This window comes from Haliaeetus leucocephalus, unplaced genomic scaffold (assembly GCF_000737465.1).
Source record: "Haliaeetus leucocephalus isolate CR32 unplaced genomic scaffold, Haliaeetus_leucocephalus-4.0 Scaffold450, whole genome shotgun sequence".
In the NCBI taxonomy this organism is placed as follows: Eukaryota; Metazoa; Chordata; class Aves; order Accipitriformes; family Accipitridae; genus Haliaeetus; species Haliaeetus leucocephalus.
Window position 1 is genome coordinate 7,928,679 of NW_010972886.1, and position 71,210 is coordinate 7,999,888.

The following is a 71,210-nucleotide window of genomic DNA, read 5'->3' on the forward strand; positions in this document are numbered from 1 at the left end:
AAATGGGGAGGTGAGGGACCTTGAAAATAATTTCTGGTAATAAGGACTAGTGACTCTTTTGGGGAAGTGGAGATGGAGGAAAACTTGAGGTTATTGCTTCTTGTCTTCCAGGGTCAGAGTCTCCTTGGATATTGGCATATGTGCCTGTAAGAAGCTGCCACAGAGTCCTGAAGGACAAGTATGGGGAGTTTTCTCCCCCAGCCTACCACGGTGATTCCCCCCTAGACTTTTGGTGCAACTGGACAATCTGGGCAGGCTCCAGAAAGCATATAATAATTTATATTCAGGGCTTTATCACTAAGGAGGGTTGCAACAAAAATGAGGACAAAATCCTATTTGAAGGAGTTTCTTCACTGGTGGAAAACAGTGTGGTTTATGCTTGCTGGAAAAAGGAGACGCATGTTTTTGCCACATTTGCTCAGGCTGTCCATGTTGTGTTGCTGAAGAGGTACTTGCCAAACTGCAGAGATGCACAATTTAAAGGGAAGTACTACATCTTCCAAGACCAGGAAGGTGAATCTTCCTCCAAATGTGATGTGATTTCTGAAACTCCTGCTCCAAAACTGCCAAAGCAAGATGGTATTTTTCAGTCTGGATGGGCTGAAAACCTTAGAGATGTGCCAGGCTTTGCAACCACACGTAGCACCATGAGCCTTGGCAAGACCGCAGTGTTAAGTGGCGAGTTGATACAGGGAAGAGGGATCGTGCTGGGTACTACTGCTGTGGGAAGTCCTGTTGAGCTTGTCCCAGATGAATGGGCAAGGACACCACTCCTGGAAACAAAAGCTCCTTGTGCAATGGGGTCTGAGCTGCAAGGAGGTCTGAGCTGCTGCAAAGAAGCTCAAGGCAGAGGAACACCTGAGGGTGTAATCCCCACTGCAGCCCAGGATACCTGGGGGCAGAGTCTCTCTGTGAGTGGGGACATCACTGTGGGTTTTGGTTATATGCACAGGGTTTCAAGTGTGCTTTTGGAAACTCCTTTGCTTGGTGCCTTGCAGGTAGCAGAGCCTTTTCTGCACCCAGCAGGTGTAGGTCTGGAGAACAGCCAGTCTGTCCCACACCCTACCCTGAAGCTGAAAGATCTGGGTGACCTACAGTTTACTATTAAACCAACATGCACAAGTTGCCTGGACTTGGCTGCACACTCGCAGTCTTTGTCCCCTGGCAGAAGAGAAAGTAAAGAGAGTACAGATACCACCATGTACCAAGGGCTCAGCACAGTTAGCTTAGAGAATGATGAAAGCCATCCCCAGTTGAGCATTCCCACTGATGGCACAGTGAGCAGTGATGCTGATGGCCTTGCAAAGGACCTGATGCCCAGCCTGAGTAGCCCGTATGAAGTGGTAAAGAGGGACCACTCACATCTGCTACCTGAGAGAAGCCAAAGATGCCAAAGCAGTTTTGGGGATTTGTCCATGATTCAACCTGAGCTGGGAACAACTGGCCTCCAACATACGAAGCTCATGGATATTTCCCCCTTGAAAAGATTTAGGGAAGTCATCAGGGGGAAAACAGTGCTGCATCCCACAGCACCGTGGGACATCCTGCAAGAGCATCCTCATTCACGTGGCCAGAGCAGTCATGTCCTGCAGTCAGCCCCTACAGACCCTGGAAGCCTTCCCCAGAATGCCCAAGCACACAACCGTCCAGCTGCTGAGAAAGCTTGTGTGTCTTCCTTGGGTGTACAAATCTGCTACCACCAAAGTGACAGAGCTGCACAGCCAGGGCTGGTTGTACCCCATTTGCCAACAGGGCTGGAGGATCCTCCCACAGCCATGTCCACCCTAGGGACAGAAACAATCCCTGCGCTGGTGGTCTCCTGCACAGAACCTGTCCCTGCAGACTTTGGCTCTACTGATTTCATCCCTGAAGCACCTCTTTCTCCAGAAGTAGAGCCTGCATCCAAGCTGGTCTTCTCTCCACCAGCTGCTTTGGATTTGGACCCTGCCAGACTTAGGCAAAGGACAAGCATCTTGCTGGCTAGCCCAGGAGGACAGAAGATGGTCTCCCCTTTGCCACCTCACCATCCATCAGTAACCTCTGAACTGGGCACAAATGGGTCCCCCAGATGCCTTGGCCCTGGGATGCAAAAGCTGGTGCTGGGAGAGGTGGGTGACCAGCAAGGAGAAACCTCAGCCTCTGTGGGCTTGATGGCCAGGGGTCCCTCCCCAGCTTCTGTCACTGTCCCAAGGCCTGGTGTGGTGTTTCCTCAGCCTGAGGACCATGTGAGCAGTGGCTCTGGTGGGGTGGCACCAGCTTCTGGGCCTGGCACCTGGGCAGCGAGGAGAGAGGAGCATGTGATGCCTGTGCAGCATCAGGGCACAGCAGCTAGTGACAAACTGGCATCTGCCTCCATCCTTGGGGGATTTAAAATGCAGAAAACCACAGAAGCTCTTCAAGTGGGTGCAGGAGAGCAGAGAAATGTCTCCTCAAGCACCGCTCCTGCACACCCTGGTCGTTCCACAGCCCTGTGGGGAGAAACACTGTTGAAAGGCCAAAAGCCTCAGGAACCTTCTGATGTATCCAGAAACACCCAGACGCCAGGAGGACAGCAACAGAAACATGTTGGTAGGTCTCCCAGTACTTTTTATCTTGGCACAAACCATCTTTAGAAGGCAGAAGTACTTGGTGGGGTCAAGGATGAGGCTGTGTCTTTCACCTGCAGTCCTTGCCTGGCAATCGTAACCTGCTGTCTGGGGAGGGGAAGTGTGGTGGGTTGACCTGGGCTAGATGGCAGGTACCTGCCAAAGGTGCTCTATCACTCTCCCTCCTCAGCTGGACAGGGGAGGGAAAATATAATGAAAGGTTTGTGGGCTGAGATAAAGACAGAGATCACTTGCCAGTTACCATCACAGGCACAACAGACGTGACTAGGGGAAATTAATTTATTACCATTCAAATCAGAGTAGGGTAATAAGAAATAAAACCAAATCTTAAAATACCTTTCCCCCACCCCTCCCTTCTTCCCAGGCTCAACTTTGCTCCCAAATTCTCTACCTCTTCCCCACCAGTGGTGCAGGGGGATGGGGAATGGGGGTTATGGTCAGTTCATCACATGTTGTCTCTGCTGCTCCTTCCTCTTTGGGGGGAACGGGAAACCGGATGGGACAACTCCTCGCTCTTCCCCTGCTCCAGCATGGGGTCCCTCCCACAGGGCACAGTCCTTCACAAACTTCTCCAGCATGGGTCCTTCCCATGGGCTGCAGTTCTTCACGAACTGCTCCAGTGTGGGTCCTTTCCACGGGCTGCAGTCCTTCAGGCACAGACTGCTGCAGAATGGGCTCCTATCTTCATGGGTCCACAGGACCTGCCAGGAGCCTGATCCAACACAGTCTTCCCATGGGGTCACAGCCTCCTTCAGGCATCCACCTGCTCCGGTGTGGGGTCCTCCATGGGCTGCAGGTGGAGATCTGCTCCACCGTGGACCTCCCTGCACTGCAGGGGGACAGCCTGCCTCACCATGGTCTTCCCCACAGGCTGCAGGGGAATCTCTGCTCTGGCACCTGGAGCATCTCCTCCCCCTCCTTCTTCACTGACCTGTGTGTCTGCAGGGCTGTTTCTCACATGTCCTTATTCCTCTCTCCATCTGCAGTTGCACAGGATTCCCCCCTCACATCTGTGTTATCCCAGAGGCACTGCCACTGTCGCTGATGGCCTTGGCCAGCAGTGGATCTGTCTTGGAGCCGGTTGGCATTGGCTCTATTGGACACAGGCAAAGCTTCTAGCAGCTTCTCACAGAAGCCACCTGTGTAGATGCCCCACTACCAAAACCTTGCCATGCAAACCCAGTACAGGAAGACTTCCAGCAAGTAGTATTTTTGGCCAAACCTCTGTTGGAAGCAAACCCACATAATTAAAGCTGCTGAAGGCTGGATGAGCTGTGAAGGGCCAGGTGCTTGTAGAGCAGCTGGGGCCCCAGCTCAGCTCTAAATGCAGAGCTGAGATGTGGCTCCAGGGGCTGAAACTAGAAATCTTGCAGCAGGAGAGGATCTGAAATGGGGCCTCTTCTGTGGCAATTTGCAGCACTCGTAGAAGCGTGGTATCCATGTCCTGGTGCATACAATAACTGTTGATGACATGTTTCTTTTCTATGTTCCTGATGTGTCAGAGCTAGGACCTCCCTGGGCAATAGAGTACTTCCCCATCAGGAGCTGCCACCTCATCTTTCAGGATCGGTCTGGGATGTTTTACCTGCCTTTTCTTGCTGACATTAAAACCAACATCTGGTGCAACTGGACCATCTGGGCAGGCCCCCAGAAGCATATTGTCATTTACATCCAGGGGTTCCGGGGGAGTGACGGCTGCGGCAAGAACCAGGACAAGATCATCTTCCAGGGGGTCTCATCAAGTCTGGAAACCAAAGTGGTATATGCCTGTCACAACCAAGGCACTCTGATCTTTGCTGCACAAGCTACTGCAGTCCATGTGTTGTTTCTGTCAGGGAGTGGTTCCCTAAGCCATGAATACAGATATTTTAAAGGACAGTATTATGTATTCAGAGAATCTGAAATTGTGGGCTCTTCAAATGATACCATAGCTCCCCGAGAGCCTGTCCAGGAGACCTCTAAGAAAGAGACCTGGAGGACAGCGGTAACAAAAGGTTTCCTGTCCATGTTGAGAGCCTCTCCGGGCCCATCAGCTGCACCTGCTGGTGGCAGGATCCAGCCTGAGCTTGTGAGCCCTGATGAAGAGGCCCAACAGCCTCCTGATCTCATGGATCATGCTCAATCTGGTGCTAACCTGAGTGAGCGCGGTCAGGTGCGGGATGAAACCAAGCTGGAAAGGAACCTTAAGGATGGTGGCAATGAGGGCAGAGAAACTAAAGATGTGTTGGTGGAGCCAGCTCCAGCTGGGCAAGATGCTGGGCATAAAGCCAAGCCATCTGCCTTGGAGATTGCAAAGGGGGATGTAGAGCTGGTGTCTGCTCTGGTCACTGTAGCCCCACGTTGCTCAGTGGGTGTCCCTTTGTCAGAGGTGCCCAGCAACAATGTAGGTGTCTCTGCCAAACCATCTGGCCTGGATCAGGCCAGCGACAGCCTGTCAGAAGAAGTGGTTGCTGCTGCACGTTGCACGCAGACACCAGTGCTGGAAGAGCCACTGCTAAACATGAATACAAAACCTTCTCTCTACCCCTCTCCTGGTGTGACTGCTGGAGATACAGTATCTCTGGGAGAAAGGACTGAAGAGCTCTTTGGTAAGGTGTTTTTTGGGTTATTTGTGGCTGAACTGATGCCTGACACTGTGCAATATCCATCTCCAGTGATGCAGCACTCTTAAGAGGTTTTATTTGTAGACATGGATATTACCTTCATTTGGTCCATGTGGTAGCACTTGTGACTCCTTCTGTATCCAAGGAAGGTGGTACTTGAGAACAGATAGGATTATCTGTTGTAACATGGGCATCTATGCTCTTAACGGGGACAGGCTGGTTTCTAATCCAAGTGCTTTGAATTATCCATGGAGGAGCCAGCCTCTCAGCCATGACTTTACACCAAAGCAGACTATGAATGTTCATCTTGGTTTTAAACAGTTCTGGCTGTAGCCTGGCACAGTGCTCCTAGTCACGATAACTGAGTTTGAGCTCTAGACCTTAGAGGGAAGAGGGGAAAAAAGAGGGGTTGTCTCCTAAGAAAGTTTAGGAGTTGATGGTAGACTTCTTTCACAGAAATATTTAGCCACTGATATGTATTAATTTCTGCCTGAAGGCAGAAGAGAAGATGTTTTCAATTGGTCTTTCTTCCTCTCCAAACTGTTCTTGCCCCTTCATTGTAGATGTGGGGAAAAGTTTATTTAGCTCTTTTGCAGTTGCTAATTAATACACAAGCTGCTTTGCTCCATTGGGGTCCAAGGCAGCTCTGTGGGTTGTAGGAGCTCTGGTGGTTTCACATAGATAACATTTCATCCACTTCCAGAAATGAAAATTAGGTTTATTGGGGTGATTTCCTTCTAAAAAGCACTTCCCACTGTAGAGAAGAGTAGATTGTATTTAGAGCTTGATACTTAATTTCAGTGTAAGGAATATGGGAAGGAGCTGGCACATGGTACTCTTCTTGCAAAGTGACACATACCTAATGTACTTTTCCCACCTCTTTCTGATACACTGAGGTTAGCAGCCTGATTCTTTCCCTTGCTTTGACAGATCTGGTTTCTGCCCTGGCATCCCTGGAGAACCACACAGCACTGCAATCCCAGCACCATCCTGGAGGTGAGTGATGCAAAGAGTTAAGCTTGTCTTAAAACACTGCCCTAAGTTCAGTGTGCATGGACATCACCTGCTTATCAAGTTTAGAAAGCAGTGGAAGGTGCTTCTGCATAGTAATCACTTGGAAGATTGTAATTTTTAAGATATCACTGCAGTCCCATAGTTGTGCATTGGCGACTTTGTACTTACCCTGGAGAAACCTGAGTTCACATGCAAAACCTGACATAAATGCTGGCTTGTTTGAGTTCAAGCATTACTTGTTGACTGTTTAAAGAAGATTTTTCTAAGGTGAATGAGCCTCAATTTCTCCAATATACTCCAATGGGTGTCTCATGACTAACTGGATCAGAAACCTGTAGGAGTCCTGCTCCTCAGACCAGGGAGAGAAGCAAAACCCCCTTATGGGAGCATTAGCAACTAAGCAGCATAATACTGGGCTTATATGGCAGAGCAAGCCACAGAAATAGCTTGCAAAAAGGAGTCAATACAGAAGGAGCCTGAGCTTTGAATAGGAGAAATATTGCTGAATAAATAAGTTTTAAACAGCAGACTCTGGCAAATCTGTGCCAGCCTGGATTCAGCCAGACCACAGCAGTTTATCTAAGCTGATCGCAAACAGAGATGGGTGAGAAAAGTGGGCTTTTAGACTCCATCACAAATTATGATGATACCTTTGGGAAAGATAATAGCTAAAGAAACATGACTGTGATCAGATACATATTAATGCTTTATATACTTTTGCTGAAAGATCAAGTCTAGTATTCAGCACCAAGCATTAGCTAAGGTTTGTTTTCACCTGTTACTCTACAACTTGTTCTACCTAATGCACAACCTCTGGAAATATGCATGTGGCACTGATTTATGCAAGCATGTCCTCGTGGAGCTGTTCTGCTAGTGTTGGTGTTTAAGGACTAACTCATTTAAGGACCCTGTTTGTGTCATGTAGACTTAAACATGCTAGGATCTTGTGTCTTCTGGTAGATGTGCTGTTTGAAGTAACTATTGAAATCAAACTCAAGGACTGGATTTCTCATGGTGGAAGTGAGCTCCAAAAGGGTCTTCTTGAATCTATGAAAAATCATGTAAGTCTGGGCATGGGGAAAAAAACAAATGGGATGTCCCAAATCTTCAACTACTAGAGACCATGTTAGTGCCCTTCATTCCAGGATTTTCTGTTAAAGCCACATGATGAACCAGCATCTGAGTTGCTTGTGTTGGTCGTCATTTGAGGCCAATGCCGATGCCCTTGCAGAGTGCCTGGTGACAGTGGCTGGTGTTTAGCTGCTGCAGCCCTTCGTAGTGCTGTGCCATCACAAGGCAGCAGAAAAGCATTGCAGAGACAGGGATACAACCAACAAAGGGCTGTAACTTGCCTCTAGAAATGGGGCAGGCTGTAAGCCACAGCCTAAAATATGGCAAGCCTATGAGCATCTACTTTCAGGGCTGTATCTAAACTTTCCTTTCTGGGGTGCAAAGTGGAGCAGGTACAGGGTTCAGCCTGCTGCCTAGCCTAGAACACCACCATCCATCCACTGCTGCTCTGCAATGGTTTAGTACCTAAACTCTTACCTGGGGCTACTATTGCCCTTCCTCTTCCCAAATTAGCTTGTGTGTTGGCAGAGGTTGAGATGAAGCTAAGCAGATGAAAGCAATTGATATTCTCCTAGAGAAAAGGTCCAGAGCACTGGGCTATGGGACATCTAATGTGTCATGAGTGGTTTCTGAAGGGGAAGTCCAAGGGGGAAGGGGAGAATGAGAAAAACTGTTTGCTGCCATACTCCTGCCCATCAAACCTCAAATCAGTGCTGGTCACTCTGTTGCTTTGCAGATCCAGGAGAACCTGAAGCTTTCTGCCAACAGAGTCAATGAAATAAAGTTAAAAGAAATCAAAAGGTAGGGTTACTGCTGTGCTGCTGGCTTGGCAGGTGACTCTGCTATAGCCTGTAGTACTTCTTGGATAGCAGTGGCTTGGGTTCTCATTCTCCTTCCCCAGGCTGAGACCCAGCCTTGCTCTTCTCCTGTGGTCTGTAACTTGACTTGAAAGTAGGAAAAAAAGTCTGTTTTCTAGAGGAAAGATGGTAAAAATGGATGTTTAGTGCTGCCTAGGGCCTTAACAGGTCTAGACAGGTTTAAACTCTGGAGAAAATGGGGATCCTCACACCTGCCATGGTGTCTGCTGGAGAAAGCTGGGAGCTGTCAGCAAGGTCCCTGCCACACTTGGTTGAGGCTGACTTGGGGCTGTGAATTGCCACTACAATTTGCCTTATGTGAATATCTAGTCATTTCAACCTAGCTCCAAGTGAGAAGCCATTACCGGGCTTTCCTTTTTCCCTTGGTCTGAGTGCAAAGCTTCCTCTTGTCACAAATAATCTTTGCAAGAGTCTGCAGCACCACAATCTAATACGAGTGAGTGGAAGGTCTAAATGGGCTTTCAGAGCTGGGCCTGGTGGTGATGCTTTCCTCCTGCCTCACCCTGGGCTCTCCCCTGTCCACAGGATGAGTGGTGCCAACCTGCTACTCACCTTCTGGCTGCACCTGAAGCCAGAGGAGAGAAATGTGTCTCTGCTCCTGCGCTCCCAGCTGGAGGAGCTGCTTGGCAGCTCGGTAGGAGTGGAGAAGCTGCAGCTTATTTCGCTCTTTGTTAAAGGTGGGTGTTTCACTTTTCTCTGGGGTAAACCCTTTTATGCCAAGCCTGACTTGACTTATGGCACCTATTTCCCCCCATTACAGATGTGAATGAGTGCAGCGCTGGGGTCAGCCTCTGCGGGGAGGAGGCGGAGTGCTTCAATGGTGTGGGCACGTACCTCTGCCGCTGCAAAAAGAACTACGAAGATCATTCTCCCACCAAGTCTGGCACCCTCTGCATCCGTGCTCCTCAGTCAGGTAGAAGACAAAGTAGTGGCTCTGCTTTCTCCTGTGGCTGGGTGTTTTTCTCGTGTGCGTGGACAAGTAATTTATGCAGCATCACTCTTGCCACGTGCAACCTGGAGTGAGCGCATCAGGGTAAGGGGCTCTCCACTTGACTGGGATCCTACCAGTTGTGCATTGCATGTGATGCTTAAAAATGGCACCGCTACTAGAGTGGTGGCTTTAGATGTCCTGGTCTGGAGTGGGAAGGATATATAATATCTTTGCAAGGCAATTCCCAGCTGGTTGTCCCCTTAGGCTTCCTCCTTTGGCATTAAGAGCTCTTCTTTGGGAGTTATGTTCAGATACGAGCAGACTTGGAAGCAAATATGTTTCTTCTGGAAACTAAGGGGAGGGAGGAAGAGTGAGGTTTAGGCAGTATCCTAAGTTAGGATGAGAGTCTTGTACTTAAAGGTGAAACAGCCTTTCCTGGACTCCAAAGGCATCAGCTTTCAGAGGTTAGCCTAGATAGGCATCCAAGGGGTGACCTGCATCACTTAACCGTGTCAGGTTAAAGTATTGCTGCTTGTTGGGTGTAATTCAGTGTGACATCTGTGCTCCCAAAGGCTCTCCTGAGTGGTGCCTGAAAGTTTTAGGGAGTGTTGCTACTTCTGGGCACCTCAGTACAAGAGAGACATGAACATACTGGAACGAGCCCAGTGAAGGGCCAAAAGGATGAAGGGACTGGAGCATCTCTCCTATGAGGAAAGGCTGAGAGAGCTGGGACTGGTTAGCCTGCAGAAGAGAAGTCTCAGGGGCATCTTATCAATTTATATAAATACCTGAAGGGAGAGTGGAAAGAATTCAGAACTATGCTCTTCTCAGTGGTGCCTAGTGACAGGACCCAGAGGCAGTGGGCACAAAGTGAAACATGGGAGGTTTGCTCTGAATATCAGGAAACACTTTTTTATTGTGAAGGTGACTGAACACTGGCACAGATTGCCCAGTGCAGTTGTGGCATCTCCATCCTTGGAGATATTAAAAAAAACTCTCTGGACATGGTCCTGGGCAACCAGCTCCAGGTGGCTCTGTGTGAGCCGGTGGGTTGGACCAGATGAACTCCAGAGGTCCCTTCCCACCTCAACCCCTCTGTGATTTTTCCCTCCCTGCTTGAGGGAGGCTGTGGATGGAAACTCTTGGTAAAGGTCATGCTCCCTGGGAGCAGCGAGTTGATGTGACAGCCAGCACTTGAACCTGGAGCTTAGCCTGGAGTATTTAACAGGTGTTTAAATACTGGTAACAGTCCATGGTGTTTGCTGCTGTGCTCTGCTCACTGGCTGTGTTGGCACTTGCAAGTGTAACCTCTCCATGAGACTTAGCCTCCCTTTCCCTGGTCTGCTATTTTCTCTGCATCAGAGTTACAGCTTGGCACATGTGGCCTTTATTTCCCCAGACCTTCTGCACCCCCTGATCTTGGCTGCTCAGGCTTGTTGCTATAAGCAGAGTGTGGCCCAGGGTGATTTATGAGTTACCTCTGCTGAAATTGATGTGATCCGCAAACTTGGTTGCTCCTCGGAGTGCCCTGTGGTCTCCTGTCACACTGTGTAGATCTTGGTGAGAGAGACATTGATGTTCCTGGTGTTTACCTCAGTGCTCCCCTGACATGTTTGACACAAGGCTAAGCAGATGGCATGTGGTACTTGACTATAATCAGAGCTGGCTAATCCAATCTTGCAGAGTAATGGGGCCTCCCAGCCTGAAAAAGACACCAATATTCTGCAATATGCACTCAAAACACTGCTGCTACTTTACAAAAACTACTCTTTGTCCCTGCAGCATTGGAAGTGGCTTAAACCTGAATGTGAGCTTGCAGCCAAATTGCATTTCTCATCCATCGTCTCACCTCCAAATTCATTAACTGATTATGCAGTCTAAGCCTATCCAGACTGGCTGGATATGGTGTTATATTCATATATAAATAATTTTATAAATGCATACTTATCTCTTGGGTCAAGGAGAGGATCCCTTCAGGTCTGGATGGGAATGGTAGCAGGTCTTCTAGCCTCCATGTAGCTGCATATGGGTTTGGCAATGGCTTTGCTCTGTTGGGGCTTTCCTGGGGTAGCATAAGCCCTGTGCTCTTTTCTGCAGGCTGGCTCTTCGTCTAAATATTTCTTTGGGATGGAGGTTTGGGAGAGATGCTCTGCCCTGGAGGTGGCTGTGAGGGTTTCTGGAGGGCAGCAAGGGAGATGCTGACCCTGCTGGAGGAGCACCCACAGCTCCAGGTCTCACCCCTGAGCTCTGCAGTCATGATGTGGGGGACTTTGTGAGCACAGTGGGGGTCACTGGGGCAAGCAGGATGAGGCCATGGCCCTTCTCTTGCAGGGATCAGCTTCTTCCTCCGCCACGCTGACATCCTGGTGGGGGCAGCCATCATGGCTGTTCTGGCAATGCTGGTGGCTGCTGGTGCCTGGTGCAGGGTGGCCAGATGGGGATGGCACCCCAGGAGGAACCTGAGCCCCGAGGAGCTACCGGTGAGAGCTGTGGAGGAGCCGGCGATGGAGTTGCATGACCTGGGGGAGTGCCTGCACCTCGACCCCTTCCAGCTGAAGTTGCGGGCCAGGCCCCCTGAGTGGCTGTGGAGCATCCGGGCCCACTCTGGCCAGGTGTACCAGGTCTTCCCAGAGCAGTCCACCCTGCTCTGAGGGGGTCCTGGGGCTTCTCCAAACCCCCTGTGGCCCTGGTGACCTGCGCAATCACTCCTGCCTTAACTGGCTGACACAAGCCACTGGCTGTGCAAACCCTTCTGGTGTGTTTTATGGACCATGAATATCCCACTACAGTCTTCTTTGTCTTGTAATTTAATTTTTTTAATACTTGCTCGGCTTGGGAAACAAAGTGCTTGCTCCACACTACTGTACATCTTCTCCTGACTTATCTTGCTTGAGAGCTGTGCAGAACTGTCAGCACATGGAAATTAAACACCTTTTTTTTAAGGAAAAAAAGAAAATAAGGTGTTTTGGTGCTTAATTTAAGAAATTAAAAAATTGTTCTGCATCTGTGGTCAGTGCTGCCTGCTTTCCACTGCCCCTAAGGTAGAGCTCTATGGGAAGCCCTGGCATGACCTGAGGATCTGGGGGTGTCTTCTTCCAGCCTGGCTGAGAAACATCCCCAGAGCTTGACTTAAAGTTTTGGGGAGACTCCTGGCCAGGTTATGACACATAGATCCCCTGTCACTGAACGATGGGGACAGTATTTTTGGTGCTTGCATGAATGCTGGTTGCTGAGATGCTGGCTGCAAAAAGCACCACCACCAAATAAATCCTCCTCGCTGGCAGTAAAGCACAGTTGTCTACCCAGCTCGTCCTGCAGCTGAAGTCTTGGAACGTCTCTATTTGTTCAGTTTAGGGCTTTTAAAATTTGAATTCCCTCCCCCCCCCCGCCCGCCTCTGGGAAGACGTGTGAATGGTGTGGCGGCAAATGTCCCACTGGAGGGCACTGTCTGCCACCAAAAACCCAGCAAGGGCTGCTGCTGCAGAGCTGTGGCCCCGCACTGGCCTGGGCAGCGACTGCCAGATGTGGGGCACAGCTGAAGCTGGGGGTCCCTGAGTGAACCGGGACCAGTTAATGCAGCTCATGGATAGTCTCTTTGTACTTGTTGACCAGCTTTGGCCAAGATGTGTCGTGGAGGTGCGGGCTGAACGAAGCAGCTTGTGCATATGTGTGCCCAGCTCAGCGTTTGCTCTCCAGGGTGAGCTTAAAAGGGGCTGGGAAAGGCCCTGCTGTGTTTCTCTGCAGGGAAATGGCAAGGATGCCTGTAAAGGAGGAAAAAGGGACCTTGGAGATTTCCCTAGAGTAACTCTTTTCCATACTGCCCCTAAAAAGCAATTCCTATACCTTGGCTGTTGAATCATGGGAGGGCCAACAGTTGCAGCATGGAGGGGGACGTGCCGGGGAGGGGGGGCTGTGGTACAAATTGGGATGTTATAAATGCCAACATTGTGCAAAACCACGTGAGACCATGTTACTTGCACTGAGATGATAAATAAATGAGCACCCCTGGCACTTGGCTGACAGCTGCGGTGCCCCTCTGGTGAGGGGGGTCTGTGCTGCTCTCCACTAACAGGCTCATCCAAATTAGTTGATGCTGATGGGGCCCTCCTGCCTGCAGAGATATGCAAAGCAGAATGAACACCTCCCTGCACACGCTCCCTCAACAGCAACTCATTGTGGTGCTGTTTTGTGCCACCCAGGTTTGGGTACCGGTAAGGTTAGACAAAAATAGGTCTCCCAAAGACATCCTGATCATTGCGTCCTTTGACATACATGAAGCAATCAGCTCTTACCCAGCATTTTCTATGCATGGTTTTCAAAGTATTTGCAAATAGCAGAGAAATAAATGTAAATGTCTCCCTAGGAGGCAGATAAGTGTGTGTAATTTTCCATTGTAAAGAGAAGGAAACCATTAATGGGTTTGCTCAGAGTGTGCTTGTTTCCCTGCTGAAGTTAAAGAAAAGCAGCAGGGGCTAAAATAGTACTGTCCCTGTCTTGGCCTTGGATTTGGCCGGCCATCATCTCCCCTTTTCCCTCCTTGGCTCCATGAAGGGTGCTCTTGAGGCTGCAAACTCTGCTCTCTCCTAGTAAGGTAAGGTTTGGATCCCAAAGCCAAGCAACTAATGAGCAGAACAATGTTTCTGCTGACTTTCCAGCTTTTCCAGGAGCAGGGTGAGCCCCAAACTGTGCTCCTGTGTGGGAAGCTAGCTCCTGTAATGCTCAGCAGGTTAGCAAAAGCTGTGGTTTCTCCCCAAGTCTACGGTGCTATCCAAGAGCAAGTTAAAGGCACCAACTTACCTTCCATAAACATTTTGAGATGCCACCCCCTGGCCCATTATGAAACCAGTGCATCCCACTGCTTTCCACAGCCACAGCATGTTTTGTCCCATTTTAAGAGGTTTCCTCAATTTTTATTATCTCGATTGTATAGCTGCTGGAACGCATCAGAAGCTGGATGTTTAGTTACTCTCCTCCACAGTGTATTGAAGAAAGGGGTGACACACATTGGAAATGCAGCTGGTGTTTTCAGGAGCTCATGGCAGCTCTGCTGCATTGCTGCTTCTGTAAGTCACAGTGCTTCAAACTGCATATTAAGAAAAAATAAATTTATCCATCTGTGCCACAAGCACATGCTATGAATGCTACCCACATAGCAAGAGAAATAATTCCTCTCCAGGTCATTCCCAGCAGCTTGATCTGAAAATTGCTCTCAGGCTGACCCAGAGTCGCTGCAGCACAAGGGGTCTCGGGGGGACCCTGCCTGTTTTGGCACGCTGGCAATGATGTGCTGTTCCCTGGCTTGGTTTGTTTCAGATACAGAGATCATTTAGGGCTGAGCCAGGCCAGGCAGCACCTGGGCCCCGTTACCCACTGAGGAGCTACATCAGCATGGGGGGCTGGGCTGCCCCAGCAAATGGTGGACTGGGAGAGGTGCTGGTCTTCAAGCTTGTAAAAGGTGATGTTTTGCTGTCTTTAGGGGTTTTCTTTTCTCTTTTTGAGTGTGCTGCTCTGGAGGGAGGCAGTGAGGTGGCCTATGGCAGAGAGGGGCTTCTGCAAGCCCCAGGCCCTCAGGGTTTTCTTGTTTGTACCGTGGTTTCCTCTGTGATTTTGGAGAAGACAATGTGGAGGTCAGGGACACGCTTTGGGAGAAAATGCAGACTTAGAGATGAGCTTAGTACCTGGCCTTGAGGGAGCAAGGTTTTTCCTGCCCCATGGGCCCCACCAAGGCAAGGGGTCTTCTCCCCAGCACCATGACCACTCCGGGATGAGCAATCCCTGTGATCCCCAAAGCAGAGGTGCTCTAAAGGGGAGGATGGAGACCCACGTTTGGGGGTGCCCCACAACTGCAAAGCAGGGAGACAGCCTGCAGCATCCCCTGCTGTGCAAGGGAAGGTGGGATGATTGCTTGGCAGCTTTCAGTCAAGGCATCCAAACTTTGAGATAGTGTCTTGTACGTGCATGGGCACATACACAAGAAAGTGATGGGCTGGAGACCTCCTGCTCTTCATGGAGTGATTGTCTTCATTTTCTGTAACCGATGCCTCAGAGAAGAGATGGAGTGAAAGATCCCCCCCCGCTGTTTGGTTTTTCTTTGGTCAGAAATTACCTATGATACAGTGAACATGAAGTGTTTTAAGTGCTTAAAGAATCTGATCCATGCTGTGCTGATTCCCAGCCCTGCCTGTTGTAGCTGTACTATTAATAAGCAGCTCATCTTCCACACACAGCATTATGCTACTGCAGAGCACAGCTGGGACTTCTGGCAGCGCTGTGGAATTATCTCCCCCTTAATGGCTCATCCCCGCTCTGGCATTATGGCTGGGAGGTACATCCTCAGTGATATTACGGCGTACCACAGAGATAATAAACCTGAGGATGGAGCTGGTGCTCCCCCCCGGAGCCCGCACTGCCTGCACCCAGGCCAATGCATGGTTAGCACAACCCCATCAGCGCTTGGTGAGAAAAGGAGATGCAAGGATGGAAATGGCTTGCTTGGTCTGTACGCTACAAGAGGGAAGGAGATGGTGTCATTCCTGAAACAGACCATCAGCTGAGCTGTCGCTTATCGTGGATGGGTTTCAGGCTGGATATGTGTGGCAAACGCTACAGCAGAGGGAGCAGACTGGAAGGGTTTCTGTTCCTGGGTAGGATGCCAGCCAGCTGCATCTTTGCTGGCTTTCCCCTATTTGTAGAAATGCAATGTAATCCTTGCCTAATGCAAAGGGATGACCTACTCATAAGTGCATTCCCATGCTTTCGTGTTTATCCCCTCCTGCATGAGAAAGTCAGACAACACCTTTCCTTATGTAAAACAAGCAGTCCCTTTTACAGGTCACGCTTTGAGAGAGGCCAGTGGGTTTCTCTGAGATTTTGGATGCTTGGGGTTGTTTCTGGGGCTGGCAGAGCCAGAAGAGGATGGCTGGGCAATCTTGTGTCCAGCTCCTGAAATGGGTGTCTCACAAATACTTGTTCAGCCAGGCTCGGGCTGGATCTCTGGCGTGAGATTGCCCTGAGCAAGCAGCCTGCAGGTTTGGAGGCTGTGGTTTCCCAGGTAGTGAGGACAATGGGCAAAGGTCTGCCTGCCTCTGCTTTGCCCAGCACATGGCTTAAACCCAGGAGGGGAGAAAAAGTAATACTGTAGGGAAAGTCCACAGCATTTAATTTACCTACTCCAGCCTATTCCCATGCACTAAGGTTGCCCAGCGAGGTTGTGGATGCCCCATCCCTGGAAGTGTTCAAGGCCAGGTTGGATGGGGCTTTGAGCAACCTGGTCTACTGGAAGGGTTGGAACTAGATGATCTTTAAGGTCCCTTCCAACCCAAACCATTCTATGATTCTACGACTTCTTAAATTCATGCTGTAAACCACTGAGGGAAATCCTGTGACTTCCACTGCGGCACAGCCAACTGCTGGGGGAGGACCCAGCCACGTGGACCTGGTGGTCCAAGGCAAGGATGGGAGCTGGTTTCAGCTCATCATTTTTTATTTCTATTGCTTGCAGTCTGCACTGTATCTCAGGCATGAGGCTCCCACTGGACCATCTTTCCCTGCAACCCTTCATCCAGACAAAATGTCCTGCTGATGCTCATGTGCTGGCCCAGGGGGAGGGAGGAAAGCCCAGTGCAGCAATGTGCCCAGGCAGGGCTTGCTGCAGCAAAACTCACTACAGCAGCAGGTCCATCCATGCTCAGTGTGAAAGCAGGAGGTGGAGATGGCACACTGCCTCTCTCCTTATTGGCTGTGAATGACAGCACCTGCCCCTCATGGCTGCGCTTTGCAGAAATGTCAGGCTTTTCCTGGAAGCATCTAAGGTGCACGTGTGATCTGTGTGTGAAACACAGCAGGACCTACATCCTGATATGAAGCCCATCATAAGCAATAGGTGTTACGGTTTCCCTGTTACAAATATCCACCGTTTCAGTCCTGAATAACGTTGCTTTTTATTTTCCACTAAGGCCAAAGGAGCTCCATGGAGCCCTGCTTTGCCTCATGAACGCCAGGCTGGCTTTAGGAACAGCCCATCCCTCCTTTCCTGCTCTCCCAAGTTGAATTGAGAGGGGCTGAATTTCTTCCCTCTGCTGCAGGTCAGGCTATTGGCATCTGCTCTTCTCTCTCATCTGTGGTAGAGTGAACTAATAGACAATATAACAAGACAAAAAGTAAATCTGTTGGATCTGTAAATCTGAATTTGGGCACTACAGTCCAAGACTGACTGGAAGCTCTGCTGCTTCTGGCATCCAAAATGAATTTGTCACCTTGATGTGCAGCACTCTGCTCGCTTACACTTGGCCACACTAAACAACACACTCTGTTGATTTAGGGGCCACTAGGTACGATTTTTTTTGCAGCAGGAACTGTTCTCTCATGCATTATCGCTGAGTGACTGCAGTGTGTGCAGAGGTTTCAGAGAGTCTGTGATTAACTTGGAGACCAGGAGATGTCCTAGGAGCTGCGGGAGAGGAACAGTATTTGAACGTCAGATGACTTTTATTTTTTTAAAAAGACATTTACTGAGCTTTGGTTGAACTCATTCTTCCAAAACGCTTCAAGTTCATCTGATTGTTTTTTCCCTGGGTTTTGAAGCAGGGAGGACAAACCTTGTCTAGCCACAGAGCACTGTCCTTGGACACTAATCATCAAGCTAGGGGAGAAGATGTGGAGGCAGTTCCTTGTGGGAGACCCCTCACCCTACCCGTTTGCATCTGCCTCATCAGAAAAGCCATGAAGAATGGGAGACACCTCATTCAACATGTGGTGGCCGTGGCTGGTGCCTCAGCAAAAAAGCAAAAAAGCAAAAGCAAAAAATAATGTGTGGGAAGAACTGTTGTGAAGGGAGATGCTGGAAAGGAGTTTGGTTTCCTTTCCCACAACGAGGAGAGAGATGGGAAAGGAATGTGGGTGCTCGCAGCCTGCTGGGACAGCACTCATGTCTTCTACTGCTCGTGAACATCTGCCCATTGGTAGAGGCTGGGGTATCACTGAGGTTATTGTCATGCCAAGGGAGATCTCCAGAGGCTCAGATGTCCTTCAGTGCCCTGGCAGGTTTAGGAGGACACCCCTCCTCTTGTTCCCTGCTGACCTCCTCCTCTCACCTTCCTTCTCTATTGCATCTGCATGCTGGGGAGGAACGCCAGACTCATCTAAGGAAGGTATTAGATGGTGGAGCAGCAAATGGGCCGTAAGTGGGCAAAGAGGGGATTTTCATCGACAGATGATAAAGAGATGTTTATAGGAGTGGGGATAAGATTGGAGACCAGAAGGATGCTTCAGCTTTTGCTGCAATTGCTCCATGTTGCAGTGGCAGTGGAAGGGGCTGGTGGCACCCAGGCACTCGGGGCGCCCATGGGCACCCTTCTGCCCTGGGAAAAACCCCATGCCCCATGGAGACCCGGGCTGCGTGGCTGGGTGGCAGCAGGGCTGGGGCATGATCTGCTGCTTCTCCCCTGCTGAAACAAGGATTCTTGCAGAGGACCAAGCAAGGAGGTAGCAAACTTTGAGACAAATTTCTGTGGAAATATTCATCATCTGAGATGTTGGCTTGTTTCTTCTTGTAGTTACTGAGTAATACAGGTAGTAAATTTCCGATGGCACATGGATGATCATTCAGCCTGTGTTCCACAAGGCAGGGGCTACCAAGGAGTCTCCAGGGAGACTTTCGCAGGGAAAGAGTTTTGGAAAAATACCTGAGAAGGTAATTGTATGCAGCTCATCTAAAAAGGAGTGGTGGGGGAAAAAAGTTTCCTTCTTCCTATAGATGTTTTTTAGTGCCATTGATGCACTGACTTTGGCAGGATGAAATTAGCCATGTCCGGACACGGATAAACCCTGCTCAACTCTCTTTTCTTCATCTCCTCAGAGCAATTTGAATGCATCGCTGTGCTTGTTCTAACCAGACAGCAGATAAAAAATACTACTGGTCTTGCATTAAGCTTTGTGCTTTACTGACTTGGCCAGCCATGTGGCTACGTGTTGTAGCACCACTGTTGTATGAGGCACTCTGTGCCAAACTGAACCTTTCCTCACCATGACCTTTACAAGCAAGGTACATATGGGATATCCCGAGCAATCCCTTGCAGTAAAGGAGGGTGTGGAGGCTTGAGCGAGCCCCACATCCCCACGGGAGGGCAGGAATAAGCCCTCCCTCAGGCAGGCAAGGCTCATCATGAGTTGCCTCTGCTTGCATTGCAGAAAACTGGAACGAAACCAAAGGCTGAAGCTCAAGAGAAATGGCAAAATGGCTTCAGCTTTTTGCTGCTGTTCAAAAATGCAGGTAGTCATGGGACTGGGTGGGTGATGAAAATGATTATGGTTTGGAAGGGCCCCTGGATGAAAAGCTTAGGGATTGGTGCAGCTTAGTTTAAAGGGGAAAGAAATAAAAGGCTTTGGTAGTGATATATATCCTAACTGGCTTGTCTCATGGTAGAGGAATGAGGGGACGCTCCCTGAAAGCAATCTGAAAAGGCAAACTTTAAACTCATAAAGGAAATATTATTTTTTAATCATGTGAAATGGGGCAGTGGAGTTCACTGACAGCAGATACAGCTGAGAGCAAGTTCTGTGGTGCCCAAACGGGAGTTAGGTATGGGGGCAAGGACCGAGGACAACCCATGGTTAAGTGAAAATATATGATAAAGGGGCTGAAAGTTTCCTGCTTCAGGCCGTAACTGGTGGGAGTGGAGCAGAGGTTTCTTTGCACAGCAGACTAAACCACATGGGGCTGATGCTCTGGCACCTACAGCTGGGACTCAGCTGCATAGGGTCATGCCAGCCAAGGATGAGGACCTTCCTCCGATCAGTGCCATGGCCAAAACACAGGTCTTTGAGAGGGCTGATGTGATGCTCTGTGGTAGAAATGGCTCCTTGTTCCCCACTGAGCACTGGCATGAAATTCTGGGGCTTTGCTGCACACAGGGAAAAGTGGAAATGTGGCTTTAATGCTGTGGTTTGAATGGCATTAGGCTGGTGAGGCTGTAATATAATCACAAACCGAGGACAATCCCTCCTGGAGAAAGTTTTTTTTACCATATCAGTTCAAGTGCAGAAACTTTTAGCAGTATTTTGTTGACTGACTGGGTGATACCCACCCAAGTGAGTGATTGCAATGTGGAAAAATGCAGCAAATATGGCTAAGAAATTTCTTGGGGATGCTGGGGAAAGCCCCATCTCCTGGAAAGCTCAGGCTGCTTCTGAGCAGTGATTTCCCACTAAACTTCCCTGGGCAGCCCTTCGAGAACCAGCAACAGTGGTTCAAAAGCTCTAATACTAGCACTTAGACCATGGCACAGCCATCCCAGATGGACAGAGGCTTCAAGTTACGCCAAATCCCTCAACATCAGTTGGAGCTGGGCTGCTGGAGAATGTGCAGGTCGGGCCACACAAGCTGCCGTGCAGCAAGGCAGCAAACGGGCATCACAGGGAAGAGGCGAGCACAGGGAGAGCAGACTTAGAAAGCCTGCGGCTTTGCATCTGAGCAGCTTTTGGGCTGAAGGCTTTAATTAAGCTGTCTTGTGATGCAGGTTCGAGGACAGACAGTGACAATGTGGGGAGGCTGAAGCGATTTCCAGTTAGGCACCACCATGCCACAACAGGCGGTGTGGTGGATGTATTAGGTGTAGGTAGATCTGTGTCAGCTTCAAATGAACCAGGTGGAGCAGAGAAATGAAGCCTGCTCTGTTGTGAAAAGATGATGTTTGTCTTCTAGCCTGACCTAAAAGCCTGTTCTCCTATTTCCTACGTCTTCATAGGCAGCAGCTGAGGCTCCCCACCCACCCTGTGGATATTACATGAGAGTTTGATTTCTTTGTTGGAGCTGCTGCCATGTACACAGTTATTACCTGCAGATGTGTGTGTGCAAGCACAGGCTCTGTGGGGATGGAGTGGAGAAGCTGGCTTTGTCGGGGTGAGGAGAACTAAATAGCGAGATTTCCTGGAAGGAGACAGCACATACTGCGAATTGGGTCTGTTCCCAGAGCATCTTAACTTGCAAGTGATTAGCTGTTAATTATTATGCTATAAATTACTTAATAAATGAGTATTCTTCACAGCACCTATTGTACCACATGACATCTGCTAAGCTGTGTGAAATACACATAATTACTGTTGCAGAAATGTAATTATAGCTCTTCCCCCTCCTCAAATTCTTGTGTGGCTGCCAGCCATGGCATGGGTGCTTGGTCCAGTGCGATGCACGGGCAGTGCCACCATGCATCACCAGCCACCTTGTTCCACCTCCAAGCTTGCTTTCAGCTTTCCAGCAAATGCCAGGATTTAACCTACAGAAGGCGAAAAAAGCTGTGCCCAGCTGTGCATCGCCTGTGTTTCAGCCTCAGCACCAGGCTTAAAAGCACCCTGAGGATAACATTAACCTCTCCGTAGTTAGCTTTAAAAAAAATAAATTAAAAAATCCTACTAAACATACTGAATTTATCCCAGTTTTGTTTATAAATGTTTTTGCCTTGTAAGGCTTTAATAGTTAAAACTCCCAGGAAGAGTGCATTCTCCTGCTGGCGTGCTTCAGATCAAAATGTTTTTCTGGTGATCCAACTTTGTTTATGGCCCTGAAGAGGGAGAGGTGGAGTCTCTGAACTGAGATCATCAAAATATTTGTGCTGGTATGTGCGTTTTAGACCTGCCCTTGAAATTATTCAGTTTAGCTGTGGCTTGACTTGTTTTGGGCTTTTGAGCTTCAATTTTTCCCCCCAGTTCTTGTTGGTCTGACTTGTGGTAATTGGCTGTGGGACTATGTAATTGTTGGTTTGGGTGTTTTCAGCTGGTTTTTGGGGACATGCAGCAGTCTGGGCTTGCTCAGAGTGGAAGGGGAAATAGGGATGGAGAGTGCAGCAGAAAAACATCTGCACATAGCTGAGTAAATGCAACAGCTTAAACTTATTTAAGAGGTTTTCTAACATATTGAGCCAAAGTGCCTCTCTTAAGGCGGGCTGCACATGTGAAAGACATATTGCAGTAAAGATGTTTTTGATAATGCTAACCGTAGTAGGGTTTTGGTCTTAGCTTCTACAGTTAAACTACATGGTCACAGTGACGACGAGCAGTTTTATTCTAGGATTTCCATGTTCCTCGCTGTGTCCCTCAGAGCTTGTCATGCTCTCCTTTCCACTCTGGAGACAGATCACAGAAAAGAGCTGACAGAGTTTCAAAGGTACAACCTGGGAGCATTTAAAGTGATCAGATTTTTTTTTTGAAGGTGATGATGGGCATTTTCTAGTAATTAGATCTCTTAAAGTGGACGGCTGAAGTCAGTATATCCTGGAGAAGGAGCTGCGTGCTGTGTCTCAGCCAAGAGGCTGTCCTCCCACTGCACACCTTTTTGCAAAACTTTTGCAAAGCACTTTTTGTTGCTAGTTCAATTTGCTACACGATGCACCGCTTTAAAATCTGGGTCTATTTGCTCTTTATTTCTACCAAACGTGGAGGAGGAGGGAAGTAATCCCTTTTCTATCATCTCAACCAGTGGGCAGTAAGTTATGCTATACCCACCCACACTGCTTCTCCCTGTGCCTGTGCCGGTTACACAGCATCTACTGCATCTCCCCATTGACAGGTTGTGGTGCAGGCTGCTTATATTTTTTTCTATTTTAAGGAGAATGAAGGCACCTGAGACAGAGGGTTTAGATGACTTGGGAAGGCTTCAGCAGTGAATAAAACCCAATCCACTGCAACTCTGTGCTTGCTCTCCTGCTACAGCTTCTTCGTAGGTTGCAAGGGAGCAGGAAGCTATCAACAAGGATAATAAGCACTAGATATTACAACAGGGATTTCTTACATTGCTAGCAAGAGAAAAAGCTGCCCTGCCCCTCTGCTGGCTGAAAACATCATAGAAGATATTTCCAATAATTTTTCTTCCCCTAAAAGGTTCCAGGCAACAGCATCCATGTAAGTGCGTGCTGCTGACAGTGAAGCCAATGCCTCCATTTTTATTAGTTTCCAAATCACAGTGACATAGCAGCAGAGCAAACAAGACCATAAGCATTGCTCTGAACACAGTCCTGAAAAGCACCGTTCACATGTCCAACACATCAAAACCATACAGAAGTGAAAGCAGGAACAAGTTACGTGTTAGAAAGCCTACAGGGTATTAATGATGTATAGTAAATGGGTGCTAAATAACAGGGCTGTCACAGCAAGGCTGCTGAAGCACTGAACCAGCTGTATGTGCCTGTTCTGCATACAAACAGCACCAGGATTTCTGCAGGGCTGAATTGCGTGTGCCTGGGAAAGCACCTAATTCCCATAAAAAGTATGGGAAGAGCTGTGTTCTGAATATCCTTCATAGAGGATGGTGATCTGATGGTATAAAATGGGCAATACTGTATTGTGTATGTGGCAAGCAGGACTGGCTGAATTCTTTCAGCTTTGTGAGGGAAGAGTCCATCAGCCTTCAGACCCAGAATATCACTTGTTCACTGGCCGATTTCAGAAGTACTAACAACAAAGCAGTAAAATGTCTCAAAGTAGTGTGCAATTTCTCTAAACATCCTGAGCCTCCAACCATGAAGAATAAGAAATTATTTATTTATTTTTACAAGCTTAATCCATTTGTTCAGTGGGACAATGGGCAGAGCTCTTACCTGAAAGAGATGTGGTTCCCCTCAAGGGTTTAGCTTTAATTCTTTATTTTTTTATGCTTGAAATAGGGCAATATCAATTTTTGAGTGCCTAGTCCTCTGAAAAGGACCAAAACAGTGCAGACACCTTTTGAGGATGGAAAGGTACCAGGTGACATTGTTGGAAGTGACTGGGTTTCTGCAGACGTCATGAGAAACAAGTTGTATTTACCCAAGGTGCTGGGGGTGGGGGGCATACAACTGATTTCCTACTCAAGCAGGATGATATACATCCTCTGGGGCACCTTGAGCAGCCCATGTGCTTACTCTGGTTTTGCATTCACACGGACATAGCAGAAGCATGAAGGTAGGCTGGACACAGAGGCCCTGCTCAAGCTCCTGTCACAGCTGGTGACCACGCCACGCTGGAATATTAGCAACTGGCTACCAGACAGCACTAAAAATTCAAGCCGCTGGCTGCCTGATTAACTACCAGCAATACAGCCTGAAACAATGGCAGCTGGCCATATGGTGAAATTAAAAACACAAACAAACTCTTCCTTGGATCCCCACCGAGGGTTCACCTTTTTCTCAGAGTTAAAATCCCCATCAGTAGGGGCCAGATTTCAGCACAGCAGCATTGCTGTTTGCATTTGTGTGGCGCTGGTGCATCCCCCACCCAGGACGGTCCCAAAACTGCCCTGCACCCAGGGACTGTTTTTGCTGAAGGAAGAAGGACCCCTCGGCACACCGGGTGGGAATGTGCTGGCCAGGGATCACAGGGACCTGTACTGCTGCTCCCTTGCCTTCCTGGGTGAGTAGCAGTCCTTCAGCAACATATAATTGAAAGCTGTACTGAGAAATGTGAACACGGGCCAACATGTCCCATCTTACTCAGAGCTGTTGGGCTGCTTTGTTGCAGGTGATGTTTAGGACTGAACCAAATTACTCTTTCAGTGCATCCTAAATAAACCCTTAAAGAATTTTCCTTGGCTGGGTTTTTTTCCTCTTTTCCAATCTCCGTTATCGCTGTAATATTTCATGCTTCATGCTTCTGGAAAAAAAATTCAATATTCAAGAACAAAGCAATCCACAGCTTTCCTTCATTTCCGTCTTTTGTGTCCTAGGGCTGTCCTAACTCAATAACTGAGGGGTTTTTGTGTCACATTTCACTGTCGCTGACTGCAAGCAGCCTGGCTAATCCTTTTGCTGCTGCCTTATCAGTATTTTTTGAAATTCATTGTTTGTCCATTCTACTTTCACAGCTTTTAGGGTTTTTTCTTGTTTCCCCCACCCCCCCAATTCTAGGACATTTGTGGCTGCCCTCTGTGATTGCTTGGTCTGGTAAGTGGTCACATACAAAGACAAGCAGGTAGTTAATATCGGAAGCCTGATTTTGGCAGCTGCCATCACATTTTCTCCAGTTAGGAAAGAGGAAAAATTCAATATTCTCCAAAGTTGACACACAGAAAGATTTCCATTACTGATGGGAATGGTGAAAGAGCAGAGAACCACTATATGATCCAACCTCCCTGTGCACAGGGTACAGATCAGCACGTGCATTTGCACATATGGAGAATGCCAACCGCTGTGATTTAAGTGGTGTTTACCTGCCAATGCCTGCTCAACATGGCATGCAAGCCCCAGTGACAAGACCCTACATTTCCTAGGGCACAGGTTGCAGCTGCTTCTTTTTCCTAAGTAAAATTGCATAGAAGAATAGTTTTAAATTCTCAAGCCCTGCCACACACTCAGGAGTGGGATCAAGGTGATCGTAAAATGACATTGTGTTTTCATTTAGAGAAATACAGATTTCACCGTGCCAATGCTCTGCTATGAGCATGCTATCACATGGGAGCAAGTGCCTTCATGGCAGGGGAAGCATGTTGTTTCTGCTATCTCTCAATCAAAGCAGCTCTATGAAATAACTGGACAAGCTGTGATTTTTTTTTGGCAGATGAGAACACTTTCAATTTTGAATAAATGAATATTTAATAATCCTTCGCACTGGTTAAAAGTTCATGTGTGTATGTAGCGGGCAGTGCTCATGTGCTTGCTTGTTACTCTTAGCACAGGACTGTAGATATTGTGCAGAGGTGGAGGCAATTGTTTTTCTGTTTGGGGATTATACACATACTTGTTTGCAGGCACAGAGTACTAGTATTTTAGTGCCTACCAGCACAAGACTAACCCTTATTTCTTTCTGCATGATTGATTTAAAAAAAAAAAAAAGGAAAGAAAATCATTGCCAAATGTCAAAACTGAGTGGCGTTTCTTTTTGGTGGGACACATCAGCTGAGCATATGTGCTCTCATCACACACTCTTCAATGTGGCACACCTGAGTGGTTCACCAGGTCAGCCCTGCATCACCTGCTGTTGCTGCTCCTCACCAAATGCCCTTGTATCTCTTGGGCATGAGGAGACATCTGCTAATTGGCCAAAGTTACACCCAGGGCATCCCAAACAGCTGTCCCCATGCAACCCATTAATTCTGATTTTTGAGTTCTTTCAATCACGGCTCTGAGATACTCCTGAAGTTGTTCCCAGCTGGGGTGCAGCCTGAGGTTATTTAATCCTTTTCCCCTCTGCAGTAAACTTTGCTCTTCTGGAGGTAACTTCTCAGGGTGGTGTTGGTCTTTCTAAACAGCGGTGGCTTTCAGGTGAAGCCTGAGGTAAGCGACAATCAGCCAGTTATTCTTTCCTAGGAGCATAGCTTTGTCTTGGCTAAAAGATGCTAATAACTTTTGGAGGTATGTTTCTAAGAGTGTGATAACATTGAAACTTTTCCATCATCACGGTCTCTGTTCAGACTGCTCAGCTGTCCTTCAGGGCACTCTGAGCCACTGTCACTACATTTGAGGCACTCAGAATATAGGGGGTGCCTGCAGAAAGCAGCTGCCATATGCTGAGGATTTTCTACTCCCATCAATTCTGGTATTTCTTCATAGGCTGCTGGAATAGTTTGTGTGACTATTGGAACATCCTTGGCATAACACTTGCCCCAACCCCCCGACCCCTCATGTTTTTATACATGCTCTACTAACCGTGCTGAATCATTTGAAAAAAACCCAAGAGTGAGCTTTAGGTTTCACCAGGATTTTCGAAGTGAAGGAATTGTTCAAAGACTTGTTGTTCAACTACTCCCAGCTGCTTTGCAACGGGAGGATTTGTAGAATTTCTGGTTGTGGTAGATTTCACTTCAAACTGAGGTGTTTTAAAAACAAACAAAAAAGTCAAACACAGAATCATTTAGCTATATATTTTAATTTTTTACTTTTACATTAATATCCTGCAGTCATTAGCATACTCGGGTATCTTCTGATGTGCTCTTGCAAGTTTTAATCTTGTGATAAATTCTGTATTTCCTGTGCAAAAAGCCATGGGGATAAGGGCAAAACAAAGAGAGAACAAACGTCCGTGCTAAAATCCTTTCTGTAATTCGAACAGGAGATCAAACACATTGACTGTTAGGAATCACTCTGGATTGACACAAGCAGTAGGCTCCTCTTTAAGCAACTGGGGACCAGTAGCTGCATGGAATAGGAGGTTCTGTTCAAAGCTCCAGCGTGCCATAGGCTTTCTCTGTGTAAACTCATAAGAAATACATCTCCCCTGGCATTAGCAGTACAAGTGATTAGGAATAGGTATATCTGATATTCTTCTCACCTTAATGAGTTCAGTTTATGGCACATCTTCAATAAATTGAGAATGTGGTAACTAAAGAGTGTTCAAGCATTTTTGCTTGAATTTTTTACTTGGGAACAGTGTGGGTCTACCAGTGTGAATAAAGAAGGGTCTTTTCTATCCCTTAAAGAACAACAGTAGCTTCTTTCACAGACTGCAGGAACTCCTTCCCTAACACTGGATGTTCAAGACAGCTCTCAAGGAAGTCACTAATACTTCCTACACTCACCAGGGAAGCTATAGGTCTTACTATGGTTGCGCTTGCAGCTGCCTGACAGGTTTGTTCGTTTCTTTCTGCGGTTTCACCGCTGTGCTCATGTCTCTTGGTGACTATGTGCTTCCCAGGGACTGTATTTTTATTACTTTCAAACTTTGGATCATCTGAAGAAGAAAGGGGTTTTTTTTTTATAACGAGCTGCAAAAGTTGCATGTATTTAATGAATGTGGAACTGTGTCCTGTAGGCAGCTGCTGAGCTGGGGGAATAATGTTTCCTCTGAATCCCTATAAGATTTCAAGCTAGTAACCTCGCACGTTTATTTCCTTTTAATAAATCCTTTGCTTTGTGTACCCAGGGGCTCCGTCAGTGGCATCAATCATCAACATACTCATTTTTCCTCAGTGTTACACTTCTTGAACCTATTTATTCTGTTATAGTTTAAATTCTTCTTCGTCTTATCAGCTGACCCTTATATACTGCTTTGCCTGCCTCTTATAGAAGACCTCTTCCTTATCTTTGCTTTATTTGAAGCACTGAACAAAGTCCTTTTTAATTGCTGCCATCTGATCTTTGTCCTGGAAAAACAAAATTTGTTTTTTCAAAATAAATGATAGCTTTACCTAGCTATCAAATATTACTATTGACTAGCTTATCAGACCGTGTTTCATTAACTATTTATCTATCTGTTTCATTAACTATTTAAAGATTAACACTAAGTCTAGTCTAGTTTATAAGAGACAAAGGCAAGAGTGAAATGTATGATCTCATTCCTTGGGGTGCAATTCTTTCAGCAATCTGGAAGAGTGAATTGTTGATACAGAAAGGTTAATGTTGTATCCCCTTTTTTATCAATTGTCTGTTTTTTATCAAATCTGTGCCTTATCTCATGTCTGCTTTATCAGATCTGCTTGAGTAAGGTACATAATTGAAGCCTCTTCCAAATTTAATTTCCCTTCTCGGAAGTCCTGCAACTATTAAAAAAAAAAATCCTTTTACAAAGTCTATTTTAGACAAGGAACACATGCCAAGTTCAGGTATTAACAACACGGGAACTATGCCCTTGAACACAAAATACTCCTCATCTTCAAATTGATCAGTAACTTTAAAAAAGAGCATTTTAAGATAATATACCCATTCCTCATTTCTTTTCTTCAGTTAAAGGAAATATGTTGGTACAAATTTCCTTTACATTTGGCTGTTGGCCTTTCCTAACAGTAAACTTGGTGAAATGAAATAACTGAGTTCTGTATATAGACTTCTGCTGTTCAGCGATCTTGCTTGTGAAAGAAGAACTATTGGTGGCTATTTAGATCATCAAAAACCACATTTTTTGGTTTTCTCTGCACAAACCCTAGTGTGGCAAAAAGCCACTATGGTACAGCTTGTGTTCAAAACTGACTAGATACTGCTCAATGAACTTTTACTAGTTTCCAATGTTCTTGAGTTCCCTCCTTTCACCTTTGTTTCCATCTGTTCTGGGGAGGGAAGGGGGAACACCAAACCCCCTCACTCCCCAAACACCTGATTTGCTGAATCTTAAATTCTCATGTTCTACTCATGAACACTTTGCACTGCAAGATGAGCGTATTCTTCCTGTTATGGGACAACAGACCTGCCCATAGCTATCTGAGTAACAGGAGGAAGAGGCTTTATGAAGGACTGCTAGCTTTCCTGCTGTGCCCGTTTGAAGTTCTCATGTACCTTTCACTGCTTCCAGTCTGTTCTGGCAATTATTCCTGAACTACTTCATTAGAACCAAACCAAGCTTTCCTATGTTTTTCTTTAAAACATTAATGCCATTATTGCTGCTTTTCTCTCGATGCTAAAAAGTTCCTCCACTTATTTTCTCATTTATACTTATTGTGCAAGTACTTTCTGTAGTGTTTTTCCCCACTTTTCTTCTCATTTATTTCACTTGATTCTCTTCCCTGCCCGCCCCAACATGCTTATAGAAAGCTTCCATTCCAAATTTTGCTTTTATGTGTCTGAAATTTGACTGTTACAAGTGACTAGTATATTTTCTGCTTATTTGACGTCTTACCAGTTCTTGTAAAATCTGGAAACTGAAGGAAAGTTTCAGTGCAATTCTCCATTTGTTGTTCTGTTTTCCTGAGCACTACTGTAATTTCCTCCTCTTGTCTCTGGGTACATGAGCAGAAAAATCATGGAAAAACTGCAGCTGTAGGCACTTAATTTGAGTTCTAGGTGCTTGCAGGCTTTCTTCATAATTAAATGTTTAAACTGGTAATGATGAAATTAAAACAGACTAGCAGGTCTGTTCGGAAGCCTGAGCAGAGAGAATGCAGAGATATTGTGTTTATCGAATATGTTGCTGAAGCTTTACATCACAGACTGGTTTCTACCTTAAGCATTTCCAGGCAACTCTATCTCTAACAGTGTTTCTCTGAATTCTATTTCCTGTATTGCCTCATCGATGTTTTCTTGTCGATATGATTTTGAATCATACCTCATGGCCTTAGCCTGGAGGCTAGCTCCTTGTTGCCAGCATTGGTGTATGGTTGACTTTTTTCAGCTTTATGTTGTATTTGATGTAGTTGGCATTAAAAACCTTCCCACCCATTACACTCTTAATCTCACAGAAGAGTTTAAGTTTTAAACTTTTTAAGGTGATACAGGAAAGAAAACCAAAGGATATGCCATTTTCTAGTTAAGGCAAGAGATCAGATTACTACACATAATCACTCTACCTCCTCAGAGCTTGGCTTACTGTACCATTTCAGTATACTTCCCTACTAATGTCCCATAGTGGGCTTTTAATAAGGGAAACGGGCAAGCTACATGCAGAGCAGAAGGGATGGCAACTGCCCTAGTGCACTTTTAAGCTGTCCCAGTGCTTGCCCTGTCAATGTTATCAAGGGCAGACTCCAAGAGCCGGTGTACCTATGGAAAAAAATACTGCTTTCCCTTAACTTGTATGTTCTCTTAGACAAACTATTGGAAGGCATTGAAAACTAGCAATGCTTGGCTCCCACGCTGCACCATCAGCCTGTATTTCTCTAACACCCAGGTCTTCCTAGTGCTGGACGTAAGCTTGGTCTACCCTACATCTGTGGCCAGCAAGAGCAGCCTTTGGTGTTAGTCCCACCGTATTTGGGCAGGAAGAGGCAGCTCTGTATGGTTACTGAGGCACTAAGACATGTGAGTTGCTGGTGACAATCACTGGAGAAAAGAGGCTCCAAGGTATTTGATGTTTCTGGCCTGTCAGGACCCATTATGCCCTTATCTGTTACTGTAGTGGATCCTACCAAGCTTTCCCTGTAGCTCATGAGCCCTGACCTTGGCACTCTCCAGTAACGTAATTGTGGTTGACATAAAAGTGTGTGCAATGTTCCCATCGCATCAGTTAAGAATGTTTTTACAAGTAGTTTCTAATGCTGTAAAAGTGTTTTTGAAATTACGTAACTTCTGCTTAAACCTCACTGTCTCTCTTGCAGGCTCTGAATATGGGGCTCTAAATGTTTTATATTAACTGTTAAAGGTACTCTTGGAGACTCTTACAGAAAGCTTCTTTTTCTGCACAATAGCCAATCCAAGCCAGTAGTTTGTTTGAAAACAAAGGGGTATGTGCTCTGGTAATATATGCTTTATAATAACAAAATGAAGAAGGAAATTTAGCAGAATTAATTGTACCACTCATGGATTAAAAAGAAAATGAACTGTTTTGGTATAAAACAAAGTTAATGCCTTCTTTTTGCTATAAGCTTTAAATATGCAGCAGCTTTAAGCACGCTGTGCCTTTTTCACGTTAGACCCATCTTCTTTATATTCCTTTGAGCATTTTGGATGTTTGTGCCAGCTCTCAAAACTGACGACTCTTGCCCTGCTTAAGACTCAAAGGATTCAGATGAAAATTTTATTTTACCTTTTCATCCCCATCCCTCCTTGACAGAAAAAGTGAACTTTTAGCCATTACTGAAACTGGAGAAGACAGTCTAGACATTAATACAAATAATAGGAATGAGAGAACCTTGGTATATGCCCTGGCTTGTGAGAAACGGGCTCTTGCCTTCCAGTGACAGAAACCAATTTTTTTAACAGCTGTAATTTTGTTACTGCTGACTTACTGAATCCTCTGTTTGAGAAAACTGCACCACCCTCTTTGAACGGGTTGATAGTTAAAACTCTAGCTAAGCCAAAGTAGGTGACTGTAGGAGTTTTAAGGAAGAAGTACTTTTAAAATTCCATCCCTAGTTTATTAGTAAGGAACTCCTAGTGATGGAATTATCTGGAAGACCACCTCTGAAACTGTAGTCTTTGTTCACTATCTTATTATTGTTCTTTCTGGGCCTCAAGATTTCTTGGGGTTCTTTGTTGTCTTGGGTTTGGGGGGGAGGGGGTTGGGGAGCGGGGCTGGCTTAACTGAGGTACCAGACATTAAATATGCGCAACGTATCTGGAAGAATAGAGAGAAAACTGGTATCAACGCAAATGAAAACATGTATAAAAGATTTATTGTAAACAAAACAATTCTGTGCAAACAGTGAGGAAAAAAGGCTTCTGATTTTTTTAAAAACACCACATGACTTTGTAAAATGTAAAAACCACCAAACCTACTCTGTTGGTACTCTACGCAGTAACACTCCACAATTAGTCCACTCAAGCCAGTTATGTAAATGGCTTTGATTTTTCTTGGAGAGGGGAGCTCCAATCTCTGAGGTCTAATGTTGGCTCTTAAGCAAGACCTATTCTTCAATATTGCTGATGTAGGAAGGTAAAGAATGACCCAACAAAATGGAAACAGAGTTGTAGCAATGTGAGGCCTGCCTCTGTTAGCTTCTCAGGCCCTCAGTGTGTGATCTCCAGCCAGCACTGGGGCCCCTACCAGCCATGGAAACTACTCTCTCTTCTTTACCCAGGCTGTAAAAATCAGGCACAGGATGTTCCTCCAGCCGGTCAAATTCATTAAGGCGGAAGCGAGTTGCCAGTTTGTTCACCATTCTTTTCAAGGTGACAAAGGCTGCAATGACTTGGAAGGTGAGGAAGAGGGCAAAGACAATATGGACTGCTCGCTCCAGTGGCTGAATTTTCAGACCTTCATTGAATAGCAAGAAGAGAATTATAGGCAACTGCAGGAGGAGACTCAGAAGCCAAAACCCAGCCAGCTCAGGGACCTATAACAGGGAGACATCACCTATTAACTGCCAGTTGGAGATGAAAAAATCCAAAATTTTGTGGAGAAAAACACATTTTATTTTTTTTAATCTTCCAAAAGCCACCACATAATGTAAAATGGCACAAGTGAGGTAACGTTTCCATATACTGTGTTTTTAACCATACTTTTTTTTTCTGACAAAACAGTTTTGGGGAGTGAGAGGGCTCTCTTCTGAGGGAAAACTTCTTGGAATGCACAAAATTAAGTGGAATCTGATGCCAAGGGAATAGAAGATGCAGACTGTAACTTAAGAGAAATAACCATCCCCTCAACTTAAATCTCTTAGATGAACTGGTAGACCACTTTATGTTAAACTCCAAAAACATCTCCTGCACAAATTAATACATACATGTGGTAACATACCTTCTCCTGCAGATTGCCCATGTATCCCAGGTAGAGTCGAATGACCTCTATTAGAGAGGCTAGGATCATGATTGTGACCAGGATGAACTTGTAGTAATCGGACAAGACCGGATACTAGAGGGAAGAAGAGAGTAAAAGTTTTGCTGTGCTGTTTCATAACATGCTGTTTGTGATTAAATGAAGACACTGTATGCTACTGTAAGTTGACAGTGTTGTACTGGTTTTCAAATAGTCTTGAACATCCAGTTTCAAGGAATTCCCAAATAAACCTAATAATCTCTAACTCCAGTGACCTCTATGCCAGTACTAGGAGGTGTTTGATCAGAAATATATTACATTTGCAAGCCATCACTTTCCTTCAGGACTCACCTTCAGATGGAGCATGACAACTGTGCTGAGCCACCAAAATGGGAAAAAATAAACATTGAAATAGAGGGACATCTGCAGTGGTAAACTGGAAACTATTTCATTATCTGTAGACAGAGAGAAGTCTTTATTACTCCTAGTTTGTTTCATACTTCCATAAACGTGACAGAAAGATACTGTTACATCTGAGCTTCAAGCAGGGCATTAACACTCTTCCCAGTCAAATTAAATGTTAAGAAAAATATTTTTATATATCCAGAGGAAAACTTCTTACCCTATCTTGAGTTACACCATTTCCTGGAATCTAATGCAACTTTCAGTTCACAGGACAGAGAATTTTTATCACTTAGTCATATATTCAAGTTGAGTGTCTGATTGTTAATCACCTGGTGGCTTATTGCTTACTCCACAATCTCTGACTGATAGGCTTAGCTCAAGTAGTGCTGTACACGGACACTGCAGAAAAGTTAGTGGTTATTTCACTGCTGTTCCTAAGAGAATGGCCAAAGTTTAAATGAGTACATGCTGGATTATTGTTATTTTGTAGATGATCCTCCTGACTAAGAACTTACTGCTAGAGAGCAGGTTTGTATTGCCCACTCTTCATTGTCAATCTTTATTTAAATAGACATTTGGATGGAAGCGATGTTGCAAGAAGTCAGTAATTCTTCTAGTTCTTAAGAGCTAACAATTTCAAATACGTGTCAAACTAAAACTTATCCTTTAAAGTCTGGAGAGAACAAAATGCATTCATACAATGTAGAGAAAAGCAAATATTGAACTCTTAACATGCAGGTAATAAGTTCTATATTTAGGATTTTATAATAGGCCTACAAGATTAGACTTAAAACAAGGAAAAATTAAAAGGGCATTCTAAGGGAATCATTCATTTTTAATGGGTGACATTTTATTGTCATATTCTAGTTAACTGACACTGTATTCACTTTACTTCAATTACCAATGGTCTCCTTTCTCATGTTTTCCCCAAATGAAGTATGTAGGCACATCTTCACTTGGTACTACCTGAGCAAGTTTAGAAAGTATTCATTGTGACCTGCTGATTTGTATTCAAGACCTGTGCCCCCGTCTGTCACAATGGTGACATTCGAGTGAAAATGAGTCTGAACAGTCACATTGTCTTCCTTCCAGCCTCAGAACCACCTCTCTTCTGACATTGCCTTCTCTTTCCATATCTTCCAATGACTCTCATACCTGTCTTTGTTCCATCTCAGTCTGGCATCCCTTTTTCCAGTCCAGCCACATGCAGCCGGGTACACTCTGTTCCAGAAGTCTTTATGCCAGCTGCAGAAGTATTCATGGTAGCTACTAGACTAGATGGGAAGGGAGGAGGATTTGGGAACAGAACTGGGACAGACCTTAAGGGTAGGGTGTGAGGGGCAGGGATTTGTTATACTGAAATAGAAGGTGCAAGACAACGAATATATATATATATATTTAATAATCCCATTTTTAAGCATCAACACTTTCTTACACCTGCAAAGGAATGAAAATCTATAGGTACCTCAAAATCAGTTTTACCATCTACCTAATATTGTCCCAGCTGTCCTAATGCATGAAGCTCTTAAACACCAGGAGGACTTTGGAGGGCACTGAGATAAAATTCTAAAACACTGTTTTATCTTCCAAAAAACCATGACCATCCAATTACAGGTAACTATGTTTATGCCCTGTATGTATTGGATGAAAACTTAGTGGTTCGTGGCCATGTTACTTAAAAACAGACAAGCCAAGAGCTCTAATTTCAATTGTGATGACAATGTTTTAGGTATGTTAAAGGTTTCATTGACATAGCATTGGTATTTGTAAGTTCTGCTCAAGTTTTAAAACTCTATTTTGGATGAATGTTTAGCAATATAAGCCAATTCTAATTCATCTTTATCCCTAAATTGAACTAATGCTTATTTTCTGGGATTGCTAAAATTTATGGAAAAGCCAGAGAGTATTGCAATGGCCAATTTTTGATGCTAGAGCAACTCACTCAGGTATGTATGTGTAAACTTAATTTTTGAAATCCTGATCTCCAAGAAGTTAGTGGTACATTTGCAACTGGTTTCAGTGGGTTGGATATTCACATAGGAGTTTTCATAATGGGAAACAGAAAAAAATTACTAAAAATAGAAGCTATTCCTGGAGTTAAGAAAAATATTTCAGTTTTGATAAATGATAGGAAGAATTAGTAACTTAGCAGTATAACTACACAAAGAAAATGAGTCTTGAAATAAGAATGACTTTTTGATTAATTTTTTCAGCTTGGAATGGATTTATCAGTTGAAATGAATATAGCCTTTCTATGTAGAGAGACTATTTTCATGGCTACTCTAAAGGTATGAAAAGGGGGCATGTTGGCCTGCAAGTTTCACTGGCAATATGATGAAGGAACAGTTATCAATCATTACAATAGAGCCGGAAAAATAAAGAGAAAGCTGGCATATTGCAAGCTTGAGTTTTTGCTGCCTAACTAGCTTAGTACACCTCTTCATGCTTTAAGTACCTGGTGCCCTAACTGTGCAGGACTACTGAGCATAAAACAGCAGCTCAGGTCTTTTATTTGCTCTGTGTTCTCCGTAAATCACTTCTACTTTTTATTTGGGCACAGGCAGGGTGCCCGGGGTGTGAGTAACAATGTTAGCTGCAATATTTTACGCAAGCTTGCTTACTAAGCTGTAAAGGCGGGTGTAGAGCGTTCTCCATACCTGCTTTTAAATCAAGACAGTTCCCTGTTTCATATTTTAAGCCCGTCTCAGGCCTGCAGCATCGCGGCATGGGAAGCACAGGGTCATAGCGCAGCTGCTGTAGTTTTACCCCAGACAGCATCCACGAAGCCCCACTACGCGACTGAAATGACACCAGACCTCGTCTAAAAGGCACCTCTGCTTTTCACCGCCGGGCCGGTACCTGTGTCGGCAGGGTTACTCTGAGGCCCTCTCCCAGGACCCCCCTTGATCTGGAGGACAGCGACGGGGCTCTGGGACCGGCACCTCAGCCTTCCTGCCCGGCGGGGGCGGGGGGCGAGGCGGCTACCCCTGCAGATTGCACGGGTCTGCCTGGGGGAATCGGGGAGAAAGCCGAGGCCGCCCCGCCGCTGGGAGAACACAGCCCTCACGGCGCTTCCCCGGGGCGGGCAGGGCCGTCAGCCCGAGGCCCCGCCCCAGCGGCCGCCAGGCGACGGTTGACGCCGCCATCTTCATTCCGGGGAAGCTCCCCGCCGCCATTTTTCTTGCTGGAGCGCCGCCCAGCGAGGCGCTGCGCTTTACCTGCGCGGTCGCCCGGGTACTGCGGGCCGTTGTGGTGGCTGTCGGTGAAGACGGTGCGGCTGAAGGAGCCCAGCTGCCTCCTCAGGGGCTCGGGCAGCGACATGCTGGGGCGCCGCGGCCCGCCGTTGCTGTGGCGACGAGGCGGGGGCGCGCAGGCGCGGTGGGGAGGCGGGGGCGCTGGCGAGTTCCCGCCAGGCGTGGGCCGGGCCGTTGGTTGTCTCAGGGGTGCGGGACGGTTCGTTCGAGGCCTCTCCCGGCTCTGGGGAGAGGAGAGCGGTGCCTCTGACCCGGGGACAGTGTTACAGTGGAGCTTTCTGGCAGAGATACCGATCCCAGAAATTTATGTTTTCTGGTATGATGTAAAAGCATGTTTATTTGTGCTATGTGCGTGAGAGTGGTCACTGCTGCCTTGGTGTGTGCTTACACACGCGTAGAGGTACGTTCCCGCTTACTTCTGTGATGTATATGTGTGTGGATGCAGGAGAATGTTTTTGCTTGTCACAGTCACTGCGAAAGCGTGGTGCTTTCCTGCCCTATTGGGACTGTCTGTCGTCCCTGGAAAATGAAAAAGCAGCACCCAGTAGGCAGGTCACCCCAAGCCATTCATGGCACAGTCGGCAGTGAGCCCAGCGTGTGAGAGTTGCTCGAAACAGCATCCTTTTGCCTCGGAGGTGCTGGTGCGTGCCAGCCCCAACTGTCTTTCCTCAGCTCCTACATCGTCTTGGTTCCTTTCTAATCAGTCGGAGTGGATTTTTTTCCAGTCTGTTAGGGTAGGGTTTGGGTTGTTCTGAAAAGGTAATTATGAAATACTTGTCCAAGGAAAGCGGTTGCAGGACTGTTCTGCTTCTGTCAGGATAAATCCAGGGGAATGACAGTGCTCGATGGTGGCTGGAGAGACAGGGGAGTAAAATAAGGATGGGTATTAACAGAGCTATTTTAGTACTTAAGGTATATATGAATGATCCTTGCTTTATGAAGATTCAGATATAGCTAAACTAGAAAATACCTTTTCGTCAAGGAAGCCTGTCCGTGTCACTGTTGAGTTAAAAGCAGCAGTGAGATTAACACAGCTGTTTTATTCTAGTTAGCTTTTGTCCCTTATAGGACACCCTCATGACATTATGCAAAGTTAATAATGTAAATACAAGTTCTGCTGCTTCTTTTATTTGGAAAATGTAATCCCCCTAAAAATGAGGTAATCTGTTCACCAGGTTTTTCAGCACCCTTACGGCCTGATTCCTTCTGAGGAGAAAGGATGCCGTTCTTAAGTGCGCCGGAAATAATTTTCTGCGCGATCAGGATGAAAGAGCTGCTTGTGCCTTTTACTATAAGAACTGATAGCATTTGTGATTTTACTGTACCTAACACAACACATCAACTCCTTTCTCCTACCCCCCCCCCCCCCAAAATCATATTTACCTACTTCCCTGGGTGATCATTCTCCAGTATGACTTTCCAAACTCAATTATCTCTGACTAAATAATTTAAAGCCTAGTTGAAATTTAATTTCATTCTGTCCCACTGGGAGAACTACAGAGAAAGATGGCTAAACAAGCAGGAGTTCTGAGAAATCCATTTGGCTTTTGAGCTGATGACTGATGTGGTATTGACAACAGATCCCTTTCAAAGAACTTTTCCAAACACGGGTATGCCAGCAGAAATCTGAATTAAAAAAACCTGAAGACCTTCAGAAGAAATGAAGAGGAAATGATTTTAAAATAATGGCAGCAGATGGGAAGGGAAAAGGAATTAAAGATATCCCAGAATTTCAAGGGATGCTGTGCAATGTCCCCTTAGAGGCAGGGAGGGCAGCGGGCTTTGCTGTTTAAGTACTCCAGAAAATAACATTTTAAACACAGGTAAGACAGAACAAGAAAAGTTGAGTCCTGTGAAATGCTGTTTGCAGTTTGTGTTGAAACAGGCACATTACAGAAAAAGGCACGTAATTCAGCACATCCTGGACATAAGCAGACAGATAAGTCATCCAGTGAAAAATACTCCTCACAAAGTATCACAATGTAAGGTAAAAGAAAAGAGGTGATATAGCTTTTGTCATACAAGATGTGTCTGTACAGCAGTGACCGCAGCTTAGCAATGCTACCTGGTCTATCTTTGAACTAGGTAGCTCAGGCTTGCTAGCAAGACAGCTCTACAAGCAAATAATTTAGTAAAGGTAAAAAGTCAGAGTATTTTTCAGTTTTTTTGACCTGACTATCTTGAACTGTGAGGCTCCTGCATAACAGCATAGTGACTGTGATGCCTGTGCTAGCTAGCCTGTTTGGGGGTGGGTAAAGCAACAGAAGCTGCAGTCATAGACATGTCGTGTTGTGTCCTAGCCAGATGTGGACCTCAAAGCTCTGAGCTGTGAAGGCACTAGAGGTATGCTGCAGTTTCAATGATAAAAGTCTGTGAGTGAATGCCTGATAATTGGCTACCTACCTCATAAATAATAGAAGAGTTTAAAGATCACTTTTAGGTTTGAGGAAGCATTATGAAAAACAGCATTAATGTTAGATAGGTTTCTGAACTTTAAAAAGTGCAGTCTATATTTGTTATCTTGCTAATTACCCTTAGGTGCTAGAAATGTATTTCCTGTCAGGCTCAACAACTATAATGGTGACTCTTGCACTATCTAGCAAATCTCACCATAAAGTTCTCTGCTATAGACAGTGGCAAGATGATGGATCTGTGCAAGATTTCTAATGAGATTGCCTGAAACCTTGTTTTACTGTTGTTGCCTTGGTCTGGATCTGGTTAACCACTCTTTAAGTTCCTCTTTAAGGGAAACACTAGTCCCATACTCTCAGCTAATTAGACACAAGGAACGGGTTTATATGAATTAAAAGTATGCCAGGGTTTTGGTTAAGTCAGATATTCACGGAAGTCTCAGGTTTTTTTTCATAGTATAATCTGGTGGCCTGTAAAAGTTCAGCCTTTAAGGATTTTCCTTTTGATTACTTTTTCAGAATGAAAGAATGGAAGAATTTTGCCTGAACTGCACCATATTATGCCTTTTCCTCATGCCAGTGGCTTTGAGCGGGGGCCCTGATCTCCCAAACACTTTGGTTTTCTTATGTTCCCCACTTCTGAAAACCTGTCAAGCATACAGCCAGGTATTCTGCCAGCAGCTCTGTGACAGTCAGTGGGACTTTGCAAAATTGGGCTCTCCTTGTTCAAAAACTGTGAAGCAATCCAGCTCAGCAGCCAGTGAAGTGTAAAACTGAGTAGTAGGTAAAGGAAAGGCTGGTGGAATGCAGACACCACAAGAAATGCATGGATTTGCCATGTGAACTCAATTTCCAGACTCAAGGTGTGAATCTGTGATATTTGGCAGCCTTACATTTTCAGCAAATGGCCAAGATCCTACATGTCCCCATGAAATAAAATTGTGCACACTTTTGTTTAATATTTTTGTCTATGCTTAAAATATTCCCCAAAGATGGAATATATATACACTTTATTTTACTAATTCTGTTTTATTTTCTTTAGACTGAGGCATACAGTTTTTTGTCAATGTAATGAACAGAATTATTCTGATTTTCTGTAGGGAGGGTTGGAGAGCACTTCAGTTTCAAGCAGAAGAGAATCTTAAAACTTCAAGGATCAGAACACCAGAGCATCTTCATTGACAAGTCAGTGCTTCCTGTAACAGAAGGATATAAATCTGTGCCATAAGGAGTGGAAGAAGAAAAAAATATTTAACTGTTATGTGACTGTAACAGTTACAATGACCATCTGTACAAATAGTGTAAGTGTCCAGATTTTGTGACAAAACCGTATTTGGCCTTTTCCTTTTTTAATGGAAAGGCGTTCCATTACTGGATTTTTTTTGTGTCTATCCACGTATGAATGTTTAAAGTAGAAATAACCAGATTTCCAATTCTCTGTGCTTCAAAATAAGCTACTGACATGTGAAACTGGAAGAAGTAGGCCCATAATTGCGCAGCATATTAAATCACTGTTTTATTTCTCTCCGCACATGCTAGCTATAAATAAAACAAAAGTCTCTGAAAATCTGCCTGAAAGCTTTAAATCAGAGGAATATTGGATCTTTGTGTATCCACAGTAGTCCAACTAAGTTGGTAGACACTGGCTTGGCTCCCAGACCGAAGCTCCTGGGGCTCTCTGGCAACAGCACTAAGCCATAAACACCAGATGCAGTATATCTAATGAAATTAAATATCGGCAGTTTTTTACAGTTGGCATTTCAGAAACACAGAGTTCATTTAAATGGTGCCAGTGGTTTATCTTTGCACCTGAATCACAATTGCTATATTTCTGAATACGCGGGTGAGGAATCTCACAAATGCAATTTTCCCTGGCATGCCTGTGCTGCTGTCTCTTATGTAGCCATAAGTGTGCAAGCAACAGAAATCACTCTCCTCCTTGCTTGCCCCTTAATACCTGCCCAGCGTTTTAGCAGAAGTGCTGTAAAACATGTAAAAAGTGCTGGTGAGCCGAGGTGTGTGCAGGCAAGCAGAGTACAGGCTTGCTTTCTCCTCATGTCCTCAGAATGAAGTGACGGATTGGGAGTTTCAACAAATTACAAATGCCATGAAGACTCTAATGTGTGTGTTTGAAAGGATCATGTTATTAGCTGTGACAGTGTCTGCCAGAGCAATTTCACAGCTGTGCTCCTGGCTTCCAATACCCCAGGACAATCTTTTCTCTGTGTCACATGTACACTAGTCCCTAGTGTTCATTTAACACCTACAGGATATTTGTGTCTGGTAAACAATTATTGTTGATGATGAGACTTATCCCAGGCCCCTGTTTCAAGTATTACATATTGCTGCAGTCATTCCATGCATTAAATATATCTTGGCTATTTTAGTCTTAAGCATAAAGACAGCAGGAAGAAAAAAAAAAAAGGGACTATTACTTGCTCCTGTGGATTGATTTTCTTCTTGCTGTACTTGGCATTTAGTTAGAACCACTCACTAGCTTGTTTTATTTTGTTGATTTGTAGTTTTGTCAAACATGTTGGGAAACTCTCAAGGCTGGCAGAGCTATTAAACAAGTTTTACAATTTGTGTTGCAAAAGTACTCCAGATTTTTGTGATATACAAGGAGATTACTGTGAATGGATGGATTTTGAGCCAGATTTTCACTTCTGTGGAGATCCTTGATGTGCCCTTAAAGGACTCTCTGCATGACCTGGCAAGTGCAAGAGGCCCCTTAGTTTCAAAAGGTGGATTTGGAATAGTGAGCGAACGCCATGTTATAACACTGCAAACAGGCTGGGTACCTTTTTTTTATTTGCCTCATGCCAAGTTTTGTCAGCAGAATGTTGTTCTTCCTTTGCTTCCAGACCTTGTTGGGGATAAATTCTGCCCCAGTCATGCCTGCAGATCTGAGCAGGACTTGAGACTTATTGAGGTTTGAGACTTGTTCTTTCAGGAGGTACTCAGGAATGTGGTGGGGGCTCTCAGTAATTCTCAGCAAATAGTGTTTTGTCTGGTGTGTGGTTGGAATAGCTGCACTGTTCTCTTTGTGCAGAAGTCTGCACTGAGAATCCTGCTTTGGCTCTAGAGTCGCTTTGCAGACCTCTGCAGTTTGCGGGGAGTATGTGTGGGAGGATCTTTATGGCAGAGGATCTGATGGCTTTAGTCTTGGTCCCATCTTTGCTTGCATAGGTGGGCGAGGTAGTCTTTTCTGTGGTAATTGAGGTGTCTAAATATTATTTATACAATCCAAACTAGTTAGAGAGGCTTCACGTCTGTGGTGGGTTCCCACAGAAGGCTGTTCATGGGAAGGAGTAATGTGCTTGCTGCATGTGTCTGTCCTCCTCTGATTACTGGTAGAGTCTAGTTGTTCTGCTAAATCAAGGTGTCCAGCTGTTTGAAAACTGAACACTTTACAGAGATCTAAGCTCTCCCAGAGGTTGTTTTGTGGATCCAAGCTCCCCCAGATAGTTGGGCTGATTGTGTTCCCTGGGCATCACACCAGATGCTTTACCTGTACTGAGTGTAACTTTTGCAAAATGCTTCCTGGGATCTGGGCCCCGAGAGCGTTGGTATTTAAAAATTTAACTCCAAGGTGGCATGCATGAGCGTTATGATAAACCCATGCAAAGGCAGGGTTTATTTTGTTATTGCATGCTGCTGACAGTTCCCTGTAATAGCTGTTTTGCACATCCTTTGCAATTAGTTCAAGCCGAAACCCTGAGTGATATGGGGTAACATTAGTAATTTGATCATTTAGAAAAAGAAAAAAAAAAAAGCCACTAGGCAGAGGACTGTTGTTTAGTTAAGAAACTAATCGCAGGGTTGGGGTTTTTATTTTTAGTTTCTAAATTCCTATTTGGGCAGTTACGTAAATGCCTAATTTCAAAAGTGTAAGTTTGTCAAAACATCAATGCAGCTTCAGTGGGAGCTGCAGCAGTGCCCTAAATTGAGGCCAGATATTTGGATTCTCTGATATGCATTTGGGTCCCTAAATTTGGATTTCCAAACAAGAGCAAAATCTCCCTCTGCTTTAAAGCTTTGCTGAATGTAAAGGTACATGTTGTGTTGTCAAGTCAGCATCAGTGTGTTTCCTTTATCTGTTCTTCCTGTCTAGGCCAACACTTCTTCCTTGTGAGAGTAAAGGATTGTGAGAATGACTGGAAATCCCACAAGTCTTACTGCTTAAGATTAAGGCATAGAAGCAGAGTTCTGGTTCAAGGCCTTTAGCTTCAAACATCATGGGTTATGCTTTTGGGGATGTTAGTGCAGCACCACTGCGTTCTATGATATCTCTCTGTTGGGATGCAGATTTGGCTCCATATTTATTTTTGTTCGTAATCTGTTAGCTTCACGCTCTTCGCTGTGTTTCCAAACAAAGCAAACTTGGCTCAGGTTTTCATCAAGTAGTAAGAAGAAAGAGTGTAGTGACTCTCCAAAGTTCCAAAGAGCACTTAATTCTTTCTTTATTACATTTTCAATTATTTAAGGCAGGGGCTTCTTATTTGTGGGTACATGTTGGCTACTTGTGCCATTATACCTTGGTCTCAGCTGTGATACTGGTTGCTGTCATAGTATGAATGATCATTTTGAACAACTTTCCAGTCTGCTGTCTTTGAAATGTAAAATTTCTACTTGTCATTTGAAGATGGGGTTTTTCATGTAACCAGAATCTATAAAGTGGTGCTTAAGACTGGAGAAAGTCTAAAGGGATTTTTACTATAATGATGTTGCTTAAAATCAAGGAATTCCTTTCCAGCATGCTGCATTGTTCCCATTCATGGTGGAGGAGGCAGGATTGAAGGATCAAATCCAGCTTGCTTGCTTCTCCTCTTTTTTCCCTGAAACACTTTATTACAGGACTCAAGAGCAAATTTTTCCCTCAGACTCTGTCTACAAGGTCTCGCCTGCCTTTATGAAATACTGAATTTACAGCTGCAGGATTTATTGCAACTGTGTTTTAAAACATTAAATGCTGGTGCAGCAGCTCTAATTAGAAATGAACTGAGTTCACTGTGCAGGTGAAGTGTTGTTTTTAAACTGCAGCATCCATATCAAGAGGCAAATACATACTGTGTTTATACATGTTTAAAAGACAACCAGAGGTACCCATGAGAAAAGCTAGAGCCTGCTGTGAAGTGCCACTGCACTGTGATTTCTTTCTCGTTTCATTTGCATTTAGCACAGCTTGGGCCAGATTTTTTTACCTCTGTAACATCACTGAGTTGCAGCAGTTTAGTTGAGAGGGAAGACCTGTGCTGAGGTGCTGTAGGCTTTGTGTTAACAGTGTGACAAATTATGTACTTTGCCATGATGAGCAGTAAGAAGTAATTAAAATGGGAAGTGGAAATCAATGAAGTCAACTTGACTAGTTGATTTCTATTCAGCTAGTCACTTTTGCTTTTAAAAAATCACGAATATCCACTAGGTCTTGTCTGGTGTAACATGGCAGATCTGTGACTTGCCTAAAATCCTCCGTGTAAATCAGCAAGGCCCTGGAGAGGGAACTTCATCCTCCTGTCCCAAAGCCAGGCCAACCATGCCCAAACCACACCTCTCCAACGACAAAGACTATTCAGCCTTCCTGGGCAAACCTATCCTGGTGATCAACTGACTGTATCATTATGAAATGCAGTCCTAATATCTAGCCTAAGTCATGCTTTTTTCAGTTAGTCCTTTACTTCTCATCCTACCCGCCATGCACATGCAGCTACTTAACTGCTTCCTTCTGCAGCTACCTTTTCATTTCTGTATTGTATGTTCCCTCCTCTGCTCTTCTGTAAATAAAACAAATCTTACTGAACAGATCCATGTCTGTTTACGCTAGATGTTTATCACAGTAGGTCTCCCCTGATTTCCTTGAGAGGAAAGCTAACAGGCAGAGGTGGGAAAAGATTTAGGAGATTAATACACTAGAATAGGTTTGGTGTACATTGCAAATTGCCCACTGCAGTACCAGACAGCCCTCATTGATCACACCTAAAGAACATGTTCTTTCCTTGAACGTTAAATGTGGCAACCCACTGTACTAAGACTCAGGATTGATATTGCTGTCCTGCAAGGATAATTAGGAATTTACCAGCCCAGATTAACAGATGCCTTGAGACACACGAGTATGATTAACTTCATAAATACATATTATGAAATCCTGGGTAGTGTTCTAACTGTAATGTATTTTCCCTGAAGGAAAATATGCCTGAGTAAAGAAATCAGAAAGAACGTGATGCCAAATGCAGAGTGGAAAGAAATTCCTATAAGGCTGGAGTCTATCCACATTTTTTTCTGAGTGGTCTTTTCCTTTGAAGAATTAGATGAGGAGTTATTTCTCTTCATTTTATTATCCCCTCATCTCCAAACTCTGTATCACTTTCCTAAAACACACTAGCATGTATCATGTGCATACATAACATTCCCTAGGAGACTTGTTACTGCTTACTAGTTACTGCAGGTGAATTTGTTTATAAAAAAGGCAAGCAGCTACTTGAGACAGAGGGAGTATAACTCAGTATTTGTTCCTGTGCTGAAAGTGGATTTCTGAGTGTGTTATAGTATAAAGGAGATGATTTTTCTACAAAGCTGTAAGACCAAAGAACCCTGGAGGTGAATTCAAGTAGTCCTCATAACTGAGAGTTTTATAATAAACAATCTTTATCAGATATGGAGAGCCTTTAACATCAGATCTGGGTTAGCTGTTTGAGTTGCCAAATTAGTCTTAAAGCTTTTGGGACCTCCAACTTGACATTCAGCCTTGCCTCAAGGAGTTCTAGTTTAAGAGAAACTGAAAAAAATTGCTAGACAGTCCTGTCTCAGCAGTCTGTCCTGGCAGAAGGTGACATGTTGAGATTATTCTTGAATCCTGCTGACCCTTGCTTGTGGGAACGTCTGTTGGCAGCAGACATGGCACAGAAGAGCTTACAGATTGACCCAGCTTGCATGGGCGACTGGGCCTAGGATCTGGCAGCCGTAGATTAGATGTACACAAAGCTGCCTTAAAGCAGCCTCACGCCGAGGGTGCATTCTGCATTGCCAGGAGGGAGAATTGCAGCCTCAGAGCCTGGACTGACAGGGCTTATTCCAGCCATTATGTCCCAAAATCTCATCCTGGTGAAGGGTGGAGTTAATCAACTGAATAATTTATCATTCTGTTATTTCCATTCTGTTTGCAATGGTTCTTTACTCTGTGAGAGTGAACTTCTGCTGGACAAATATTTTAGAGCAGCTTTTTGCTGTATGCCTTTCAAAGTAGAGAGAAGAAATGCCAAGTTAAACTAAACTTTAGAATGCCACATTATTTGGGGGAGAAAGCTCATCAACTAGAGTTGGAGTGCAATGGGTAAAAAGCTGTAATTCCTTTATTGGAATAATAAAACAAGCTGACTTATTTTTGCTAAAAGTAGACAATTAGTGTAGCTGTATTTTCAGTCCTGTGTGTGATCAAGGTCCTGACAGCACTGGGCACTCTGCTGAAGTGGGTTAAAGATGTGGTTTATTTTTTTCATGTAAGGAAGAGCTTTAACCTTTCACATGAAACAAGCCATGCAACTTCACTAGGCACTTCTGTAGTGAGCTTTGTAACTCCTGATGCAGTAAGAGCTTGTTTCTCGTCCAGTCTTGATTTAACTGGGTTCAGCATGTGCTTAAGAGCTTTGCTGAGTCTAGGCTGGGGAATACTTTTCATGTAGGAACGCTGCAGAAAGGATAATGACCATGAGTCTGGATAGCGGCAAAGGCTTCACCCTGATCCCTTTGTGCCTCAACTTGTCTCACTTTGACATGGGCAGGATGTCAAGATGTAGACTTTAGCTGAAGTAGAATTTTTCTTCCAGCAGATTTGTTTACTTGTTCTTTGCCCCTTGCTGCCTGCCTCTTTTTGTCTACGTGTAAGCGCTTTTCTAGTCCGGGACACTCCAGATAAATTGTCATTTAAAAATCCTTTGCTAACTACACCTGAATTTTCAGTCAGAGTTTTCATCAAATTTAAGCGCTATTCAGTTCATCAGTGTTGGCTGATATTTGGGCTGATTAATTTCACATACTGCTTTCTGGAAACTGCAGTGCTCTATTGCACAGGCACATATTGGCCCAGTGTATGGAAAATGGCTAGTGATCTAGCTGCTTTGGGGCTCCCAAGTAGAGATGCATTAAAAAGAGCAGGTTTTCAGAGTGCCTCCACCTTCTGAAATGGAAGTTATTCTTGGGTTTTACCAAGGCACTGAGGCCTTTAAAATCATTGCTGAATTTAGAATACTCATTGATCACAAATGCAGTTCCACTTTGTCCTCCTAGTATTATTCATCCATTATTCATTATGGCAATGGGTTATAATCAAATAGTGGTGGAATAAAGGGACTAATATGCTATGCCGATGCAGCTCGATACTTGCTTGCAGAAGATACCTGAGACAGCACAAGCGCATGGTTCTCAGTGTGGCACAGCTGGCAGTGCTGTACATGGTATGCCTCTATGTTAATGTATGCTGGAGGTGTTTCTTACCTGTCATCAATCTTCGTGCTTTTGTGGTAATCCCTTACGCACACCACCAGTGTGCTCAGAGTGGTTTCCTTCCTGGTGGACCAGGTTGAAGTCATGTAGGAGTTCTCCTGATGGTAACCAGCTTGTGTTATGAGACCAAGATCCACCAGTAATTAGTGCACTGCTTAGCCATGTTTGTGACCCGCAACTGATACAAGCCACATCGCTGGTAAAAGTTATTTAGATAAAAAGTCCTAGGACTGTAGCAGATCATGTCAAATCAACCCCCAAGGTTCCCCTCTTTATGCCATGCCACGGGGTGTTGTAGGTGCAGTCCTGATGCAGCTGCACTACTTATGGATGCTGATAGTAGGGAGCACACAGAGACATACACATAGAAATAATTTAGACCAGACACCAGCAAAAAAGTCCATGGGTAACTCAAGCAATCCTGCTCACTTTGATCTGCTTGTTTGTCCAGGTGTGGATTTGCAAAAACCCGCCCCATAGCAGTGTGTCCATACCAACATTGCAAAGCCACTTTGAAAGGATACTTCCTCTGTTCTTTGTGGAACTGGTGGGGGACTTCCTCAACCTCTTGGTGAGAAGCCAAGAATCAAAATCAGTGGTTTTATTTTTGCTTTTTGGAGTTTGTTCTCACTCTGTGTAGCCCAAGGGAAATTTTCTGGTAAATTTTATGTGTTGGTGGCCTGAAACATGAAGTCTGAGCAGTGTGGGCTTTAAAGCACAAGAGACAAAGCAGTTGCTTAAAATTTTGTTCCATGAGAAAGTTGGTAAATTTTTCTCTCTGATCATGTAACTTGTAAGAGGAGAGGGGGAAATAAAAGTTGACTATTAAACAGTTTAATGCAGAAATTACTCAACACTTGTTTTTCTAAGCTTGAAACTAGAAAAACAGTCTTCTGCTCAGTGTTTCCACCATATCTATAGTCTACAGTCTTCAGAGAAAGCTAGTAAATTTGGCAGGTTCCCAACCTCTACTAAGGAGCATGTCTCCATTGCTTGTGATCCCCAAAGGCTTCTATAGATGGTCATTTGGAGCATCGCTTTTTTCAGCAGCTAGACACAATCATATGTAAAGGTCACATAGAAAATTCACATTGTTTTCCCATTTGATCTTACAGATTAACCTTTACAATCTCTCAGCTGTTGTTCTTAAGTTGGGAATTTTATCATTATTGGGCTCATCCCACAATGATCTTGGCCCTCTTCTAAAGGATGGATGTAATTTGGGTCCCTCTGCAGTGACAGCTGTGTGAAGATGAGTTCCATATTCTTGTCAGGAGTTCTGCTACTTCATTGGCCAGTGCATTTAGAAAGCTGCTGTCAGTCCAGCTGATTAGTTTCAATGGGATATCTTGAGTTTTTCCAGTGCTGCTTTTATTTATTTATTTTATTCCTCCATGTTGGGTAGTATCTTAGCATAGACAGCGACCTCCAGAATAGCTATTTCTTCTGCCTTTTTCTAACCCCAATCATACTCCAGTGTGAATACTGATTGCAAAGACATTGTTTGGCTTGGTTGCAACCTCTCTGTTTGATTGCTCCCTCTGCTTGCTGGGTTTGTCAGACCTACTGTTTCTCTAGGCATCTCCCTCCTGATACACTTAAGGCATTTTGTGTTATTTCTTCTGGCAATTTATTCTCCTAGATTTTTTCTTTAATATCTCTTTTTCATGTTTCCTGTCAAAGTCTGTTCTGTTGTGTTAAAAGACACATGAACTGGATTTACGGTGCCTGAAATATTGTTTTGGCCCTAAAACTCACCCCCTGCCTGTCGTGGTTTAACCCCAGCCAGCAACTAAGCACCACGCAGCCGCTCACTCACTCCCCCCCCATCCAGTGGGATGGGGGAGAAAATCAGGAAAAGAAGTAAAACTCCTGGGTTGAGATAAGAACGATTTAATAGAACAGAAAAGAAGAGACTAATAATGATAATGATAACACTAATAAAATGACAACAGTAGTAATGAAAGGATTGGAATGTACAAATGATGCGCAGGGCAATTGCTCACCACCCGCCGACACCCAGCTAGTCCCCGAACGGTGATTCCCTGCCCCCCCCACTTCCCAGTTCCTAAACTAGATGGGACGTCCCATGGTATGGAATACCCTGTTGGCCAGTTTGGGTCAGGTGCCCTGGCTGGGCATGAGAAGCTGAAAAAATCCTTGACTCTAGTCTAAACACTACTGAGCAACAACTGAAAACATCAGTGTTATCAACATTCTTCACATACTGAACTCAAAACATAGCACTGTACCAGCTACTAGGAAGACAGTTAACTACATCCCAGCTGAAACCAGGACACTGCCATACCACTAGAAATTATTGCAACTTTTCTGTATCTTTAAATATTGCATTGAACCCAGGCAGGCATGTGTGGTATTTTTCTAGCAGGAGAATATTTATTTAATCCCTGTGTAGAGAAGCAGAGAGTGAAATCCTAGATCCATTCAAATCAGTGGGGCTTTTCCTGGGCTCCAGCCGAGCCGTGCCTTAATGATCAGGTTTGTGGTCTGTAGTCAGCCTTACAGTGGGGCAGGTGGAAAACACAAACCAGGATTTTCACTTCTATATTCTGGGATGAGAGCTGAGCCAAGGGACAGTGTGCTACAGCAAGAGGTGGAGGACTTGGAGGACCAAGTTTTCTTCCTGGTTCTTGCACTGGCCTCCTAAAAGATACTTCCTTATGTTTTAGCATTTGCCTGGCTGTAATATAATAAAGTTCCTCAGCAGCACAGTACTATTTAGATGTGTAGTTTTGCTGGTGTATTGCAATTATATTTGAGGTTCTGGAGATGCATGTCCATCTGGGACATGCTAAGCCCGTAAAGCAACAGATAAGCTTAAGCTGCATGTTTATTCAGGTGCTTAAGTGCGTTGCCTGGATGGGGCCTTACTTTGTTCCCTGTGAATTGTGGTGGTGTGTCCCAGTGGAAGTCATCTGGTTTGGTGACAAGGCTGGCTTATTCTCCCAGCAGAGAAGCTTGCTGAAATAAAGTGGGTTAAAAGAGTTTCCCCCTATTCCCATCCCTAGCTGAAGAGCAGTTTAAACAGCGAAAACTGTCAGGAGTGCTTATTCAGAGAAGCAATGTTGGAAGCTGAAGATAAGAGCATTTATCTTCACGTCAAAACTACTCAGTGTCTTTGATGGGCTCCCAACATGCTTTAACAAGGAGCTTAGGCTGGAGATGCTGGAATGCAGAGAGTCCAGGGGGTGGTGTTTATCCCACCGAAACATGGCACACATCAAATCAATTACACGGTGCAAGCGTATTTCCCCCCATCACCAGCCAGTGTTGCAAGCTCGGAGAAAAATATGTTCTCCTAGGCACTAGAGGAGCCTCCTCCCTTTAGATGCTGATTTAATGTGAAATGTATATGAAAGGGGAGAGAGAGAAAAAGAGGGGGAGAGGGGGGAATCTCATATGTTCTCTAGCAGATTGCCACATCGATCTTGTCATTTAGGCAAACACAGTTGGACCTGAGGCTATGAGTCTGTGGGATGTGCTGTATTTCTGTCATGAATTGTCAGCCTCAGAGAAGCACAGGAGAAAGAGAGGCACCGTAACAGAGTAGAAAATGCAGTAATAAAGGGACCAGCAAGCCATTTAAGAACAAATCAAAGCAGTTGCCATTTTGGATTGTGCTCACCTTCAACAGCTAGAAATATGCTCTGCCCTCACCTCCTCACCCAGTGAAGCAGTGATGGGAAGAGGCAAGACATAAGGGAAGGACTGGTGTTTCTATCAAGGCTGCTCGGCAGGAGTTAAGCTGTTCTGCATGGCTAATGGTACCTGCAGGTCCCAAAGGAGCCCTCAGCTTGCCCTGTGCCTGCCCTTGTACCACTCGTGCTGTGGCTTGCCAAGCCCTCCCTGGTGCCATCTCTGAGCCAGCTCCTCCATGAGGATTTCTCCTCTGAGCTTGCACCCTGAAATTACAACCTGTATTACACGTTGCTGATGGCCGTTTTGGGAGCTGATGGGTTCACACTCAGGTTCTGCAGGGACCTAATCCTGGATCAGAAACTTTCCTGGAATAGTTCTGTCCATCAGGAATGTGGCTTAAAAACCTGGTTTTGTTTAAATGATTGCTCTGGTAGGCATTGCACTGCTGGTGGGGGGCCACAGTGAGATAGTTGGAGTGGCTTCCACTAGAAGGTTCAATCAAACAGATATGCTGGCAAACTCATCCTAATTAATAGCAGGCCTTGGGCATCCCTCCGCCTGGATGTTTGTACCATGCTGTCTGGAATGATGTCAGTGCCTTGGGATACTTGTGTTTCTCCTGAGCAGAGCAAAGACACTAGAGAGCGCCATGTATTTGCAGATTTTGACTTGGTAAGCGCAGTCTGAGGATGAGTGCTCCCAGAGGGGAGGATGTGGGAGAGAACTGTTCTCAGGACCCGGCCTGGGCTTGCTGCTGTGTGCTGCTCAGGAAGACTTGTGTATGGAAAGGTGGTTTCCCTCTGCATATGTGTAGCTGCAGATGCAATGTATCTATGCATTTCCTCCAGCAAGCTCTGTGTCTTTGGGGGAGAAAAGGCAGTTTTGCTGTCAGGAGGAAATCCCTTTAGAGGAGATGCATATGAACCAGCAGTCCTTCCCAGCCTTCTGTGCAAACCTTCTGTCACATTGTCTTGAACATAGCAACTAAGAGACGGATACCAGGAGAGGCCTGTCCAGCAATCTTCCATCTTAAAGAAATTCTCAAAGCAGACTAGGGTGAAGTGTCTCAGGAGCTGCCCTTGAGGCAGCTTCGCAGGAGGATTGCCATTGCTTTTGAGCTCACACTTTTCAGTCCTTGTGAAGACAACATTTAATTTTCAAGTACTTCAATACCTAAACAATGTTTAATATTTTAGTATATTTGAATGGCTGAGTCATTTCTTTAAGAGCAGGCTGGAATTGGATTGTTTTGCTGTCTTTTATTTCCACTCCCCCAAATGGCATAGGCTCCGTGTGGGCTCTACCCTCCTCTTCCTCTTGGGAGGGTGGGAAGCTCATGACCATTCCAGCAGTGCAGGAGAATAACTGTCCTTGCTGTTACACCACACACTGTCCTGTATCTTCTCCCATCACCCAAAGCCTCCTGAAGCTCCTCTCTACCCTAACTTGGTAGGGGAACAGTCTACATGGCATCATGCTCCTCTTAATCACTGATTGTAAAATGATGATGACTAAATTTTCATTACAATGAGCTGGCTTTTTTTTCCCTCCCAGGCAAAATGTTTCCTGCAGAAAAAATGAGGCTTCACCAAAACCTGACTTATCTATCTTTCAGAAGATACCCATCTCCATGTATTGAGAAGTACTTTTTCAGAGAAAAACTTCATTTTTTTTTTTAAGGGAGATGATACTTAGGTATTTCAGAATTTTAAGTTTGCTATATTTGTCCTCCTTTTCTTGTGCTACTAAGTCTAAAAGGCTAAATGAAGTCTTGCAGTTATTTTTCCTATCGCATCTTTTTTATTGTTTTGTGGATGTTTTATTATCTTGCCATTTCTGAAAACATTTCACATTGGGAAAGCTCAAAAATAGTAAAAAATAAAGAAAATGGTAGAAAAGGAAAAAAAGGGGTAGTGAAAAGATATTTAGGAGGAAATGGTTTTATTGCAGTTGCCAACAGGAGGAAAAAGAAGAGGGAATACTTTTTTTTTTCCCCCTCATCAAAATTCTTAATGATGTAGATGTTTAGAAGTTTAATTGAAGAAAAAAAATCATATTTGGCCACATCTGAATGGATACAATTTTTCCTGCCCTGCTTTGACCTTCTTCAGTTCTCCTTGGCATTACTGCTAGCCCCTTAGGCTGTGTCAGAAGCATCTGGAAATAGCAGATAAGAAGGAGCCTTGGGGCAGTGCAGCTTGGAAGCTGCAGCCACGCTGGAGGGCAGGAGGCATCTGTGTGCTTTGGGGGAACTGCACGGACATGAAGAGCTGCTGTGTGCTGGGAGGAGCTCCTTTCCAGGGGGAAGCCATCAAAGGGGGAGCCTGCACTTGTGTGCTTTGAGAACTGCCTCATCTTTCCTTTCCATGGAAGGGGGAAATCACCCATCCAGCACAGATCTAGGCTGGTGTTTGCCAGGAATACGGTGTGCCTGGCAGTGGGCTGAGGATTGCTGGCTGCAGAAATAACTTTCCAGGAAGTGTCTGTCGAGATGTTATCTTTTCATTTGGTGAATGTTGCGTCTATGCAAATCCCTGAGCACAGGGAATAAACAACCCTGGGCACAGGGCTCTTGAAATGAAGAAAAATGAGCCCCAAGTTAGAAAAATAGGGCAAAGCACTTGGGCCCAGAAATACATTAGAGTTTGGTGGAGGTGTTGGAAGTAGCTTCAAAGATTCCTTCCCATTCCTTAGTGCAGCGGTTGAGACAGTGGTGGGAAGCATGAAGTGCCTCTCTGAAGGCTCAGTATCCTGTTAAGTGCCCTGTGTTATCTGTGGAATATCAGAAAATAATTGCTAATTAGACAGAAACACCTTCAGACTTCCCCTTTGCACTTACATGTAGCAGATAAGAGTGCAGATATGAATTACTTACATGTAGCAGATATGAATTGTTAGTCTGATTTCTTATACTGTCCATCCATTCTTTACCCTAAAAAGCTTTGGTAAGTGTTGAGCAGTTTTGATCAAATTTGGCCAAGAGGGAAAGGTCTGAAAAATATTTTTTCCTGAAAATCAGTGTCAGAGTAGGAAAGGCCCATGGGAGTGTGGTCCCTAAGAAAGGGCAGCCCCATGTCTGCTCTGAGTTTCTGGGACCCTGCAGCTTCTAGCTTCTTTACCCAAGGAGTAGTAGTAGGAATAAAGATAATAGGAATGAGCTGGAAGGTTTTGTGATAAGAATATTGCCAAACTGCAAATATTATACAAATGTAATGGCTGGGGGAGTAAGGCATATAAGATATAAACTTCCAGAAAACCAGATTTCATGTCTCTGCTGTTCAGAGAACAATGTGTTTACTGGGAATGTTGGATTAAAACTGGATTTCTCCATCAACGACTGTGATCAGCGTGTGCTGTGTTGTAAGTGGGCAGGGGACTTTTGCCTGCATTAAATTAAGGAGTGCAGTGTTATGAATAGTTTCCTTACTCAGGATGGCATTACTCCAAGCCTCAAGGTAATTTATATCGCAGGTAGGCATGCTGTAGTTTAACAAGGCTAAATATAGAGAAATGAGAGCCTGATGTGGGACCATATGCTCTGTAAGCAACAGCAGAGTTTATGAAGGGTAGTTTAATATTCTTCATATTGTAGGAACAAGCATAAGCAGATTTTTTTTTAATTGGATTTTGGGACAAAGCACAGCTGGTACAAAGCTTCAGCAGGAATTCAAATGCTGCTGCTCATTAATGCAGCAAGTGATTATTTACAAGTCCTAGTTCTTTCTTTGCTGTTTAATACTCTGACAGCCATAGACCTACGTAGCATTTTGCAAACATAAGGTTTTTAGAGAAAATCAGCTGCTTGTTCTTACAGCCCCTCTAGAATTAAGGTATTTTACCAAGCCTCTGGAAGGTACTTGGCAAGGCAGGAGAACTTAGCCACAACTCACTAGGGGTAATCTTGCACCTTCCTTGGCAAAGAATGGGTGGGAAGCAAGAGACGGGACAGTGTGTAAGCATCCTTCTGGTCAGCGTAAAAATAGCAAGCTAGAAAAAAAGTCACACACATGACTTAACCATTTTTCTTCTCTCTGCTTAGAGAACTGGGAAAAAGTGTGTTTGACAAATGAGTTATCATGTCAGCCCTCAGCAAAAGAAAACCTTTTTAAGCAAGAAAATAACCATCCTTTCCCAGTTACTTTGTAGTTCTTATTTTAGTGTTTTGGGAATAATGGTCGTTTGGGGATTTTTTCCAAGTTTTTTGGGGGGATGTTGTTTTTTTGTTTGTTTGTTTTTTTTAACAGAGAAGAAAGGAGGCAGCACATAGAGACATTAATTGGTTGCTCCTTCCCTGCTTCAAGATTGCTGGTGGAAAAAGAAAACCCAGTGATCATCCTTAGTGCACATGGGCTTCGTAGTATTTGGCACAAGGCAGCACACAAGATGAAAGTGTGTCTCTTGACAGCCAGCTTCATACTGGCAGCCTTTACTCCAGGCAACAAATTAATCCACTCAACTGTGTTCTGCATAATTGTTGATACTGTCTTAATTGGTACCATACGTTTCTCTGTGTCGACATGTCCATCATGTTAATGTCTAGGGACTGTTGTTTCCTGCCAACTTGGGAACAGCACAGCCTGCTCCATCCTAACTGAACTCCTACCTAAAATGCCGTTGTAAGAAATTCGACTTTATGGCAAAGGGAAAATGTAGAGCCATGTTGGGGCATGACTTAAAATTCATGGGAAAAAAAAATGGGACTCCTGACTTCAGTAGCTTTGGAGATGAGCCGGCTCTTCCAGGGCTCTCTAAAGGCAATTCAGTTCAGCTGAAGTCAAGTCCAAAGGCAAAGGAGCTTATTCTCCTGCTCCCAGGAAATCTGTGGCAGGGGCTGGCAAACATTTTCCAAGCATGTGTCGCAGTGGGGCGTCCAGGGCAAGGCAGCTGCAGAGCTAATTGACCCCAGTGCACTGGTGGTTTTGTGGATTGGGATTAGCATTTTGAATTTCGCCCATTAATGAACTGGCAGCCAAGGCAGAGCCTGGAGTTGCAAGCACAGTCGGCTCTCCCCTGAGCTCTTCCATATGCCATGGTAACAGGGGCAGGAAATACGCTGGGGAGGTAGAGAGCTGGGTGCAGCCCAGACCATGCATGGGCATTGATAGTGCCACCTCCTGAGAGGAAATAGCCTTCTCATCACCAGGCAAAGGCATCACTGACCCTTCCCTCCCTGGCAAGGCAGGGTGAGGGCACTAGGAAGCGTTACTGGATGCAGTTGCCGCTGAAGAGTCAGCCTCTAAAAATCCCAAATTAGGCACTGAAATAAAAGGGCATTTCTGACCGTCTCTATGGCTGCTTCCACATCTCCTAAATAAGAAGTACCATTCCTTTATTTCACCAAGGAGTTGCATGGTTACAGTCATTAAAGCTTGCAAGCAGTCAGGATCTATAGGGTAGGCATCTCACTGAGGTCTATATGGAAAATGAATAGTTCTGTGTTCAGAGAAGCACTGGAACCATAAGTTCATGCACAGTACATAAGGCATGAGCCAGTAAACTGAGTGATAAGGATCAAATGTTGAATAACTTTTTATTCAGTTAGTGCCACCTCTGCTAAGCATTGAATTACCAGGGATGGAAAAAATGGCATGTGATTATGAAATGTAAGGCTCTAGCATAAGGTAAATGTGCAGGGAGGGCAAATAATGTTTGCACAGGTGACTTCACTTTGGACACCTCCAGGTGCTAGGTTACTAGACTTTGCTTCTGCAATGAAATTGTTTACTATATTATTGCCTGTGCACATATGCACACACAGACTCTCTTATTTCCTCTCTCTGTTCCTATGGTTAATTGATATGAGCTACACTTATTTACATCATTTTATGTGCCATCATCTCTTGTTCAAGCTGTTGGCCAGTTTTAAGCAAAAATATTTATGTAGAGATAAGAGAAAAAAGGCTTCTTCCCTATCCTTTTGCAAAGCCATCACTGAATATTTAGGCTACTGCCAGTGTGTCGTTGAAAAACTCATTTAAGAGAGCAGCAAAACACATGGTAACATGTTTTGTGGAGGTTTTAAATTCTAATGTTGACATTTGGATCTGGAGAAGAGAAAAGCAGGAGGGGAGGAAGGAAGAACTTTTGCATGGATTTTTTCAAATGTAGCTAGAAAATATAAGTCTATTGAGCTATAGAGTTTTATTTAAGAGTCCTGGCATTCTCAGAAACCTGTTTTTGCATGTGGAGTGCAGTGGCAGTATTGGTAATCAATATGCCAAGAAAAATGTCATTCTTTTGAAAGCTGTGGGCTGCCTCGCCCTTTGTGGTTCCCAGGAATTGGTATTGGGAAATAAAAAAAAGAAAAAAAAGAAAAAGCTGCTTCAGCAAATAGACATGAGAGACAGATGAAATGGCTGAACTAAAGGAAAACCTTTATGCAAAAAAAAGCGCAAAGTGAGACCTCCAAGCTATTTCTGGCATCTCTCCGTACACTTTTGGTGTGCCAAAGCATATTTGCAGTGCTGAGAGTGTCCTGTCTGATGCAACTTTAAGCTCAGAATCATGCAATCCCACAGCTTCCACCTCAAATCCTTTCTACCCTCAGAACTCAAAGGATTTGGGCAACAGCTGGATGACCTTTTTCTTTCCTAAGTGTCTTGAGGAGCCTTCCATCAGTTTAGTCACTGCAGATGGGTGCAGTTGAGAAATGCAACATTGCCAGGTAGAGGTGATTTGAGACCTCACGCAGAAAGCAAGTGGGCTCAGCAGCTTGTCTCCTGCCTGGGGGTTTCACCTGCTCCTGGGAGCAGGGCAGGATTTGGCCCCGCCACTGCTGCTGCTTGTGCAGAGCAGCCCCCTCCCTCCATTAGTGCTGGCAAAGTCAATGCAAGTCATTGCTCTGGTCCCAGCATGGCTGGGAACAGGGAAGCAGGTGGGAGCCGTGATCCCCTGGCCACGATCACGTGTGTCTCCTGGGGCGAGAGCACAGCAGGCACATCCCGCCTGGTGCCATGAGACCTGCACTTTCGGGCACTGCCTAAATGCCTCTTAAGCATCACTTAGTGCTGACTTGCTTTAGCAGCTGATGGAATTGTGGTATAAAGTGGTTCAAAACAGGGATCAAACTCAGGAGCCTTGAGCTGCTGCTAGCAGGGCCAAGGTGTTTCTGAAGGAAAAAAACTCTATATGTTTATGATTATTGTAAGATACCCCCCTTCCCCCAATGACTCTTTAGAAAGCAGTATCTGGGGAGCCTTTCAGATTTCTGCACTTGTCTTGTGTGCTTCGAGCTGTGAAGAAATCATCTTAGCTAGGCTTTCTAGAGAGCTCTGGAACATTTCTCTGGACTTACGCTGTAGCAACAACTCTGTAAAGAATCCTCAAAGATGTGATTAAGTGTGTTTTTTTCAGCACTTGAAGTGGAAATTTCATCATCTTGTAATATATGTATATAAAATCAAGTCTTAGCAGTCTTCCATTTCATAATGCGTATCACTGCAAGGGAGACTTGAACACTGCATCTGCTGATCAGATGCATAGTACAGTGCTGCCTCATTCCCCTACTGCTTTAATTGCATGTGGTGGCAGGTTTTTAGGACAATAAGTTTGTATTATCTTTTCCACTTGAAACTTCATTGAAGTTGAGTAAGGAATTGCAATTTGGGTAGGATATTGTGTCTAATGTAGTTCCTTGATCATTTGGAAAGATCATTTAGGGGCCTTGAATGATAACAAACTGGGCTGCCTGATGCTTCTGAATTAAATGTTGCTTTTCATGAGAATTCTCTTTTAGAATATATTTCTATTATAAAATCATCCAGTGTTGTTGTTCTGTACTATTCAGTTTAACCAAAATGCCATTGTTTTCTCCATTCCTTCTATGTTTCTAGTAGTATTTTTTTGCAATTTTCTGGGGAAAGAAAAGGTCACAAACAGATTTGGCTCAAACACTATAGTGGCTTTTGGTTGCTTCTGCTTTTGACCAAGCCTAAACATTGCTTATCCCCAAAAGATGTCACTTCTGGAAATGGGGATGCTTTTCTGGGGCTAATGCCAGCTGAGGGAGGAATGGTGTTGTTTCCTTATCACTTCTCATAGGCTGTAGTAGTGGATGCTGGATCTGCCAGTGACCTGAGAGCCTTCAACCCTGCCTGTCAGCTCCCACCTTGCCCTCCATAAACACCTTCAGCCAGTCCACCCTTGCTCAGCTTGTGAGGGGAACGATTTCAGTCCAAGCCAGAACCCTTGTAAATCACATATTAAAAATGTTTTACAAGCCTGTGCACTAAATGGGAATCATGCACACAGGGTGCATTGTTCACATATGGCTGTAACTGAAGCCAGAAACAGCAGGAAAAGGAGAGTGAAGCCACGTAAAAAGCCCAAGGGAAATGGTCCCTAGGCAGGCAACTACATGACCATGGGCCCCTTCACAGGTCGCTGGCTGGTTGCTGCAGCTGTATTCAGCTCTCAGAAGCTTTTCTTAATTCAGACTCATGTAAAGATGCACCAAAAGCATCCAGGAGCCAGACAAATTCAAATCCCTACTTAGTGAGCAAAGAGGCTGCTGATGATAACGAAGGGGAAAGGATCAGCTTCCCCCAGTGCCTTGGGGCAGAGAAGGGTCCAGGTGGAGAGGGGCAGTGGCTGTAAGGGCAAAAGGCAGCAGGGCACCTGGAGGGATAATATGAGCTGTCTCCCAGGAATGAAGGATGGGGCTGTTTGTCAGGGAGCAACAAATCGGTGCGAGCCCCACAGTCAAGGGGAAAATGTCCTGAGGGCTTGCCCCAGCAGCACAGTTTTGGACTTAAAGCCTGGGGATGAGTCTCCCAGTGACTGCAGGCATCGAGGCAAACAGCTGTGCTGCTGTCCCCCTGCAGCCGGAGACCTTGCACCCTGCAATTTAAATTAAGCTGGCACAGGCCTCAAGATGTTTGTGCTTTCATCCTGGCCCAGCTAAACTTTGTCTATTCACTTTTTTTTCAAGCATGCAGACAAGACCAGGGACTTGTTAAATGGGGAGAAATAACCTTACATAATTATAGTATTTATATTTGAAGAAACAACTTGAAATAGTTTTAATGTTTAGCTGTAAAAATGGCTTTAATATTTGAGATGGGCCTTTATCCATCCACATAAGTCTTTCTTTCCCCCCCCCCGGGTTAAACTTGAACTTCATAAGCACTGATGATATGAAAAGATACAATTAAATAAACGTATCTAAAGAAATTAAGTGCATTAGGATGCTGCCAAGCTTTTGTGCAGGGCTTACCTCTCTTACCTTTTCTTCGGTGTTGCATCTAGGCTCTCTTCCAAGAGTTTTTACACCTCGCGTAGCTTTCTTGGCCTCACTAAAGCTGCATCCCAGCATACAGTGCTCTCAGATGTAGCCATGGGAGTTGAACGGGTGATCCCCATGCCAGAGGCTGTGCATAGCTGGGGTGGTAACATCTGAAAAGACAAGGAGATATAACATAAATGTAAGTTATGACTTTCAGAGCTGATTTGAACATCATGTTGAAAGACAGAGCAGGGCGAGGGAGATCTAGGCTGCCTTTGATTTTTTTGTCAGCTGATGGTGGTGCTGGCCGCCCATGATCTTGCTGCTGAAGTGTCTTGCTGGCAAGCAGTGATTCTTCTGCTGTCCTAACAGTAGCTAACAGCTGAGTGCTGCGCTTTTCACCGGGGAGGGTCTCTATTAAGAGTTGCACTGAGAGAGGCAACTTTGAGACGTGTAACCAGCAGTTACTGGAGACTCTCAGTGGTGACAGCTTGGGGACCTCAGCTCAAGGTTTTCATTGACCTTATGAAGGGTGGTTTTTTGGTTGTTAAATGGGTATTCAAGCTATCATGTTCCCCATGTGAGTGGAGGTCAGCAGGAGCACCCTGCACGACGAGGCTGGGCACATTGGGCTGTGAGGGGTGATTTCTAGGCAGCGCTGCTGAGCTGTTTTACACCCTGATATCAAACTGCTGCTCTCCAATGTCTGCAGCTGCCTGGGCCTAGGAAAGTAGTCAGAAAGCTGACTTCTTGGAGCTAAACCCACCATATTTTCTCCCATGTCCCCTTCAGGACTCAGCTGTTAGAGGCTGGAGTGTATGCAGGAAGGGGTCTTGTCTGGAAAGGATGTGCAAGGCAAGCAGAAGTGATCCATCAGAGTCAGTATGACTCCCTTGGCTCAGTGCTTGTAAAAGCAATCCTGACAGTAGTGACAGAGTAGTCCTATTTTCTGTAGCACACCCTTTGCATCTTCTGTGCCAGGAATCTGAACTGTCATTGTCTCCTGGTCTTTGCTTTGTGAACACCAAATTTCGGTCTATTCTGTAGACTTCTAGATTTGACAAGACGAAGCTGGTCTTTAAAGTAACTTGTACCTGAGTTCAAGCCAATTCCTAGTTCCAGTCATATATTTCCCAGGTGTCACTTGGCTGGAGGCTTGGCCAGCCAGTACAGTGGATCTGGCATCTGCCACAGCCAGTTGATGTGGATATACTGATACAGGAGGCATGCAAGAAAAGAAATAGTGACAAATACCTTGTTCAAAAGTGCCCTTTTTGGGTTAACCGAAGAATGACAGGATAACAGAGGCTGGCAGGAATCTCTGCATGTCCCTACTCCAACCCCTGCTCAACACAGATCCAACTGGATCAAGTTGCTCAGGGCCATGTTTCGTTGCTGTTTGAGTATGTCCAAAAACAGGGGTCCCACCACCTCTCTGCACGTCTCACTCCAATGTTTGACCACCCTCATGGTGAAAGCACTTTTCCTAACATTTAAGTGAATTTTTCCATCTTCCATCTTGTGCACATTTGCCCCTTTTCCTTCCCCTGTATACCTCCGAGAGGAGTCTGGCTCTGTCTCTGCTGTAACCCTCCATCAGTATGGAGTGATCTGGGCGGTTGGCTGGTTTCTCAGAAGCAAGATGAGATGAGCGAATAGCTCTGTAAAGCCAGCCTGTATTCTGTGCATGAGAAGAGTGAAGTCATGCTGATGGTGACAGTACTTTGTGTTGGAGAGTTCATTATTAATTGTGTTATCTAGACTTTAATGCTCTCTTTGTGGTGTACTAAACAACCACTGTTTAACAATGCGAAGCACTCCATCTCTGGGTTAAAGAATACTTCTGGGTTCTGTCTTTCATTAAATTTGTTCTGCTGTGTGTGCACAGCATTCCTTTCCACTTAGCCAGCTATCCTCCTAGGCTTTTAAGCAGGTCAGGCCATAAAAAATATTTACATTTTTCTATAGCACTTGGTCTGTACACAGTCAAACAAGCATGGCACTCGCTAAGAAGTGGTGGGACTTGGATTCAGTGGGAGTGTGCTGTCTTAAGCTGCAGCAGGCTGGCTTGCCTGCTCCCATCCCTGCAGTGAGGATCATCCCTGCATTTCTCATGCAGAAATGTCTCTGTTGCAATGAAACTTCTTTGCAGGCCCCAGAAAGAGGCAGTGTGTTGAAACTGCATATCTAGACATAATGCCAAGCAGCAGATTGTTAACTTTATTTTACTTGTAGGAAAAGCTCTTCTTTGTTTTAAAGACAGATGTGGTGTTCGTTCAAGACATGTTTGATACAGTTAAAGCCCCATACATAGGAAGGAGGTTATAGTAGATGCTCTCACCACTGCTTCAGGCTGTTAGGACAGTGTTAGAGGTGTCTTCTCACTTGAGTCAGTCTTGATCCTTCACCCGCTCCCCTGCATGCTGCTTACATCAGCTCTGTGATTGATGGTGCAGAATCTGGCCTTTGGGGCTTATCTTGCTGAGCAAAGGTTTGGTGCTTCTATGTGCACGTTCGTTGTTCCCTGTTCTTTGTGCCCCAGTTTCAGAGCAATTGTGGCAACTAGGGGAAAAGTGAGCTCAGTGGAAGCAACCATGCTGTGGCATGGGTACAACCTGGGGCATGTGGTCCTGTTCTGCAGCACTGGGAGTACTTGCTGGTGCAGGGTTTTGCTGGAACTTACTGGATCCAGGTGTCTCAGTTCCACTGAAATTTGGTGGGGTCCTGGCTCCAGGCACTCAAGTCACATGCACCTTGCCGTTACAAGGGAGACTTAGTAGCTACAGAGATTTTCCAGCATGCCTGGGCACCTCACTCCTGCTAATGTCAGCATAAGGTAGCAGCCTTGGCGTGTTTGAAAATCCCACTAGACATTTATTGCAACCCTGCTCAGACAAACCCCTTGGCCAAGCTCCTTTTCCTTTTGGCTGTACTGGAGTAGCCCCGGAGATAGAGGGAACAGAAATGCAGGAGTTGGGCCCACAAAGTGCTGAACTGATACCTGGTTGTTTTGAAAGACAGCAAAATTTTTCCAGATGTTAAGAAAAGTAGCTTAGCTGTCTTCCTCTGTTATGAGGCAAAACCTTGGACTGAATTTATATCAATTTATGTATTTTTTTATATATATCTATATGTATATTGCTGTAGCTAAGCATAGTACACATCACGCTGTCTGATGTGTCCACTGAAAGCCAAGAAAGTTTCTGTAAAAGCCACAAGGTATTGCCCTGTTCTACTGAATGGATGTATGAATTTGATTTTATGTATCCTTTCACATATGTATGTGTGTATAAATACAAAAATATGGCTCTATAGACTCTCATCTGTCATTTCTATATATACTGTATCTATGATCTATCTATCTATACAGTGTAGCTCTATATTCATCTGGTATATATCATGGCAAAGTGTTTTGGGGTTTTACAGAAATATTTCTTTGGTCTTTGTTTTGACACAGATACGTGAAGCAACTTTCCAAGATGACCCTCCAAGGAGTGCACGAAAGAGCTCTGGAGAGCTTGAGGGTGGTATGTACAGAGAGGGGCACACTTCCGAGCTGCTCTTGACTGCCCTGAGACATCCCATTGACACTGACGTTTATGTTAAATGACTTCCTGCTGATCACATTATTGCAGTAAATACTAAATGAATCTGATGTTGAATGCTTACAGTCTTACCTTTCTTGATAACTCTATGTTAATATTACATTAATTATTCCTGACTTACAATGCTGTTGAATGTTGATAAAGGCTGAATTGCTGCTTGAAATGCTGATCCTGACAGTCCTGTGGCAGGCACTAAAATGTGATTTCCAAGTCTTAGGGGAAAAAAGGGAATACATTACTACTTCTGATTAGAGGACTTCAGAAGAAACATATGCTAGTCACATCTCATGGAGCACTCGCCTGAATCCCTCTTGCTTTCAGTAGCTGATGCCTTTGCACAAGACACAAAAAGAATATACACTTCACTTTTTTAATTTAAATTTTTATGGTGATTGCTGATGTAGAATCAGTTCAGCGTGTATGAACAGTTCCCCACAAGAAAGATGCTGTGTTTACGTGGAACAGTGGGCATTTCCTTCGCCTGTAAGAGCTGACACATGGGCGTAAAGCTTGCGGAGCAAACAGAGAGACCGCTTCTGACTCGTATCTCCTTCTCTGCAATTTTGGATCTGAGCTTTTTGACTTCAAACTCTGTCACGGTCCATTTCTGTGCACTTACTGTTTATCTTGGGTATCCCTTGTGTAACACTGCCATTTTCTTGATGTAAAGAACGTGGAAACTATGTAGCAAAGCTGAAGACTGCCAGGACTGGGAAATCACAGTGCTTAATTTCCAGTGAGTTAAGTGAAATATTGGGAAAAAAAAGGGATTGGGACAAAATTAACAACAGCACCTAAGTAGCTTAGGAAGCTTCAGCCATAAATTATTGAAAAAACCCTCTTTGGTGACCTCAAGTACTGCCTCTTTCAGCTGGGCATTCCTGCATGGGCAGATGCTCTGATGAATGCCCATCAAATGCTGCATTAATGCAGGGTCCCATCAGCTATGTTCAGCTGTTGTCCTCCAAAATCCCTTCCTCAGGTACTGCAGGAGGAACTAAGCAGCTGTGACATTTCTCAGTACCTCCACCCCTCCCCAAAGTCTGGATGACCTGTGTGGTAGGGGAAGGGACAAGGAAGGGAGGAGAAATGTTTATAAAGTAGGATTTTGGGGAGTGGGGGGAACCTTCTTCCACTGTCCTGCACAAGCAACCCCTCTGGCCTTCACTGTAGGAAAAATATTCCATCTTTCAGAGGGTGTTTGAGGTTTCTGTTTGTTTGTTTATTTAAAAAGAAAGCATCTGGCATATGTATGCAAACATTAATGAGTCATTTAAAATATACTCAGCACTGCATTTGTGAGGCTGTGATCTTCCAGCTAGAAGAAGAAATGTGATGGAAGGGAGTAGGCAGACCCTGAAGGACTGCTTTCCAAGCATGAGAAGGGGAAACAAATCTTATTTTTTACCTCTCTCCTCTTGCCCCCTCAGCACCATTCCCAGAAGCATTTCCAGCCCTCTAAAACCCCTTGGTGAGGACTTCGAAATCCAAGTTAAAATTACTGTCTTTGAGGCTGCTGTGCCCTCCGTAGAGAGCCCAACACGTGCTGGTGGGTCTCTCCAAGAAAAGCAGTTTATTCCTGGCACTGCACAGGGCCACAGATTGACTTGCCAGTGGGGAGGTAGAAGGGTGGGTTGGTCTAGCTCTGTCCTTTCTGCAGTGTCAGCTGGCAGCTGGAACCAGTCAAATCAATTAAAATTCATAAATATATGAGAAGTGAAGCTCGAAGAAGACCCAGCCACCTTCTTGGAGGTTTATGAGTAGCATGGTAGGCTGGGAATCTCTGACTGGAGCAAGGTTTGAAGGCCAGCAGACGTGGGGATCCGTCACAATGCTGGAATTATAGGAGCTTCTGGAGTTTTTATGGGACGCAATTTCTTAGTATAAATTGAACGTTTAAATCTTTGGCAGTGTAACACTCAGAGAATTCCAGTTTTGGGAGCAAGAACTCTTCTTGCTTTAGATTTGTTTCTGGGAAGGATGTATAAGCTAAATGTCCCAACAGGAAAAAGATACTCTTATATTGGGTTACATTTTCAACATATGTTACATCAGTGGCACTATGATTACATTGTGTTGGCTGTGCCCACATGCTCAAAGGCTATTAGAATGAAACTGCTGTGCATATACAAATACTTGATTTTGTTTACTGCTTGGTTTTGTATATTCCTGCTTCTCAGGCCTTTACTATAGAGAGGGGAACAAGAACTGAAGTAACTCTGGCACCTGGGACATGTTAAATGGAGAGAAGACTTGTATGATCCAAGCATCTACTGAAATGTCCCTATTCACCCAGAAAGATGCTCTTTCCTGGTTCTTCCCTCTGTCCTAGTGAACTCATTCATCCTCCCAATTGCAAATGCAAAGCATTTGACACTGTCACGCACAACATCCTTGTGTCTAATTTGGAGAGACATGGATTTGATGGATGGACCACTCAGTGGATAAGGAATTGGCTGGATGGTCACACTCAAAGAGTTGTGGTCAACAGCTTGATGTCCAAGTGGAGAGCAGTAACAAGCGGTGTTCCTCAGGGGTTGGTATTGGGACTGGTGCTGTTTAACATCTTTGTTGGCGACATGGACAGTGGGATTTTGGTGGTTGTCTCTTTTAGTGCTGCTTGTGAAGCTGAAAAAGGACTGATGCTTGGGCAAGAGGGAGCAAATATCCAGCCCCAGAGCTAGAAATATGAGGGATGAATGAAAGAGTGGAAGAACAGGTAAGTTTTTCTACAGATGGCAATGTTTGCTGAAGGGGCCACAAAGCATGTGACGAAGAGTGCGTCTACAGGATGCATTTCTGCATCCAGGCTGGTGTGATAATTAATCTTTTGTGATTCTGACAGATGCCTGCAGAGGAGCAGAAAAAAAAGATCACGGTCTGACAGTGATTAATGCATCGTTATTTGTCAGACTAAGAATTTTGGAAGCGGGTAAATAAGCTGTAGGCCAGGCTGTTGATTGTGTTTGAGAACACTGCAGAGGATTACAATGTGGAGGGGGAGCAAGGGTTCAGGACTTATTTACCACAGGCACTTATTATGTTTGTTACTTGTCTGAAACTACCCTGTTCCCAGAACAGGAGGAGAGGAGGGAAAATGGGCATACGATTTCTGAAACAAAGCTCTGCTTCAAGCTTTGGTTATGCTGAAAAAATGGCAAAAGACACAGCCAACCCCAGCCTATGTTGCCCTGGCATCCTCGTGGGATATGGAGGTGGCTGGACAATGGCTGCTACCATTGTCCAAGACACTGCAACACTGCGAAGCATCTGTGAAGGAGGGAAACATGGTTCTTGCTGTATATATTCACAGCTGTGGATGGTGGCTTTAAGGTAACTGAAGGCTCTGCTGTGCTGTGTGGTCTGCTGGAGAATGCTTCGGCCTTGATCCAAGAAAGGCCTTGTAGCCGCTGAACGCCTGGCATTCCCTGGCAGGCGCCAAGGCTGCTGTGGCGCACCAGCCAAGCCACATGCCTGGGGTGAAGGGCAAGGCCCCGCTTGCTTCGTGGGAACTGCCTGGGGGCAGGCGATCCCCCAGTGGGTGCCTTTCCCAACTGGTTCAGTCTCATGCTTCCTCTACCTCTTGCACTGCCCTGGGGCTTGCTGTGTCTTGCTCCCTGTGAGGTGGCTGGGGAGTGGGGGGGCTGTTGGGGAGCTCCTTGTGCCCCACAGGGCAGGTAGCAGACAGGATGGGAGCTGCACGGGGTAGCACGTAGGGTCGGGTGCTCCCACGGAGAGCTCAACCTCTTGTGCTGCTGCAGCAAAAGGCATTTCGTGGGGGGTGGTAGTGCTTATCACCATGTTTCACGTGCAGGCTGTGTCACAGTGTGCTCCTGCTGCACCTCCCAGGGTGGTTCCTGCTGGGAATGGGGGCAGCGCTGCCAGCCCCAGCCCTGGGGCCCTGGGCAGCAATACCAGACCCTGGCAGCACTCAGGTGTGAGCTGGAGTGGAGATGTTTGGACTGGAGCAGCTCTGGACATAAGCTTGAGAGCGGGTTAACAGCTGACTATGGAGGCTGAGAGCTGAACCAGGAGGCAGCAGGCAAGTTCAGGCACCTCCAGGGCTCAGCAGCAGCTGAACCAGAGTATGGAGCTCCCAGATTGCAGTTTTCAACCAAGGTGCCCAAACTCTGCCGAAATCTTGCTTAAGCTGCCTATGGTATTTGCAGGTTTTGTTTTTATTTTAATGGTGGCAGCCTTTAATCTCTGTGGCTCGCATTCTCCTTGTGTAAGATGGGGTTACTTATGCTCAACCCTGTTTTGCAAAGAGTGCTGCTATCTCTGGGTGAATGTTCCTGTAGACAACCACAATATTTAACATATAGCATCGCTCTGTGGCTCTGCCTAATTCTCGTATTGGTTTCCAAGCTTCTTAATGCCTGTACCTTGGGTCTGAGATGATTGTCAGTTTTTGGAAGAGGCGTTTGCCCAGGAGTAAATCTCCACAAAGGGCTGGGGAAAGAGGATGGCCGTAAGCCCTCATCAACCTTAATTAGTATGGCACAAACAGGGTAGGGGCTGCACACATCCCTTCACCTTGAGCATCCAGCACTGCACAGGACCCATTGCTCGGCACTGTGCGCAGAACTGGCATTGAAGTATTAGTTATAGTCGCACATGGCAATCCTGTGTTTGCTGATTTTCTTCTGGGTGTCTGAATAGAAGTGCTTTAATCCTTTCAGTTCTTGGTATGAAAAGCTGTTCGCAACCTCTGTCTGTCCCGCGTTGGTGATGAGTATAATGGTCCGATCCCACTCTCCTGACTGCCCATATCGGAAGCTCTCTTGGGCCTGTTGCAGCTCTCCTCCAGCCCCAGCTTCAGCTCCCAGTTTCAGTCCTAGAGTGTTTTATTTTGTTTGCCGGACATTTCCTCTGGTACTCATGTTGTCATTCACTGGGACTAGTACTGCCCCATTTCTTCTCCAGAGTAATGCAAAGCAAACCAGCCTCCCAGGCAGGGCTCAATGCCCACATGGGCATCCAGCCTGCACCATCAAGAGGCTGCTCAAAACCTTTCAGGACTGACCTCCATGCCATGAAAATATGGAGCCATGTTCTTGGGCTGATGTAAACTGATGTAGCTCCATTGATGTTGATCCAGCTTATAGAAGCTGAAAATACGGCTTAGAGTAAATGAATCATTCTGCTGAAATGTAGCCAGCTCTGAAGCATACCTGTCCTATGGAGATGCTGAGAAGTTGCTTCCATCCTTTTTGGCTGATAATCCACAAACAAGCCACAAATCTGGCATGGAAGAAAGGCTGTAGTGTAATGCATGAGTCACTTTACCCACTATAAATTGTCATCAGTTCTGGAGAGAGGTGCAGCAGCTGTTTAGCAGAGTGTAGCCCAGGTGGAAGAGATGGTCTTGTTATTTATGCAGCTCCATAAATGAACTCACTGCTTTGCAAAATAATAGCCCTTCCTTGAGCAGTTTCCAATGCAACTTGCTCCAGAGCAAAGCGGGACTGGGCTGCTGTGAGCCTGATGATGTTGCAAGGAAAGTCCCAGCTGCTCCAAAGGCCATACAAGCCCTGCAAGAAAGACAGTGTGGTGTCACCAGTGGGGCCACAACTGCATGGCAGTGCATCAGAAAGGAGACAGGTAAGTGCAAGGTAGGGGGAAGAAGTTACCCTCAATGTAGCTCTTTTGCTTTCTTGCAGGAGAGGTGAGCAAAATAATTGCTCCGTCTTGCAGCTGCAGATGTGAGGCATGGAGGTTAAAGGCCAGATCTGAAACAGACTTAGGCCTACGCAAAACAAGATGCCCCAAGACAGGTTTCCTCACAGGGGCCAGAGCCAGCATGGCTGAACAGTTCTCCCAGAGGGACCTGCTTTGCTGCAGGAAGATGCTGCCCAGGACAGTAACAAATCTGTTACTAGAGCTAAGGTAACATTTTTCAGATTCCCCTGGATTCAAGGGTTTGTGACATCTGGTCACCTCCATCTTTTGTCTTTCTTTTTTTTTTCTCTTTTGAAATTCCCTCTTTTCTCAGGGGGAGCCCAACTTGCAGGTACCAGGAGGCTTTTCTCATGGTTAGGAGTAGGGCTGCAGGACCATGAGCTCTGACTCCACACCAAAAGGGAGAAGGAAGTAGAGCAAGAGGGAGGCAGGCTACTAGATGCTGTGAACCTGGGCTTTCCCCAGGGTTGTTCATGTATGTGATCACAGGTTTTTTCCAATGTGAAATGCATCAGCAGCCATGTTAGGTGACGGGGCAGGAGCAAGCATTGCCAATGCTACAAAGCTGCGCCCTGGAAAGAGCTGCCATGATCTGAAAGTGGAGTTTATTAACTCCAGATTTTCACAGTGTAGCTGGCACACCAACAATATGGTCCAAACACAAAGAGTCACTTGCAGATATAAATCAGGGGAAGGCATCTCCAAAGGCTCCTGCTAGCCTGAGTCATGCACAGCCACTGTGCCAAGTGCCAGCTGCTGAACGGCAGCAGGCCTGCAGCTGGGTCACAGGCACCAAGCCCGGGGGCAACACTGATTGCCTGATTAGCAAAACCACTAAGAATGGCAGCTGCTTCACTGACTACAGAGCACAGGTGTCTTAAACAGTGGGCTTGTCCCTTACTTATAGGCCAAGGGAGCTTGGGCTAGCTGGTCAGTTAATAGGGGAAAAGGAGAAGGTGAGTTATAGGTCTTGTGGTGGCTTAGCTGAGGAGAGGCCTTAGGGAATAGCTAAGGGATTTACCACTGGCAAAGGAATTAGGGCAATAGCTATCACTGTCCCAGCCAGCATAACCCTCTGCCTGTTTTGAGATGTTTAGAAATACCTTTACTGCCATTTTGTCTACAGGAGCAGATGGAAAGGTTACCTCCTACCGCTGCTTGATGCGGTCCCTCAGCTGGAAATAACTGTCCCTGGAGCTGAGCCAGTAGGGTGAAAATGTGTGTGCACCCTTTGTCTGCACTGGCACAGTATCAGCCTTCCTGCGGGGAAGGGTCGGAGTCTGAGCCTCCCCTCGTGTTGCTGCAGTGGGCTTGCACTCACCCTGCTGGCTAGGGGCTTAAAGCTTC

The 71,210-nt window shown here is 45.2% G+C and overlaps 1 protein-coding gene across 1 annotated transcript; it reads right to left on the reverse strand.

Annotated features, from left to right (window-relative positions):
* Positions 1 to 32,124: 32,124 nt before the first annotated feature.
* TMEM17 (transmembrane protein 17) lies at positions 32,125 to 36,884 on the reverse strand. Its single transcript, XM_010574731.1, has 4 exons — positions 36,748 to 36,884; positions 33,476 to 33,579; positions 33,107 to 33,220; positions 32,125 to 32,702 (listed from the first exon to the last, which is right to left on the reverse strand). Exons 1-4 carry the CDS (start codon positions 36,848 to 36,850, stop codon positions 32,361 to 32,363), a joined length of 663 nt encoding a protein of 220 aa, XP_010573033.1. The 5' UTR covers positions 36,851 to 36,884; the 3' UTR covers positions 32,125 to 32,360.
* Positions 36,885 to 71,210: the final 34,326 nt, after the last annotated feature.

Excerpts from the sequence above, each read along its gene's own strand:
- TMEM17 (XM_010574731.1), bottom strand. The coding sequence starts at position 36,850 with ATGTCGCTGCCCGAGCCCCTGAGGAGGCAGCTGGGCTCCTTCAGCCGC. Across the intron at positions 33,580-36,747 it reads GTACCCGGGCGACCGCGCAG|ATAATGAAATAGTTTCCAGT; the intron begins GTAAAGCGCAGC and ends CTCTGTCTACAG. Across the intron at positions 33,221-33,475 it reads TTGTCATGCTCCATCTGAAG|TATCCGGTCTTGTCCGATTA; the intron begins GTGAGTCCTGAA and ends TCTTCCCTCTAG.